This window comes from Mustela erminea, chromosome 1, assembly GCF_009829155.1.
Source record: "Mustela erminea isolate mMusErm1 chromosome 1, mMusErm1.Pri, whole genome shotgun sequence".
Classification (NCBI taxonomy): domain Eukaryota; kingdom Metazoa; phylum Chordata; class Mammalia; order Carnivora; family Mustelidae; genus Mustela; species Mustela erminea.
Genome location: NC_045614.1, coordinates 122,318 through 185,119, shown reverse-complemented (window position 1 = coordinate 185,119; position 62,802 = coordinate 122,318). Strand labels below are relative to the sequence as shown.

Genomic DNA, 62,802 nt, shown 5'->3' with positions numbered 1-62,802 from the left:
CCAGTCTCCTTGGAGATCTGGGAAGCCCCGCGAGCGTGCGCGGGGACTGTTCCGAGTCCGCGACGGAGCGCCGAGTCCGCGACGGAGCGCCGAGCCCGCTCCGCTTTCCGGTGTTCCTCTGGCCTTTGTGCACCGTCAGGCCTTCAGCCCGGTCCGACCTGCCTCTGAGTTTACGGCTCACCCCGGTGGGGGGAGGTCTCCTCTCCCCGCCCGCCGCCCGCCAGGCTGAGCTCGGGGGTCGGCTCGCCGAAGGGGTGCACGGCCCGAGGTCCCCCGGCCCCGGCCTCGTCCCCGGCCCCGGCCCCGGCCCCGGCCCCGTCCCGTGCTGTTACCTCCCCTCCGCACCCGAGGGGTCTTTCTCGCACCGCAGCCTCTGCCGCTCTGAACCCTGCCGGGCGCCCCAGTGCCCGCGGGCCGAACCCCAGCATCGGCAGCCTTTCGTCTGCTGACGGGACTCCCAGCCCTCCTCGCCTCTGCCCCACCCGACCGACTCGGCCCCCAAGCCACCCCAAGAGAGAGAACATAGCCTTCAGCAAGCCGCTTCGGTGGCTTTTGTCCACGCTGTCCACCTCCCCCCCCCGCCCCCCCCCTTTTAAAAAGATTTTATTTATTTAACAGACAGAGAGAGATCACAAGTGGACAGAGAGGCAGACAGAGAGCAGGCTCCCCGCGGAGCAGAGAGCCCAATGGGGGATCCCAGGACGCTGAGATCATGACCTGAGCCGAAGGCAGAGGCTTCACCCACTGAACCACCCAGGCGCCCCCTTCCCCCACTTCTTTCGAGGACTTCTAGTTATCCCTGAGGTGTTCTCCCATCCGGGGAAAGGCACAAGCCTTTGTGTTCTGCCCACCCAAGCAGAACCTGCACTGCGTTTTTCCCTTTCCTCCAACCCCGGGCCAAGCCAGGGTCTGCGTCCTGTCCGTCCTCATCTTAGGGGAGTCGCCCAGTGCAGACGGTGAAATCCTTGTAACACCACAGAAACCACTGAGGCAAACCAGATGCTCTTTATTCTCCAGCTCTGGACCACTGGGGGGGTGGGTCCTCAAGGGTCCCACTGAGGGGGATCTCAGAGGCTGGCCATCAGGGTTAGGGGGTTATGGTCAGCTCTCCACCACGTAGGTCCAGAACCCTGCAGTCGTCCTCTGGCTGCAACGATGTGGCAGGAAAGGCAGGCCACTTCAGGAGGGGCCCGGCCAGTCCCCCTCAGCCCAGTCTAGGTGGGGCAGGGGGCCCCAAGCAACTGGGGGGCTGGGTGGTCACTGAGCAGGCCTGCAGCGTTTCCGCAGCCGGTGGGCAAGGAATCCCAAGAAGAGCAGCCCCAGCACCAAGCTGCCTGTCCACAGGGCTGGGGGTGTTGTCTGGCAGCCTGGAGAAGGAAGCGGAGGCGTGAGCACCTGATTGCAGGTGTGGGGGAAAAGCTCAGCAGAATCTGCTAGGGGCTTCCCATTGGCCGAGTTCCCTGAGATTTTAGAGAGGAATTCATGGTTTAGGGCGTCTTTTGGAGTGTACAAAAACTGCTGAAATATCCAGACGACTCCAGAATGGATCTTTTGAAAGGTACATAGGACCTTTTAGTTGGAAGTGACATGGCGGCCCCCCATGCCCGGCTAGTCTGAATGTCCCCTGCTATCCGTGTAAATTACACACCACATGTTGACCAATTAGTTATTTTTTTTTTTTTAAAGAGAAAAGAAGGTAAAATATCTCGTTTATACTTCTAAATGTGGCTACTAGAAAATTTGAAATGACCTGAGTGGCTCTATTCTATTCGTATCCTACAAACTGTTGTGGGGTGTAAAGGTCAGGGTTTACAGATCACTGTGAAACGTAGTCTCTGAAATTTGCAGCCCTCACAGTGCCAAGTGACTGTCACCTTCCACCGTAAGGGAAGCCCACGGGACAGCTGGGGACACTGAATCTGAGCAGGCCCATTCCCTGTCTGAGGTCTTGATCCTGGGCTTCCCTCCCTCTGAGGCTCCCCCAGGCCCCTCCCGAGCCCCCAGAACTCACAGATCTCTGGGACCAGGTAGAGGCTGGCCATCTGTCCCCCTGGGTCCAGGCGACACTGAAACCAGCCCTCAGAGCAGCAGCCGGCCCAGGGCACGCTCAGCCAAGCCTGGGCCCCAGCCTCCCGCCTCTGGTAGGCTTCCAGACCCCCCGGGGCCTGGGTCCAGCCCACAGCCACACCGGGGTCACAGAGCGCCTGACAAAGTAGCTCCAGACCCCCTGCGGCTGGAGACTGGTGGATCTCTGGGCGGCAGGGCCGGTTGGAGCTGTTCCCTGGTGGGGGTCCAGGACTCCCGGAGCTGCTGTTCCTGGGTGGGGGTCCAGGACTCCTGGAGCTGCTAGTGGAGCTCAGCTCTGGGGTGGCCTCGGGAGAGGTCTCGACAGGGGGCTCCGGGGAGGTCAGGCTGTGCAGGACTGGAAAACAGGGTGTTGGGTTTTCTCCTGCCCCAGGCTCCTCTTCTGTTCGTCTCTCTATTTAGACCACAGAGTTGGACCAGAAGGGCTGAAGCCCCACCCGGGGCCTCTTGGACAAATGGAAGGGTATCCCAGTGGGGAGGAGCGGGGTCAGGGTCTGCCTTGGTCCCCTCCCCACTCTGAGTGAGTTTCCGAACGTCTGCGTTTCAGTTTCCTCAACGTGGAGGGGGTGTGAACCACCCATCCTGGGAGCGGCCACAGAGACTGATCCAAGTGCAGGGTGAGGCGGTACTGGGCTTTACAAACTACAGGACTGGGAGGTGGGGGAGGGGAAGTGCTCCCTGGCAAACAGAAGGCTGCTCCGTCCTTGGTGGTACAGCCCGGGAGACTGAGGATCCGAGGGATTTGTACACCCTACCATGAAACGTCTTTCAAATCCAGAGGCCTCTCTGCGTGCTCCCACCGCGCCCTCCCTGCCCCCACTTCCTGTCCACTGGGAGCTCTCTTGCTGCATCCCCACACCTGACGGCCCCAAGGACAGTAACGAGTTTCATGGAGAAGGAATTTGTGCTTTTTTAGTGAGAGGATGCCGGCGGCTTCATGATGTGAACAACACTTGTCTTACTTTAGATGTTTGTTAAATTAATAATGTCTGACTTGAACCAAGCACCTACTGGGTCCTCAGCCCCAAGTTAAATGTTTTCACTTGTTCACTCATTCAGCAAGTGGTGGTTGTGCACCTGCTGTGTGATGGGCACTGTGGTCTCATCCATCCAACCAGAACACGTGTTGAGCACCTACTGAGCGCTAGGCACTGTAGTCACTGGGGACATAGCCATGAACCAGACATATTTCTTTTTCAGTGAAGCCAACAGTAGGGGTTACAGACAATGGAGAAAATGAGCAGAAAATGCAGGATGCCAGATATTGTTAAAAGGTGTCAAAAAACATACAGTAGGAGAAAGGGCTCCTGTGTGTGCATATGTGTGTGTCCACATCCATGTGTAAGAGGCAGTAAGGACAGGTTGACCATTTAGACAGGTCGGAAGAAGCCTCACCGGGAAGGCGAGTGAGGGAGCAATGGACAGAGCTAGGGGAAGAGCATTCCCAGAGGAGGGTGGAACATATGCAAAGGTCCTGGGGCAGGACCAAGCCTAACCTCTTGGAGGAGCAGCTGGGAGGCTCATGTGGCTGGAGCAGAGTGAGGGCGGAGAGAGGGAGACGGTGAGGGCAGGTGGTTCAGGGCCCTGTGGACGTAGGAGGGTTCGCGTTTTTACCCAGAGGGAGGAGCCCTGGAGGACTGTGAGCAGAGCAGGACAGGACCTCAGGGGGTCTGACACAGGGAAGGTGCTCAGTGGACCTGTTGAACAGCTGAATAAACTCATGAGGAATATCATACTGGAGGCATTCGGGGCTCCCCCCTACTGTAGATATTGTGACCCGTCTAGATGGGGACACGGTGGGGGGGTGCGGAGCCAGGATTCCAGAAGAGCTCCTGGGCACCACTCATGAGGGCTCACAGGAGCTGGGTGGGGGGAATTCACCTACTTCCTGGGGCACTGTGTGCAGGCTGGCCAGAACCCCAGAGACTCACCTGGAATGGCCCGCTGGTGGCTCAGCCTCAGGCCAGGCAGGTTCATGGTTGCCCGGCAGTGGAGGGTGAGTGGGGTGGGGGTCTCCAGCGGGGGCAGCAGCCAGCGCTGTGTTACTCGGAGCAGCTGGTCCTCGCCCTGCTGGGGCTCCTCCTCCACATCCCAGTCCAGGGCCTGCACCCCCTCCAGTTCCTGGTCCCCCAGGAGCAGGGATAGGGAGAGGGCCTCGGGGTTGGCAGGTGTGACGTTATGGGCGGTGCAGGCCACCTCTTGGTCCCGCCTGGCCACCAGGGTTACTGGGGAGACAGTCAGCTGGTCTGGAAATGCTGTGGACAGAGGGTGTGTGGGGGGGTGAGCCCACAGGGTCAGTCCTGGGCCCTGAGGAGGGGGCTTGGGGTGTGGCCAAGAGGTGAGTGGGGACTGCTAGTGCCTGGGTTCCCAGAAGACCCAGTGGCCACAGCGTGTGTATCTAGAATGTCAAGTATGGAGGACAGGTCAAACGCAGAGAGAGTGGGGGTCAGGTAGGGGGAGGAGGGTTGACGGGAGAGGAGGGAGTGGGTTGCAGGAGGACTCAGCTGGAGCTGATGCAGTCTTTGGGGGGGGGGCAGGTGGGCAATCTGGGAAGACTCCCAGGAAAAGGTGGTATTGTTTTGGAGGTAAAACAGGGCTGCTGGGCGGCCCGAATGTGCCCAGGCGTCAGGAGGGGACGAAGCTCACCGAACACCAGGAGCTTCACGGTCCGCAGCAAGGTGTCGGTCCCGCAGGAGCCCACGCACACGCGGGTGCCGGCCTCGGACAGGGAGGCGTTGTGCACCGAGAGGACGCTGCTGTGCGTGTCCGACCGCACGGTGCCCAGACTGGTGTCCAGGCCCCGCCACTGCACCATGGGGTTCCTGGGGTCGGCGCAGGCCAGCCGGCAGGTGAGCTGCTGCGACCCGCCCAAGGACACGGCCACCACGGAATCCGGAGGCTCCATCTCCAAGGACCCACCTGCGGGCAGACGGCGCTCTCAGCCCCGCCCCCGCCCCCAGCCCCAGCACCCCCAGCCCCAGCCCCCCGCCCCCGGCCGGGCCTCCTCCGAGACCCCCGCACGGTAGGGTCCTCCGCCCCTTCCCCCAGACTGCGCCCCGCCCCGCTGCGAGCCTTCCCTCGGCCGGAGCCCCCTCCCCTGCTCACCCTGGGCTCGCTGGAGGAGCCCCAGGAAGACGGGAAACAGGAGGGCGAGACCCTGCTCCATGCTCGCCCCGATTCTGTCCTCCGCCCGCCGCGGCCGCGCCTTAAATAGTGGTGCCCCGGCTGCTTCCCGCCGCCCCGTCCTCCGGCTGCTCCCCGGGGCTTTCCCGGGGGCGTTTCCCGCCCTGACGCCCGACCCTGGAGGCGACAGAGAGGCAGGGGCTGGGGGCCAGGGTTGGCGGGGACCCCGCGGCCAGGGTCAGGACAGACGGGGCGGGAAGGTGTGAGCGGACTCCGCTCCGAGAGACCGGAGGGTTGGAAGATGGGGACTGGAGAGGGTGGCGGTCCGAGCCAAGCGGACGGAAATCGGAGACAGGCCGCCTCGCCTGCCGTCTCAGCCTCCACGGCCCGAGCGCGGAGCCGGGCGGGGGGCGACCAGAGCACCCTTCGTCCCGCGCGGAAGTGCGGAGGCGGTGGGGGCGGGGCAGGTTCTCCTGGGGTGGGGCCTCCTGCGGGTGAGGGTGTGTTTGTGGGGTCATGGGGGTGGGGGGCTTGTGGGGGAGAGGGTCCTCTGAGGGGTGGGGTTTCCTGGGAGTGGAACCTCCTGGAAGAGTGGTCCTTGGAGGGTGAGGATCTTGTGGGGGTGGTGGGGGTCTTCTGGGGGTGAAGGACCTGAGTCACCGCCTACCCCTGAGCTTGTCTCCCCTCAGTGAAACAGCTAGGGCTGCTGCGGTCCTGGGAGCCCAGGGTTGGGGAGCTGCCTCGCTCTGCTCCACACCGGGACTGAGGGCCCCCAGGGAAGCCTGGGAAAGGGCTCTGGCCGGCCTGCCCACTCCCAGTCGTCACCAGTGAGTCCCGGGAAATCTGTCCACCTTTTTCTCCTTGCCCCTCAGCCTGGCCCCATTTCTTGGACCTTCGTGGCCGCATACCCCCAAGCACCCACTCTGGGTGGGTCAGCGACACCCCTGAGCGAAATCTCACCGGGGCTGGAGCCTCGCGGGACCCGGAAGCCTCGGGGCCTCGGAGTGGCTGTCCTTCCCCCTGTTCCGTCTCTGCCCAAATGTTGCCTCCTCAGAGCCTTCGCCAACCAGCTTCACTCCCCCTACCCCAATTTTACTTTCTCCCACTGCATTTTCCTTGTAGCCCTTAACGAAGTCGTGTGGCTGAAACCACGTTTCCCATGTCCTGGAGCCGGGTCTCGTGTGCTGTGCAGCCCACCGCGCGACCCTGGAGCCCGCGCACAGCAGGCATGCAGAAAGAAGAGGGTGGAGGGTGTGCTTGAGGTTGGCCTCAGGGTGTGGCTTGTGCCTCAGTTTCCCTGGCTTGGGAATAAGGGAAGGGGCAGCCAGACAATGAAGAGTTGAACCCCATGAGCTCTGTGCCTGGCTCTTCTCAGTGTCTCGATTGTCGGAGGCAGAAGAGGAGGGACTGGAGCAGAGGGGGGAAACGGAGGTCTCGGGGAGGCGAGGGTCCACGTGCGTGAACTCAGAGCCCTGTTCTCCTTGGTCCCATCCCCCGCTCCAGGCTTGTGCCGGGAAGGGCAGCACAGGAAGGTGGACTGCTAGGTGAGGCCCTCCCCAGGCCGGAGGTGTGGGCCTTTCTCGGGAAGCTGGGCTCTTAACCCGGGCAGGGGGCAGTGGGCCTGGTGAATGGGCCTCTTCCCAGCCCCTGACCTTGCTTCCTGCCTCCGTTCCAGCCAAGGCCCCTTGCAGGGCGGGCCCTAGCTCTCTGCGCCTGCCTCGCCCACCCATCCCTGGCCTCCATGGTGCTTATTTCAGGCTCCAAGTGCCCTGTCCGTGTGGATAACGACCTTCACGCTCAAGGACACGCACAGCTCTAAGAGAGCACGAAGGATGACCTGGTGACACAGGTGCCCCGAGGAAGGGGCAGGTGAGCCCATCAGACCCAGAGGATTCTGGGCAGAGGCAAGGAAGAGCCAGACGCGGGGTGCGGAGGGGGAGCAGAGCCACAGAGGGAGGGAGGGTGGCAGAAGAGGGAGCGGACAGGGGCCTGAGGAGGGCAGGGGCCTGAGGAGAGGGGCCCGAGACCAGCACTAGCAGGTCCCACATGTCCCCCGTGCAGCTGGGCCATCTCGTCTCTTCCTCAGGAGGGTGAGTCCATGCAGTCAGCCACCTCCACAGGGACAGAGGTCACCCCTACCTCCCTCTAACGCCCCCCCCCCCCCAGCAACCTGGGCTTCCTGCAGAGCTTGCCTTTCCCGGCATTGTCCCCACCCAGGAGGAAGTCCTCAGTGGCCAGAGGCAGGAAGCCGCCTTCCCATGGAGGGTCCCAGCCCCCCCCAAGACCTGTCATCCTGGCCTCAATCCTCCCATGACAGAGCTGTGATGGGAACCTGGCCTCCTCAGAGGGTACCCAGGAGAGGCCAGTGGTCCCAGCCCCCCAGAGATGCCCATCCCCTCCGGGGACACCCTTCTCACCTGGGCTGGGTCAGCTGCCCTCATTGGTACCACTGGTCGGTCGGGGGCTCACAGCGCCTTCTTTGGGGCGGGCTGGAGCCATGAGGGCGGAGTGTTTTGTGCTGGACCATGCCCAGCCCACAGTGGCCTCCCTGCTTCTGCGGGCCTCAGGGATGGGGCAGAGAGGAAGGGAACGGACACTGTAAATGACCCTTATTTTGTTTACTTATTTTATTATTATTTTTCATGAATGATCCTTTAATAAATACCCGTAAGAAGGGCGCCTGGGTGGCTCAGTGGGTTAAAGCCTCTGCCTTCAGCTCAGGTCATGATCCCGGGGTCCTGGGATCAAGCCCCGCATCGGGCTCTCTGCTCAGCAGGGAGCCTGCTTCCTCCTCTCTCTCTACCTGCCTTCCTGCCTACTTGTGATCTGTCTGTCTGTCAAATAAATAAAATATTAAAAAAAATAAATGCCCATAACAAGCTCTAGGAGACTGGAGAAATTGCCCTGAGGTTTCCTGGCTGAGCTAGAGCAGGGGTCCGGCAGGAGGGCTGACGCAGGACGGGGTCAGAGCCTGAAGGAACACCGGATGCCCATGAAGACAGCGTCTCCCAGCGGCCCCTTTGGTGAGGCTTCAGTGAGTATCTGCCCCGCCCCCCGCTCCCCTGCTGTGTTCGGAGGTGCTCTCTCTCTCCCAAATAAATAAATAATGTCTTTAAAAAACTTATTTTTTTTTTGGAAGCTGAAGCCCATATGGGTGGTGGCCGGGGATCAGAGCCTGGGTCGCACATGGCCTGGCCTCTTGAGGACCATCTGGGGGCCTGAGATTTAGGTTGTTGTGAGCACCAAGGGAGTGGAGGCTTGGGGCTGTGACGTCTGGGTTCATACCGACTGGATGGAGGCCCTTGGGGGTGGGGTGATATCAGGATGGCCTTCCAAGGCCCCCTAGCTGGGCCCAGCTTCCCTGGGGACTGTGGCTGGTCCCCCACTGGGGCTGGAGGGCTCAGGCCAGGAAAGCACTGAATGAGCTAAAAGGCAAGGGTGGGGCCTCGAGGGTCCCTAGCATCCTGCAGCTGGGGCTCCCAGAAGGGAAACCCTTGGCTTCAGGTCCTCCGGCTAACTCACGCTGTGCTGTCCTCCAGCAGTGGCTCCTCGCTGATGGGGCCCCCACCCAAAGGGCTGTGGGGCACTTGGGGACCCACCACCAAGCTTCTTGGGGGCTCTGGGCTGCAGGGCAGGTGACCGTGCTGGGAGTCTGAAGGGTGATCAGGAGCTGGGGTGGGCGCCAAAGAGGAAGCGTGGCCCAGGAGGATGGTCCAGGGAGAAGAGAGTGAGCGTGAGAGGCCGATATGGCGGTCCCTGTCCCTGGAGGCAGGCAGGAGTCTGGTGGGACACAGGTAGGTCGAGGGTGGGGCCTTGTCTGACAAGTTTGTTGTGCTGGTCGGGGGCCCTGGGCCACCGTTTTGCTCAGCTCCGCGGGGAGCAGGTAGAAGACGAAACTGTAGAGGCTGGGGCCCTGGCACAGGCCGAGGGTGCTGGTGACGGTGTTCTGCCCACAGCTGGGGACGGCACTGCAGGGGTCACCCCCCCAGACTCCTCCAGGGCAGAGGGCAGAACATGCCCCAAAACAGCCCTAGGAGGTGCGGGCAGACCAGGGTGGAGTCTGGGAGTCAGATCATCTGTGGGTCCAACCAGAGACTAACATGTTCACCCATCATCCAGCCGTCTGTCTGTCCATTTCTCACTTACCCATCATGCGTCCATTGTCCATCGTCCGGGCGCCTACGTGTCCACATATCCCGCATCATCGCCCACCCACGCATCCAGCCTCTCTTCCATCCTCCTGCACCAAGCACCCTCCCGGTTCCGCCGCCGCCCACGCAGACCACGCAGACCACGCCCCCGCAGCCCCCCCCCCCCCCCAGCGAGTGGGCGGGAGGCACCTGAGGAAGTCGTCGCTGCTACGCCCCCACGAAATGCAGACTCTTTGGCTTTTCTATGAGGAGGCAGGCCACCTTGCCAGGCAGATGTGCGGTGAAAAATTCCAGTCGTTCAGAAGGGTTTGCTCACGCGGCACCAGGTCCAGGGCTGGCTCAGGTCCAGGGCTGGCTCGGGTCCAGCCTGGCTGCGCAGCCCCAGCTGCAGGGACAGCAGGCCTGGGTCCCAGCACTGACCGAGGCTGCAGCGGAGCTGCTGGCCACGTGTGCCTATGGCCACTGCCTACGGATCTGCCACGTGTCCCTACGGACCGCCTGAAATGCAGTTTTTTTTTTTTTAAGATTTTATTTATTTATTTATTTGACAGAGATCACAAGTAGGCAGAGAGGCAGGCAGAGAGAGAGGGAGAAGCAGGCTCCCTGCTGAGCAGAGAGCTGGATGCGGGGCTCGATCTCAGGACCCTGAGATCATGACCTGAGCTGAAGGCAGAGGCTTAACCCACTGAGCCACCCAGGCGCCCCTGAAATGCAGTTTTAATTAAGATTTTAACTTAGGGGCACCTGGGTAGCTTGGGTCATGATCCCAGGGTCCTGGGATGGAGCCCGGCATCGTGTTCTCTGCTAAGCAGGGAGCCTGCCTTCCCCCTCTCTCTCTGCCTGCCTCTCTGCCTACTTGTGATCTCTCTCATAAATAAATAAAATCTTTAAAAAGCCCCAGTATCACATATTGGAACAACTGTATTTTGGATACACTCTGTATTATATATGTTTTATTTTACATTTTACAAAATTCATTTTACTTATGCCACTTTTTAAAGATTAAATTTTTTTTCAATTTTAAAAAAGATTTTATTTATTCAGGGCACCTGGGTGGCTCAGTCGTTAAGCATCTGCCTTCAGGTCAGGTCATGATCCAGCCCTGCATCGGGCTCCCTGCTCAGGAGGAAGACTGCTTCTCTCTCTCCCACTCCCCCTGCTTGTGTCCCCTCTCTCGCTGTGTCCCTGTCAAATACATAAATAAATAAAATCTTAAACAAAGAGATTTTATTTATTCATTTGACAGAGGCAGAGAGAGGAGAAGCGGAGGTGGACTCCATCCCAGACCCTAGGATCACGGCCTGAGCCAAAGGCAGACGTGTAGCCCACTGAGCCACCAGGTGTTCTGATTTTCAATCTCCACCCAGCGAGGGGTCCTATGTCACCACCACAGGAACCATAGTCACACTCCGCACCCACTGAGTCAGCCAGGAACCCGCATTCATGCCACCCTTCTTCCTGTTTTTTTCAACATGATTGCGGGCGAATTTCAGTGACATGTGTGCTCTAGCAAGCAGGGCGCTTTGACCTCAGGCTGGGTTTGTGGTCTGTCCTGAGAACGGAATGGAAATGTCCTTTCCTGAGGTGGGGAGCTCCCCTCTCCTTCTCCACCTAACTCCAGGCAAAGATGTGGGGGCCCCTGGTGTTTTAATGGGTTAGGACGGTGGTTGTCCCCCAGGTGGTCCTGCCCTGAGGGGACACTGGGTGATGCCTGGGGGACACATGTGGTTGTCCGAGCTGGGGTGCTCCCGGCCTGGAGGGGATGGGTCCCCTCTGCTCAGCCCCCCAGGGAACAATCAAACCCCAATGCCAGCGGCGCTGGAACTTCCGAGGTCGGGTGGGTAAGGCCGGTGGATTCATAGGGGCTAGGCTGGGGGTCCCGTCGGCCGGACTGTGGAGGGAGTAGGCGTGAGGTTAGGGGGTCATAGTCAGCGCCCGGACCTGACCCCTCAGGGACGCTCTCTGCCCCAGGAGCTTCTTTGGGAAGCAGGGTCTGCACTCGCCTGTGAGTGAGGCCCGGGGGCTCCCGCACCGTGGGAGTCCAGGAGCCGCGTCTGGATGATGAGGTGGGGCCACGATCTGGGCGTGGTTAAGCTGGCGCTGGGGGTGCTTCTGCGGGGTGGGGGTGGGGAACCGAGGCGCAGGGCTGTGCCTGGGCGTCGGGGGCAGGGGCCTGTGTGGACCGCGCTGGGTTTCTGGTGCTGGGGAGGGAATGGCGTTAGGGTTCAGCGTCCAAGGCCGAGACTGGCAGTCCCAGCCGGTCGGGATGGGCTGTGGGTGCCCGGCACAGTCCTGGCTGGGGGTGCGGTCCGGGATCGTGCTGGTGCCGAGGCGCGGGGCGGGAGGGCTCGAGGCTCTCGGCGCCGCCGTCCTTGGGGACCATCTTCCTAGCCAGCAGGACGCGGCGGTGCAGCCGCTGCTTCTTCTCGCCGGTCGCGGGGCCTCGGCCCTGCAGCGCGTTCGCATCCCGCAGCCCCGCGCCAACTGGGTCCCTAAGCCCGGGTCAGCGCCTCCCGCGGGGCTCCGCAGACGCGCCCGCGGCGACCACAAGTCCCGGCGGCCCCCGCGCCCGCCCCGCGCCGCCGCACTACAACTCCCGGCATGCCGCGGGCCCCGGGACGGTGTTTCCCACAAGGCCACGCGCGGCGCCGCGCCGCCGCCCCACGACCCCGCCGCCCGGAGTCCCGCAGCCCCGCCGCCCCGCGTCCTTGCGGTTCCCGACCCTGCAGCTCGCGAGGGGCCGGGAGGGGCTGTGCGTCCCGGCGCTAGGGAGCTCGAGGGATGTCCCTAACGGCCGGAGGGTCTTCGGGGTCCGGCGAAGTGGCGCTGGGGACCAGGGTCTTGCCGAGGGGCGGCTCGTCGCGGGGTCCTGATGTCAGGGTCTGAGAGCGGGGGCTCGGGGTGCGGGTCCCTCGGTTTGCAGGTGTTTATGCCTGCCGGGTGCCAGCGGGGCAGCAGAGGGCACGGTGGGCAGAGCCCCGCGCCCAGGAGCTTCCGTCCCGACGCGGGCGGGAGGGCACCGGCTTCCGCGGCCCTCCCGGTCGCGGCTGACTCCAGGCTGACCCCAGCCGTCCGCTCTCGGGAGCTCCGGGTCCCCTGTTCGCTGGTGGGAAGCGCTGTGAGCGGAGGAAGGGTGGGGGGTGGAGGGTCTGGTCGCGTGGAGGGGCCCGTGGGGTGGAGCGCGACGCCCGGAATCCGCGAGCGCCTGTGCGGGAAAGGGCGTGTCGCCGAGAAGGTGCAGCCGGTGCAAAGGCCCCGAGCCCAGGGCTGGCCGCTGCGTTCTAGGAGAGCAGAGAGGCCAGAGGGGCTGCTCCAGACGGGTGGGTGAAGCCAGAGAGGAGAGGAGGGACCTGGCTGGGTGGGACTCTGGGCTCCAGGAAAGCCGCCAAGACATCTGTCCAGCCCTCCAGCCCTCTGAGCACAAGCCTCCCTTCCCCTGAACCTCAGTGTTTGCATCGGCAAGGCGGGGACCGGGCAGAACACGCGAGCTGATCCTACTCCCGCCCAGTCCCCCGTGGAAAGCTGCTGCTCTCCCGGATGGAGACAGGAGGGGAGACTGGCAGGTTCCGTGCTCTGGTCGTGGGGAGAACAAGTCTGCTTTGTTAGAGTCCCCTCGGAACAAAGGGGCAGGCAGCCACAGAGTCACGTGAGTGAGTTGGGGCTGGCCTCAGGACAAAGGACAATTGCAGATGCCCAGGAGGAGTGGATGGGAAGTGCCAGATTGTGGCAGATGGAGGTCAGAGTGGCAGCTGGCACTGGATGGAGGCCCTCTGCACACCTGTCTGCTGCTGCCGGGGTGCCAGCGACAGAGACAGCAGTCACTCAATACACCCAGCCTTATGCGGCGCCTGGAGGGCTCAGTTGGTGAAGCGTCTGCCTTCCGCTCAAGTCATGGCCTCGGGGTCCTGGGATCCAGCCCCACATCATAGGTCGATCTGCTGCTGCCTCTCCCTCTGCCCCTCCCTCCTGCTTGTGCTCGCTCGCTCTCAAATGAAGTCTAAAAAAACCCCCAATAACCCAAAACTCCCCCTCAGGCTTCTGGGGGCACAGCCTCATTTTCAGCTTCCAGATGATTTTAGAAAGGAGTGGCGGGAACTTGGGCCGATAGCCGAGTAATGTGGAAGATGGTCCCCCTTTCCCAAGCGTCTCTAGGAGTTCATCATGCACTGGCTCAGCTCCAGGACAAAACAGGCGCTGCTGTGGCCTCTCCCTCTGCGTGCTCCGGTCACACGTGTGTGTGTGTGTGTGTGTGTGTGTGTGTGTGTGTGTGTGTGTGTGTGTGGCGTGGTAGTGCAGGGGTGTGGCTAAAGGGATCCACAGGCCCCTCGCCTGGGTTCAGCCTCAGACCTGTTCTTGAGGGGATGGAGGTCAAAGCCTGACTCCTTGTCTCTTACACCTGACCTCAGCTGACCTCGCCCCTCCTCTGCCCAGAGCCCTGCAGGGTGCCCACCCCGCTCAGGGTAAAAGCCCAAGCCCCCCACCTGTCCCTCACCTGTCCTCATCCCTTCCCTACACTTTCTTCCTCTCTCTCTGCCCCCTCACTCTGTTCCAGCCGTAGGAACTCTGTTCCAGCCATAAGGGCCTCCTCACTGTTCAACACGTAAGCCCAGTGCTTTCCCAGGACTTTTGCACGCGTTGTGCCCTCTGGAATGCTGGCAACAGCATTATTTGCAGTAGCCTCAAAGGGAAACCCCCTAGAAGCTCATCAAATGAAGTGTGCAGCCTTCATGCGTAGATACTACACTCAGCAATGAAAATGAATGGTTTACAACCATACCCAGTGGGAGGATAGTTCGGACACGCTAGGTCTAGGGAAAGGTCTCACAAGAGTACAGTACACAGTTTATATATAAAAAAGGGGGGCAACAGCCCCACTTTTGAAGTCAGGGCAGTGGTTACAAGGTAGAGGGGAGGAGGTGACTGCAAGTGGGCATGATGGGGCTTAGCCTTAGGCTGAGAACCACTGGACTGAGGGAGCCCTGACCCTGAAGCAGTCTCGGTCTCTGCTGACAGCACGGTGGCCGTGGTCAAACTGCGGCTGCTGCAAAATACGCTCCGGGTGCAAGACGCACGCTAGATTTTGAAGCCTTGGCATCAAGGAAAGAATGTAAAATGTCAACCACAGTGTGTGTATACGGAAGTGGTACTGTTTTGCTTCTGTTGAGTTAAATGTATCATTAAAATTGGTTTATCTTGTTTCTCTTCTGTGACATGGCTACTAGAAAATTCAGGATTGCACGTGTGGTTTGCATTCTGGGTCTTGTGGGCAGTGTCGGTCACCCCTGCACAGGCTGCTACATAGTAGGTGCCCAGTCTGTACAGTTCCTGCGCTCATAGCCAGACAGGCCAGGTTAGAAGTCTGGATGTGCTCGTGGCACAGGGAGAGAGCCCAGGGAATGTTTTGGTTTCAAAAGGTCATTTGGTTCTTGTGCAGAAGATGGGTTACAGAGGAGGAAGGGAGATGAGGGAATCTGGGGGCTGTGATTCAGGAAGAGATGAAGTTAGCGGAGAGACGGCAGGACCAGGGCCCGTGGCCGGGACACCCATCGCTGTTGCTGTTACACAGAACACCAGCCCATCCTGCCTGTTGCTGAGACCTTTCCCCTGGCTGGCTTTGAAAATCCAAGCATCCATGTTAGGAGGCCACCTGGCCAGACGCCACTGGGAAGGGGGCTCCCAGTCCTCCAAGCCAAGGAAACAAGCCCTGCAACACTCCGAGGGAGCTGGGAAGTGGACTGCTCCCCGTTGGAGCCTCCCGGGTCAGCCCCCAGCTTGCCCAACACCAGCAGAGCGGCCGGAGCGGAGGACCTGGCTCTGTCATCTCCGAGACTGTGACACAAGACATGTGGGTGTTTTTGAGCCGCTGTGTTTGGGGTCCTTGTGTCTGTGGCAGAGAGAACCCACAACCTGGACTGGCAGAGCTAGCGGTCTCCCAGAGTCACGTCCCACCACTGCAAAACCGAGCTCTGGATCTTCTCCCAACACCTGCATTTCCCCTCCTGGTCACAGGCAGCCCCATCTCGTCCTGTTCTCAGGCCCAAATCCTGGAGGAACCACATCAGATGTGGCTCCCCAACCTGCTGGTTTTCGTTTTCCGGTAGCTCTGGGACCCACCTGCTGGCTTTCTCCTCCTCCACCACGAGCTGGCGGAGCCCACAGTTCCCCTTCGCCCCCCATTTCCCACCGCTTCGCCCTCCCCTCCCCCCACCTCCCCCGTCTCCCCATCTCTTCCCCGACTCCGTCACCGCACTCCATCCCGCATCTCCCCTCCCGACCTTTCTCCCGCAGCTCCTCCCCACGATCTCCTCCCCGCCCCCCCCAGCTCCTCCCCGTCTCCCCCACCCCTCCCTGACCAGGGCAGTCTCCTAGCTTCTTATCCCCCGGCGCCGCCCACGATCCGTTCTCCCCGCTGCCGCCAGAGGGCGCCGGTAGCACCGAGGCCGGCCGGCTTCTGACCTGCCCGCAGCCCTCCAGGACTCCCCGGTGCCTCGGTGCCCCTGGGTAAACGCCCCTGCCCTCTCAGGGACCCTGCACGACCTGCTCCTTCTCCTTCCCTATCACTCATCACGCTCCAACCGATATGGGCCTCCTCGCTGTTCCTTGGGAATGCTGGGTGCTCTTGGGGCTCAGGGCCTTTGCACCTGCTGTGCCTTCTCCCCTGGCTCCCTCCTCACCTCCTTCAGGACTCTCTTGAACATCACCTTCTCCATGAGGCTTCCCCTGACCCCAACACTTCAAACTGCAAACTCCCCACACCTCCAAGCCCTCCCTGGCCTCGATTTTTTCCCACGACAGGACTTTGACTTCTAAAGTAATGTAAAACGCACTCACCCCTTTGCCTATCTCAACAAAAGGATGAGGAAGGGACTTGATGTGTTTTGTTCACACCTGTTCTCCCAGCGCCTGAACCGTGCCTGGCGCACAGTGGGCACACATATAAACACAGTCAGATTGATAATTATGAGCATCGATGCTGTGAACTCCGTCCAGCAGCCTCCTCGGGGGGACTGAGGCCCGGAGCCCCGGAGCCCCCCAAGGCTGGATCATATGGCTGAGGGAGGACGCTCGCGCCCTATCCCAGTCCGGCCCTGCTTGTTCTACTTTGCTGAGTTGCTCTCTTCTGTCAGTGAATCAGACTGGATTAAAAACATGGCTCATTTGCATGGTCCTACAATTGGCTTCTCATTTACATGCCTTTAGTTGGCCGTGGTGAGGAGCCAGAAGTGAGCGGATGGACAGGGCGGACAGATAGAAGCTGGGGTGATCGGCTGGAGGCCGGGCTGGGGAGGTTTCTGTGGCTAAACTCAGTCTGGTGATACTGCTGGACCTTGAGGTCTCCAAACCTCCCCTTCAGGCTCAGGCAGTCATTCCTGTCTATTCTCACCCCGCATTAGCCCTTGGTTATTTTCCGTGTCACAGTGGGGAAACCGAGGCAGTCAGGGCCGCATCCCAGCTGGAACCTGGATGAAGGATCATCCTCCAGCCAGGTCCCCGGTCCTTCCACCTCCTGGTCCTGAGTCCTTGAGGCTGGTCTCAGTGGCGGTATCCCTGGGCTCCTGCACTGCTGGCCAGTTTTGGTCGGTGGGACAGACTGGTTGGCAGGGGGAGGAGGAGGTTGGGGTATTGACCTCCTGTCTCCCTCATCAGTGCCTAGTTCAGTTCACAGTGCTGGAGTCTGTGCTGCTTCTGGAAAGCAGCAAATGGCTTGTCCAATTTGGGGGGCCCAAAGGTGTCTGAGAATGGAGGTGTCAAGGTGTCCCAGGTGGAGGGAAATCAAGCAGGCACCCTGAGGTGGGACCCGGCAGGAGTGGCTTCAAGGAATAGGAGTGCTACTGTGACGAGAGTCGAGTGAGCGAGTCGAGTGCGTGAGGACTGAAGGATCGGAGTCGAGGGCAGAGGGGGAGAAGGGGGACTCTGTGCCTGGCAGGAACCTTAGGTGCCAGTGAGGGCCTGGGTTTTATTCTTGCGGCTGCAGGAGTCCCCAGCGGGCTTTCAGCCCTCCTGGAAAGCTGAGCTGGGATTAGAGTCTGGGAGAAGCCCTTGACCCTAACCTTGGAATGAAAATCTCAGTCAGAATGCCCTGGACTCAACTCTTGGCTCTGCTGCTAAGTTACTCAGGGACCTGCACATGTCTCCTCCCCTCCCGGAGCCTCCATTTCCCGGCGGTGACCACAGATGAGGGTTAGCAACAGCATTTCCCTCAGTGGGATCCTGAGATAATTAACCAGCGCAGTGCCCGTGAAGTGTCTGAGCCCGAAAAGGATGGGAGTTTTCCCGTTGGTGAATTCACAGAGACCCTACTGTCCCTTTAAGGCATGTGGGTCTGTACCGATGTCTCTTTTCCAGTCTTGATATTGGTCATTTGTGTTCTTTTTCATTGGTTTTTGGGCATTCGAGCTTGAGCTTTATTAAATTTGTTGATCTTTTTAAAGAACCAGGTTTTGGGTGGAGGGGCTTTGTTGACTCTTTTAAATATTTTTAATTTTTATTTATTTATTTTTTTGTTGATTCTTTCTACAGTTTTCCGTTTCAGGCATTTCTACTCTTATGTCTTTAATTTCCTTCCTTCCACTTATTCCTCTTTTTCTAGCTACTTAAGGTGGAACCTGAAGTCACAGGTGTTAAGATCTTCCCCCCCTTCTTTTCTTTCTTTTTTTAAAAAAATATTTTATTTATTTATTTGACAGGGAGAGAGAGAGAGAGAGAGAGATCACAGGTAGGCAGAGAAAGAGGGGGAAGCAGGCTCCCCGCCAAACAGCCCGATGCAGGGTTCGATCCCAGGACCCCAAGATCATGACCCGAGCCGAAGGCAGAGGCTTAACCCACTGAACCACCCAGGTGCCCCCCTTCTTTTCTAATATAAACATTTCAGACTCATTATGAACTCCTTAACAGTTTGATTAAAAAGTTAAATTATAAGTTGTACTAAAATTACATTGAGGAGTGAACTGCATCGTATGTAAGTTATAGCTCAATAAAGCTGTTGAAAGTCAGAGTGCAAAATGGCCTGACAGCACACATGGAAGACACAGGAGTTTGAATTCTGCTCTGTCAGGTTCCTGAGCCCCTTCTTAGAGCCTGACACAGCAGTTGCCTTTAGTGGAGGCAGGGAAATAAACTCTATTTGGGGAGTAAATCTCTGTTGGCTTCTGGGAGGCAGTGCGTCGTCCTCAGAGGCCTGCCATTGCCTCCTTGCCATTGTTGCTTCTGCCCTGGGGCCTTTGCACGGCCATTTCCTTATGACATGCTCTTCTTTTACCTTCTCAATTCAAAGACCTGTCCTCCTGCCCCAGCACTTGGCCGGCACGTATGCTGCCATTGTGGGCTCCTACCTGGTTGGTGTTTTCTAGCACATTTAACACCTTCTTATATACTGTGTGCTCATTTCTTAATTCTTTCTTAATTGTTTATTTCCTTTGTTCCCTCCTGAGAACACCAGCTCCTTTCTGTCTACTCCTTTGTGTCCCCCCAGCCCAGACAGAACCTCGTACTCAGTAGGAGCTCAGTGGATGCAAACTGGATGAGGGAGGCAGGCGGGCAGGTAGGCAGGTGGGCAGGGAGGCAGGCGGGCAGGGAGGCAGGCGGGCAGGTAGGCAGGCGGGCAGGGAGGCCGGCGGGCAGGGAGGCAGGCGGGCAGGGAGGCCAGCTCCTTGGCTTGAAGTTGCAGCTCCCATACAGTGGCAATCTCACCGTCTGACCTTGCGCTCCGCCTCGGTTTCCCCAGCTGCGGAAATGGGGCCACACTTCCCAAGACCTCATCAGTCCCTGCTGCTACAAGGCTGCAGGTGTTCCGTTTACGGCTTTGGCTCCCTGGAGCCTTCTCTGGCCCCAGCTGCCCAGGTTGATGGCTCCCTGGGGACCCGCTCTGCTGACATCGGATTCTTTCCTGGACCATCCAGCCACCAGGCCGACACTCGATCCTGGCCGCACTTCCAGGCCAGCGTCCGCTGACCAGCCCACTAGGGCCAGGGCCCCAAGACTCTCTGCTGACAGACAAGGGACTGTCTGTGCAGTCCCTGGGGGGCGGGGGCTGAGGCCAGGGCTCTGCCAACGCCAGCACAAGCCACCAGGCCCGAGGACAGTGCCGGGAGCTGCGGCCGGGAGCTGTGGCTGCGGCCAAGACGGCAGCCTGCGTGGCCCCTGCCTGGCCCCTGTGCCCCTTGCAGCCCCCCACGTGCTCGCCATGGGGACCCTTGGCTGTGACCCCGATCCACGGCTCACCACAGCACCCCAGGGCTGGCGGGCCGCTGAGTGCCGGATTCTGGACGTCGGCTTGAGGAAGTCCTGCGGGACGGCCACCATGGAGAACGGTACGCTCCAGCCGCGGAGGAGGGAGGCCGTGGCGGGAGGTGCTCCTCCTGCTCTATTCTCCCCAGCTCCACTGTGGTTTCCGGGATTTCGGGGAGCCCAGCTGGAGGTGGGAGGCTCTGGCAAGTCCCTGCCCTTCCCCAAACCTGTCTCCCTCCCAGAAGGGAGGGTGTGAGCGTGGCTCTTGGGTGCGCTTCCGTCCAGCAAGAACAGGGCGCGCGGCAGGCGGGGCTGCTGCGGCCACAGCGACAGGCGGCAGAGGTCCGCGGGGCAGACAGACAAGAAGTCTGTGGTGGGTTAGCCGACCACGAAGCAGCGAGGACAGAGTGGGTGAGAGCGGGGCTGTGAGGCCAGACATTCTGATGCGGCCTGAGCCTTCCCACCCTGATGCTCCCTGTGCACTCGGTGGGGCCCGGCTCCGGCGCACGCTTCTCTGTGCCACAGAACAACACAGGGGAGGCTCTGGGGCCCTGACCGTCCTGCTGAGGCCACCAAACACTGCAGTTGTGACGGTACGTCTCTGTCTGGGCCTCGGTTTCCCCACCTGCGACGGCGTGTCTCTGTTGGGCCTCGGTTGTCCCAATGTGCCGTCGAGCAGGAGGACGCTGCTGGCCTTGTGGCCCCTCCTACCTTTGACTCAGGTTTGACTCACAATGCCCCTCACTCACTTCCCCCCCGTAGTGGGGGGCGGGCAGCTCCTACCCTCTACCCCTGCCATGGAGGGTGGCGGGCAGCCTGGGCGGGGGCTCAGTGGCTGCGCCCTGGGTTCCTGCCCATGTGCCAGTGTCTGGAGCTGCAGGAAGTGACCGCAGGACTTTGGTCGCAGGCTCGGGGCCAGGCTTGTACATCCTGCCGCCCACTGTGGGCTACATCAACCACGACTGCACCAGGGCGCTGAGCCCGGCCTACTCCCTCTTCTGGAGGCCCAGCCCCGGTAAGCTTGGGGTAGGTGGGGGAGGGCCCCTCTGAGCCCCCGTCTCCTGCTGAGCCAGCAGCCCCGCCTGGCTTGGGCGGTGACCCTGGGGAAGGTTCCTCTGTGTCCTTGGGCGAGAAGGGAAGGCCGGACGCAGTGTGCTGCAGAGTGCCCGAGCCTGCCTTCTGGCCTCGCGGCTTCCCTGCTGCCCGACTGTGGACGTGACGCCCAGTAGCTCGGTGCCCCAGTGTCCTCCCCTGCAAACAGTGACAGTGTACCCCTTCCAGAGCTATCCTCAGCATGAAGCCAACAGGTGCCTGCCCACGTCAGTGAGCCAGGATTAGCGCCTGGTGTCCAGGCAGGGCATCTCGGGGGGTCCTAGCCTCAGTTTCCCCATCAGCAAGATGGGGCTCCTTGCAGACAGCTGCGGAGAGGGCACGGTGACCATCTCTGCTGAGTGGACAGGCAGTGGGGGGCGGGGCTGGCCCAGTCAGCGGGGTCCTCTCTTCTGCGTCACCTGCCTTTCCCCTGGCGGGGCTGCTGTGTCAGGGTAGGGACGGGGTCAGCGCCATCAGTGCCACTCACGTGGGTGGCTGTGGCCCCAGCTCGCTGCCCGTCGAGCTGCCCGTGCACGCTACTTGTGGTGCGGCCGTCACGTTCCTAATAGGAGTGCTCGCAGACTCCATCGCCCCATTTCCCAAAGCTGAGGTCCCCAGTGCTCCTGGGTGGGGGAAGGTCCCGCACAAGGACTCTGATTCCAGGGATGAGAGTTTGGGGTGGGGGTGGGCTGACTGAATTTGCCGGGCAGCAGCAGCTTCTCAGCCTTCACAATCAGCCCAAATCCCGACCTGAACCGAAACAAAACTCCAGAAGCTCCAAGCGGTCCCAGAAGGCAAACGACGGAAGTGACCTGTCGTCTTCCACCGGGGAGGGCTCAGAACCTCGCCTCTGCCCACAGCAACCTGGCTTCTCCCGGGACACAGCCTGGGACAGAGGGACAGACTGGCTGGGAAGACGGGGGAGGGTGGGAGCCAGTGTAGACTTAGCTGATTGCCTGGGAAGACTTCTTGGAGGTGGAGGCATGTGGTCTGGGCTGTGGAGGGTGAGAAGTTCAGTCAAGCCCGCAGGAGACCAGGGACGTGGTAGAGCTGGCAGCAGACGCACAGGCCTGGAGCTGGGCATGTGGTGGGTCAGCTCGTGTGTGGGCTGTGAGTCCGTGTCACACTGACGACGCGCGGAGGCACACGCATTCACGGCTCAGCTGCGGCAGTGACTTCAGTTTCAGCGAGGGTCTGGGCCATGAGACGCCCCGTGGGGCCGCCCTCCACCGACCCTCCTCCGTTCCATCTTCTCACCCTGCCCCCGAGGACACTGAGGCAGAGACACGGCTCCCGGGGGCCGCGCTGAGACCCACACGGTCCCACCCGGGGGCAAGCCCAAGCACGGTGGGGGCCTTCCTCAGGGTCTAGTTAGTCTTACTGTATGTATGTGCAATTCCAACCAACCACGGCGGGTTCCCTGGTCCGCGGCCGAGGACAGATTGAGGGAGGGACAGCTGTGATCACGAGGACACAGCAAGGACAAAGTCGGGGCAAGCAGACCTCAGGGGTCCAAGCTGGGGCTGCGGGCTGTCTGGAGGGAGGGTGCCCTGAGCAGGGTCGAGGGGGCCTTCAGAGGTGCTCTCAGGACCCTGGGCTCCCCCCTCCCCCAGCATCTCCACAGGACACCAGCCCTGGGCCTGTCTACTTCCTGGACCCAAAAGTCACCCGGTTTGGCCGAAGCTGCACCCCTGCCTACTCCATGCAGGGCCGAGGCAAGTCGCGGGGTAAGTACGTGGTCAGGGCTGCCCTTCAGGGGCCCTGCCCTTTCCGATCCTGTCTGTCCTCCCCTCACCCACGTCCTGGAACTGCAGTGTCTTTGGATGTCAAAATAAACGAGCTCCGAGGAGGGACCTGAGAGAACATGGATGTGACACTGAGCACAGGTGGCGCTGTGAGGGCAGCTGGGGCTCAGCCCTGGCATCGCCCCTCCGCCCGACTAACCCCGCGCCCCACCGCTCTGTCCGTCCATCTGTCCACCCATGATCCGTCCATCCACAACCTGTAAGCCCCTTTATCCGTCCACCCCGTCATCCACGCATGCGCCCCGCCATCTCTCCCTCCCTCCTGGGAGGGCTCTGCCTAGGGGGAAGGGGTGGGGGAGGCAGCAGGAATGAGGGGGCTTTGGGACCGTTTGGGAGGATGAGAAGCAGCTCCTGGAGGTGGGAACGGGAAAGTGGGAGGTGTGCCTGGCAGAGCTGAGCGTGGGCAAAGGCCCAGAGGCTTAACGAGAACAGCCTGGGGGCGCCTGGGTGCTTCCGTCAGCTAAGTGTCCAACACTTGATTTTGGCTCAGGTCATGATCTCAGGGTCCTGAGAAGGAGCCCTATGCTGGGCTCACACCCTGGGCATGGAGCCAGCTTAAGATTCTCTCGCTCCCTCTTCCCCACTCTCTTTGAAACCACAAAGAAAGAGGGAACAGCCTGCTCTACGGGGAGGTCTGGGAAGTAGGAGAGCCCTGCCCGAGAGTGCTGTGAGGCACAGGGAGCACAGAGGCAGCCACGCTAGGTCTTCAAGCAGGCGAGGACGCTGCCAACCCTCTCACCTCCTTCTCACAGGTCTGGAGGTGACACCAGGCCCCGGGGCCTACAGCCCAGAGAAGGCAGCCCCTGTGCGTCAGCGGACCCCCCCGGCTTTCACTCTGGGCTCCCGCCTGCGCCCACAGCTCCAGGACACCTCAGCCCCTGCCCCCAACACCTACACCCTGCCCTCCCTCTGGGGCTCCCAGATATTCACCAAGCCCCGCAGCCCCAGCTACACGGTGGCAGGCCGCACGCCCCCCATCCGCCCCCCTCAGGACCCTGCTGAGATCCCAGGCCCTGGCCAGTATGACAGCCCAGACCCCAACACCTACCGTCAGCGCCGGCCCGCCTTCACCATGCTGGGCCGGCCTCGTGCCCCCCGCCCCCCGGAAGAGACCCCTGGGCCTGGAACCCACAGACCTGAGCAGGTCACCATGACCAAAGCCAGAGCCCCAGCATTCACCATGGGCATCCGCCACTCCAAACAGGCGGCCACCATGGCTACGGACACCACGCCCTGACACCTTTGGGGTCAGGACTCCTAGCTGCCCCTGAACCAAGCCTCAGTTTACCTGCCTTGTCAAGTGGGGGTGTGGGAAGGCCCCTCCTGGGTCTCGCCTTGGCCAGTGGGGGGCTTGGAGAAGTGGCAAGCAGGCGCCTCTTTCCTCCCTTTTTTCTGAACTTTGAGGTCCTTCTAGGCCACCTGCTTCCTTTGGTCTCTGGAGGCTGTGACCCTGTGGCCCTGTGCGGGGTGAGCTTCCTTCCAGTGCCCCAGTTTCTTCCTCCTGGTCATGCCAGGCCGAGTCAGGCCAGGCAGAGAAAGGGACAACCCCAGCCCTCCCGAGAGGCTGGCTGGAGATGAGCTTCCTGTGTCCTAGAACTCAGCGTCCGCCCTGCTAGGGCCTGGGTCCCCAAGACAGCTCAGGTTTCGGCTAAACTCGGGCTCTCCCCTGCTTCTTACAGAAGCACAGCTGCCTGCGCTGGTTCCAGCCCCCAAATCGGGCAGGAAGCAGCCTGATTCCCCTCTCTAGCTGCCTGCCAATAAATCTGTCTGTGGCACGAGAGCTGCCAGCATCACACACGTGAGCTCATTTAACCCACTGTCCACATCAAAGAAAGGAGACTTAAAATGCTGCTCTTCGGATCCAGACCCCCCCAATTCTGCAGCCCCTCGGGGGACCAGAGGGACCCAGAGCTCGTTAAGGAGAGAGGCAGAGCCAGGGCTGAGAATGGGGGAAGCCAGACAAGCTTCTTGGAAGAGGGGACATTGAAACTGGGCTTTGAAGGATGTATAGGAGTTTAATGTATTCTATTTTCCATCTATCAGTAGGTCCCTACCGTGTTTCAGATATAGTTAAAGATTATCTAAGCGTCACAGCAACTCAGGAGGCAACTAATCTATACTGAGAGAAAATGGGGCTTTGGAGAGATTGGACCCTTTGAGGGCACACAGTGAGCCCGCGTGTCCCTCTGATGCCAGGACCGGAATCTTGGTCTTTGGGCTCTGTTCCTGCCTTTCTTTCCTAGGAATAGGAAGGAAACGGATGGTGTCATGTGACCAAGCCTCCTGTGTGATAAGCCCTTGTCTTATAAACCCCTAACCCAGAAACACCCAGACCCCGGCGCTTGGGAGGGACAGACTGCCACCAGGAGGACATGGCCCAGGGGTGGCACCTCAGGCATGAGCCAGAGGGGTCCTGAGATGCATGGCCCCGACTCTGTCCCTTTCCCCCAGCCTGGAAATGCCAAACTTGAACACACGCCCCTTTATCTAAGGAGGTGGACACACACCAGGACCCCTACACACACGCCCACCCCCAGGGGAACCCGGATGCCCCCCTCACATGCATACACATGTTCAAATCTGCACACAATAGACCAACAGGTCAACTCTCACACGGTCTGCGTATGTGTACAGACACACAACACACAAACCCTGATGGGGGGTCCAGGCCCTGAAAACATCACCCCGCCCCCCGCCCTCCCGGCAGACCCCAGGGACTCGCCCGCGGTACACCCTCTTCTCGCGACCACGCAGAGGCACTGGAGCCATCCCGAGGCGTGACACACGCCGGCTCCCGCGGCAGCGCCGACCCCAGCCCCACCCCAACGCTGGCCAATCCGCTGCGAGTCCCTCCCCGCTCGGCCGCCTCCCCTACAGGCTTCGCGGGCTACAGCCAGGCTGTGATCTCATTTCTCTGATTTATCGATCCGGCTCCCCGCAGCCTCGCCCCGCCTTTCCCACCTGCCCGCGCGCCCCGGCCCCCCTCCCTTTGTTTCCCGGCAGTCAGCCCCACCCCCGGGCGGGGCAGGGGAAGGAGGCTGGGTCCTGGGGTGACCGTGGCTGTCGAACCCTTGGTGCAGAAGGAATCAGACTTTGAGGTCTGGGTGGGGGACAAAGAGGCTGGGGACGGAGGGGCGGGCCGGCCTGAAGGCCGGGGCCCATGAGTTCAGCTGGGTCAATGCCGTACAGAACTCCCCAGAAATGGAGGAGGAGCCTGTGACCCTCCAGCTCGCGCCCGGAGCTTCCAGCCTGGGAAACCGAAGCCCAGAGAAAAAGCAGAATAGAGACCGGGCTTTGCTCCTCCCTCCCAGACCTCGCCAGCCCAACCCACACGCCTGGGCACCCGTCTTCGTCGCGTGCCCCTCTCTGGGTCTCAGTTTCCTCATTAGGAAACGGAGCGAGGCGGTCATTTTCAAGCGTCTCCCAACGGGAACAGTGGGGAGGGAGGGGCCCGACCTTGGGGTTTGGAGCTCTCGCCTTCGCCGACCGCGTCCCCACCCCTTTCCAGGCGCCAGTTTTCCCGTCAGTCAGAAGCGGGAGGAGGCAGGTGATTTCTGTGTCTCCCACCTCCGTCCTTCTAGGAATTTGGGCACCGGTGGGTGGGGCGAAGCTGGGGTCGCCGACCCGGTCTAGGGTTGGAAACGTCGTCTCCCTTCCCGGCTGCTGGACCCGAGGCAGCGTCCGGGCCTCCGGCGGGCCTCAGTTTCCCCAGCCTCCCCGCAGGCGCCGGGACGCCCAGGGCCTGGGTCCCAGGGGCGCAGCCCCCCGCGGCTGCGCGCTGGGCCGGGCGGATGACATCACCGGGCCGGGGGCGGGGAGGGAGCGGGACGGCGGGGAGGGAGCGGGACGGAGGAGAGGGCCTCCTCCGCGCCAGGCGCAGCGCCCGGTCGGGCTCGGTCGGGCGACCGCGGCCATGACGCAGGGTCCGGGCGGGCGCACGCCCCCCGCACCCCCTGCGCCCCCCGAGCCCGAGGCGCCCACCACCTTCTGCGCGCTGCTGCCGCGCATGCCGCAGTGGAAGTTCGCCGCTCCCGCGGGCTTCCTGGGCCGGAGCCCGGCTGCAGCGCGCACGGCCGGGGGCGCGGGGGCCGCCGATTCCCAGCCCGAGCCGGCCGGCCCGGCTGGCGTCCCAGCGCTGGCGGCGGCGGTCCTGGGCGCCTGCGAACCGCGCTGCGCCGCGCCTTGCCCGCTGCCCGCGCTCAGCCGCTGCCGGGCCGCGGGGGCACGGGGGCCGCGGGGCGCGCGGGGGGTGGCCGGGCCCCCGGACGCCGCCGCCGACGAGTGGATCCGCAAAGGCAGCTTCATCCACAAGCCGGCGCACGGCTGGCTACACCCAGACGCCAGGGTCCTGGGGCCCGGGGTCTCCTACATCGTGCGGGTAAGTGCGCCGCCCGGGGTCCTTGGGACCGTCTCTTCCCCCGACTCCCAGGCTGGGGCTGCCCTCCGCCCTTCTCTCCGCCGCCCACACCCAGCGAGCTCCGGTCTCTCTCCTCCACCCTTCCTCCTCTCCCCACCGGCCTGGACCCCCATCTCCAGCCGGCGCGGCGCTGGGGTCAGCGTTCCCACCGCGTCACGTGGGGAGAGGCGGGGAGAGGGCGGCAGGTGGGTGGGGGGCACGCATGCGCGGGTGAAACATTCTCCGGCTCCGTGGGTGTTGCAGGGGGTGCGCGGGGGGGGGGCGCGGGTGGGCCCGTCCTACCCCCACGGACCCGCCTTAAAAGCGTCTTCGCGGAGTCGGAACCTGCGGAGGCCCTGGCGGAGGTGGGGGGCGTGTGGAAAGGGGCCACGCCCAGCCGGACCGCAGGATTGGGGGGAGACTGGGGGACTCAGGGTGGGGTGAAAAGCGAGGGGCCCTCCTTTATCCTGGCGAGCCTTTCAAGCAGACGGAAGAGCATCTGTGCGTCTCTGCATACGACTGTAAACATTTTACCGTCTCCACTCAGATGTCTGTCCCTGAACCCGTAGAGCGAGCTAACTCGGAGGACGCTGGCCGTTCAGGGCTTCGCACGGTCTCCCTCCCTCCGGAGAAAGCGGTCCTCTTACCACAGCCCATTGTTCCGTCTGAGAAACCATCAGATTCCAGAATGTCCTCAAACGTCGGGCAGGAGTCACACCCCCTCAGGTGGCTTTTTGGGACAAGGACCCTGCAAGTTAATGCATTTACATTTGGTTCTCTGTTCCCTTTGCAGCTGTCCCCAACACCTCCTGTCCCACCTCTCCGAGGACTGGGTGGAGTGGTGTCCCCTGCTAAGTTCATGTCCACGGGCACCTGTGAATGCAGTTTTCTTAGAAACATGGTCTTTGTAGATAGAATCAAGTTAAAATGAGGTCGTCCTGGAGTAGGCTGGTGTTGTCTTAAAAGGGAAATGACACAGACCCACAGGGAGAAGCCGCATGAGGAGGAAGGCAGATGTGGCAGAGATGCTCCCACAGGCTTGGGGACCCCAAGGGTTGCTCCTCCCCACCCCCAGGAGCTGGAGGAGGCAGGAAGGACCCTCTCCTGGAGGGAGCCTCCAGACGCCGCGTGGCCCTGCCTACACCCTGATTTCAGACTTCTGGGTGTGCAGAGCTGGGAGAGGAGACGTTTCTGTGGCTTAAGTGGCCCGGCTTGTGGTGCTTGGTTTTGACAGCCCCAGGAAAGTACTGCGTCCCTGAGAGTGTGGACTTCCTGAATGTCACAGACCCTCCCTCCTCCACGCCTGGCTCAGGTCTGAGCATTGTATCATCCGGGGACCCTGTAGGATGTGTGGAGCCTCAGGCCCCAGCGTGGACTGGCTGGGCCCACAGTCTGGGTCTGTCTCTGTTCTCGGGGGTCTTTGACTTGGCTCTTTGCCCTTTCTTTTCCTGAATTCTGGCAACGGGTCTGCAGGCGTGACTGGGTTCAGGATTTGCTTTGTAGCAAGGGTGTCACGCGCATGGTGGACTTCCCAGCTCCGGAGAAGCTGCATCCGCCCTGTGGGCGTGGGGCGTAGAGTGTTCCGGATTCGGATGCTTGGGCTGTGGGGCGCACGCTGTTAGGTTACTGCCATGATAATGACGTTTTCGTCAACGCAGCGAATACCAGTGCACTCCGGGTGCACTGGTGTGGCAGGAGGATCCGGTCCCCGCGCTTACAGGCTTGATTCCACGGGAGACGCTAATAGTAAATAGTAAATAAAGAGAACATGGAAGTGGCGGATACTGGCAGGTGCTAATTAAAATAGAATGATGTCAGGGTAAGACTGGGTGTTTACTTCAGAGGGGGTCATGGGGAAAGGGATCTTGCAGGAGATGACATTTCTTTTCTTTTTTTTTTTTAAGATTTTATTTATTTATTTGACAGAGAGAGATCACAAGTAGGCAGAGTCAGGCAGAGAGAGAGGAGGAAGCAGGCTCCCTGCTGAGCTGAGAGCCCGATGCGGGGCTTGATCCCAGGACCCTGAGATCATGACCCGAGCCGAAGGTAGAGGCTCAACCCACTGAGCCACCCAGGCGTCCCAGGAGATGACATTTCAATGAGACCTGAAGCCATGAGGCCCCAGACATGAAACAGCTGGGGAGGGGGAGTCCCAGGCAGGGGCATAGCAAGTGCCAAGGCCCAGTGGCAGGGAATGCACTTGGCATGTTTGGGTAACAGCCCCGGACCCGTGTGTGTGGAGCTTCCAGAGAGAAGCAGCAGAGGAATGGGTTGTAGGCAAGCTTGGTGTGGATGGTTTTAAGCAGGGCTCAAAGGGTGGAGTTTGGGGTTTGGAGGGGTCTTTCTGGGAGCTCTGTAGAAATGGGGTGGGGGTGAGGGCCAGAAGGGGACGAGAGACGAGTCCCTGGATCAGGGACACATGGGGGCGGAGAGAAGTGGGGACCCTTCTGTGGAGATGGAGCCCACAGGCGTCTCTGACGGATGAAGGATCTGAACCAGCCTCTGTCTCTGCTGGGTTTGCCTGGAAGCCTCATGGGCCTCTGGAAAGATCCCTGTTTGAGATGAGAAGGTGGAGCCCCGGCAGGCAGAGAGGGGAACGTGGCACCTGAGTTCTGGGCGCCCAGTACGGTGCCAGGCATGGACCGGCCTGTGTCATCGTCACGGCCCTGAGGGTGCCCGCCCGTCATCTAGATGAGGACACCAAGGCACGGCAATGTGGAGGAACCCGTGGGACCCTCTCCTGCTAAGGGACATGGTGGCCGCTGCACCCCAAACCACACTCAGAGCTTTGAGGTGAAGGACGTCGCCGTCTCGTGGGAGAGGGCCCCTCTGTGGCCGCTCAGCTCAGCGGCCCGCTGACCTTCCTGTGGATCCGGGCTCTGTCACTCTGTGTTGGCGTGAAAGTGCCCTCGAAATCCGCGTCTACCTGGAACCCCAGAACGTGATCTTGTTTGGAAACAGGGTTTTTGCCGATGTAATTAAGGGTTCCTGGTAAACTATGTGAGGACACCTGGAGAAGGTCTGTGTGAAGAGGGGGCGGAGAACAGAGCGACGGGGCTGCGTGTCCGGGGCCACCAGGGGCTACCAGCGGGCTCCACCGATGCAGGAAGACCCTCCTTCAGGGCAGGGGGTGGGGGGTGGGGTCCAGCCCTGAACACCTGGATCTCAGGCCTCCGGTCTCCAGACTGAGAGAGTTCACGTCTGTTGTTCTAAACTGCCCTGTCTGTGGGGTGACAGCCACCCCAGGAGGTGAGGATGCCACCCTTGATGTGACTTCCCTCTCAGACCAGGTCTCCCTCTGGCTGTCCCGTCACCCTACAGAAAAGAGCCTTCTTCCCATCTGGTCCTTTCATGAGTGAGGGAACCTTTCTCAGAAATGCCCAGCCAGATCCCCCTCATATCTCTTTGGCCATGGGACTTGTGTCCCATGAACTTTGCCTCAACTAGCTGAGGGGTGGACCTAGAGCATTGCCGCCCAAAGACCTCCCTGAGGCAATGGAACGTTCCAGAGCTCTGCTGTCCAGTATGGTAGCCCCACCTGGCCACTTAGCCTTTGAAATGTGGCTAGTGTGACGAATGAAATTTTAGTTTTATTTAATTTTAAGTAAAATTCAGGTGGTTGCATGAGGCACATGTTTGCCTTACTGGACAGTTCAGTTCTAGTTGTCCCTGATCTTCTGATGTTTCTGAAGGGCGGATGTCTGAGCAAACTTCCGCTGTTAAGAATGTGAACCCGCACTGTGGACGAGCCAGAATCGGCATCAAGCTCTGTGGCCCACCAATCCTGTCTCCCTCCCACTCATACCATTTTGATGCATTGGGCTTCTGATGTCATAAAAACTCCACTGATAAGAACTTTCTGCTTTTTAAATTAAAAAAATATTTTTTTAATCTATTTGAGAGATAGAGTGAGAGAGAGAGAGAGTGCGTGCACTAGCAGGGGCAGAGGGAGAGGGAGAAGCAGGCTGCCCACTGAGCAGGGAGCCTGATGCAGGGCTCCATCCCAAGACCTTGAGATCGTGACCTGAGGCAAAGGCAGACGCATCACGACGGAGCCGCCCAGGTGCCTTGAGACCTTTCTCTTTCGTGAGGAGCCCTCATTCGTGCCCTGTCATAAGCTCTCCATGAACAAAGGTTTTAAAACGGTGTGCCCAGCTCTGCTCGTGGTGCTGTGGGACACAGAAAGACATTGACCCTGGCCAGGTGGACTGACTGGCTGGGAGGGATCAGAGCTCAAGCCTGGACACATGTCAGTGAAACAACGAGGACTCCATATCACTCAGTTTTTCCTGAAGTGTGGTTTTCATACGCTCATGATAATGCAAGGGAACTGTGGGAGATTAACTGAATAGAGATGTTTTTGGCTGAAACACAGCTTATTCCTTGAAGACAAGGGGTGGGGTGTCTCCAGGATGACTTAATTCAGTGGCTTGACAACATCCCTGATGACCTAAGGTCTTTCCATCCTTTTGTGCTGCTGTCTTCAGTATGCTGGCTTAGCTGCCCTCATGGTCCCAGAATGGCAGCCACTGCACCAGGCGTCACACATGGATCCAACCATGTGCATTGGAAGAAAAGAAGACCATTCCTTCCTTAGTTCTCTTTCCCCCCAGACCTCAATGGCCCCAAATGGCAAAAATCTATTCATAGCAAGAGAGATGGGATTATCAAGTTGACTGAAGCCAGTGATGAACAGTGTGGTGCCCAGATGTCTGGGGACTTGTTATAAATGCACATTCTTGGGCTCCACGCCAGAGCTGCTGTGTCAGAGACTCTGGGGTGGGCCCCCTGCAGTCACAGTTTCCAGGTGATTCCGACTTCAGTTTAAGACAACGGCTTGCAGTTCTGTTGGGTTAAGTGCTCCTCATTTAGACCCAGTATTTTGTAACCCTCCACCATGACATGAACCTCAGGTCTATCTGTAACACCTCCCTGCAGGTTGGTTTCCCTGAGAATCCATAGGATGTAACAAAGCAGCAATAAAAAGGAGAAACACAGTGACAACAATCTGTAATAGCTCAGGATATGTTTCGGTGTGTACATGTATAGACTTCGCTCCACATGTATAGACCCACTGGGACCTGGGTGGAAGCTGGTGCCTTCATGACGCCCAGGGTGCACACGGCTGCGGTGGATGTGGGGTCCAGCAGCTCAGACACCACTGGCGTTGCTGTAAGCGACGTGATATTCTGAACTAGTGGACAAGTCCTGGTAACGTCTGAGCTACGCAAAATAGTCTTCTGTCAATATGCGTGATAGTGTCACTAAATCCAGTGTGTATTAAGACCGTCCTGAAAAGTTAAACAGAATCCCCACGTGACCCAGTCCTGCCCTGTCTGGGTGTACCCTCCGAAGACGTGAAAGCAGGTTCCCACGCCCTGTGCTCATGGTAGCACCAGTCACAGCAGGTGCTCTAGGAAGCGCCCAGCGTCTGCCCACAGGTGGACACACACAGCGTGGTCCGTCCCCACGCGGGTACACGGTCCAGCCTCAGGAAGGGAGGGACCCTGACCCCTGCCACACACGGAGGGACCCCGAGGGTATGGGGCTCAGCGAGAGTGGCCAGAACCAGAAGGACCCATCCTGCAGGTCCCACTCCCAGGAGGGCCCCAGAGGAGTCCGTCCGCATGAAGAGGAGGTGGGTGCATGTGGGTGCAGGGGCTGGGACAGGGCTGGGGGGTCCGTGCTTCGTGGAGACAGAGTCTCCGTGTGGGGGGATGGAAAGTTCTGGAGCCGGAGGGTGGGGGTGTGAGCGTGCTTCATGTAATAGTGACCATGGGGACTTGCAGGTGCATCCTGCCATAGTTAGAAAGTAAACAAACAAAAGTGGCCCCACACACCTCATGTTACGGGTGAGGTGAGGTCGGTTGGGGGCATGGTGATTGCACAGGGTTTCCCACATGCACGAATGCCCGGCGGGATGTTCTGAAGTCCCAGGGGACGTAGAATCATTGATTGGGAGACTCCAATGTGGGAGTCTCCCCGTGCTCGGAGTGGGGCGCCCCACTTTCTGGTGATGGTGCAGCTGTCTCTCCGCTGGTGTCGGGCGGGCGTTTGCGCACGACTGGGTTTAGGTTGTGCGTTCAGGGCTGGAAGCACAGGGCTGGGCTGCCTCTTCCCCATCCAGCAAAGCAAGAGGCTGGGTGGATGTCCGTCCTGATACGGTTCTGGAAACTTGGGTCACTTGGTGTATTGGAAAGCATGGTGTCCCCCCCAACTCCATGTCCACTGGGACCTCCGAGTGTGACTTTATTTGCAGATGGAATCTGGTAGCGACGAGGCCATCCTAGGTTAGGATGGGCTGTAAATTTTTTTTTTTTGAGACAGCACACAAGCATGAGTGAGCAGGCGGAGGGGCAGAGGGACAGGGAGCGTGTCTCCAGCCGAGTGCCCGCTGAGCACAGAGCCTGGGGCAGGGCTCCATCTCCCGACCCTGAGGTCGTGACCTGAGCTGAAATCAGGAGTCAGACGCTTTACTGATGGAGCCCCCAGGGCCCCAGATCCCGTGAAGTCTAGAAGTACTGGTGTCCCGAGAGGAGAGAAGCGCGGATGCGGGGAGAAGCCGTGTGACTGCAGAGGCGGAGATGACTGGCCGGATGGGGCTGAGGCCGTCCTGTGAGGACCTGGAGGACCGGCATCCTTGCCCTGGAGCCTTCGGCAGGAACACACCCAGCTGACGTCTGATTTGGACACATGGTCTCTAGAACCAGGAGAGAGCAGGGCCCCATTGTTATCCACTGTCCCGATCCTGGTGGTTACGCGGCCCCTGGAGACCCACACACGGGCCAGGGGGACGTCTGTCTCCTTTGTGAGTGGTAAGTCTCTGTGGGGTCAGAGCCTCAGAACTGAGGCGTGGACGTAAGGCGTGGATGGGATTCTCAGGTTCGTGGAGGATGCACTTTTGCTCACCAGGAGCTCGGCTATTGGCCGCACAGACCAAGCCCCCTCCCCCACGCCAGGTGCCTGCAGAGCCCCCCCCCACTATCCCCTGCAACCCCTTAGGCTGCTCTGCAGCTTCGCCGGGAGGGGGGTTTAGAGGCTGTGCGAGCTTCCTGAGTGCCCACAGACTTCCGTAGGCTTGTCTTAGCAGAGTCGCCTGGACAGACACTTCGCCTTAGGATCGTGCTGCGGCCGTTCTGGTGCTGCTCAGAAAAGCTTGAGTAGGCTTCAAACCAGAGGCTGACGGGCACGATAGGCAGTTTCCTCTTTTCCTCAAACAAATAAAAAAACCTAAGATAGAATTCAGTACCATAAAATTTGCCCACTTAAATTGTACAGTTCAGGGGCTTTAGTACAAATTTACAGAAACCCTCACTATTGCTCTAATCCGAGAACGTTCCGTCTCCCCAGGAAGAAGCCCCGTCCCCATCAGCTGTCCCCGCCCCCCCAGCCCCGGGCCCTCATGGGCCCGCTTGCCCTCCGTGGACGTGTCGCATGCGTGGACTCACACCCCACGTGCCCTTCTGTGTCTGGTTCCCTCCCTGAGTGTCGTGGGCTCGGGGTCTGTCCCCGGGGCAGCGCGTGGGGGGGCCTCGCTCCTGCTGGGGCCGGGGACGCTCCCACGTGGGGGACCCGCTACATGGATCTTCTCATCTACTGATGAGGACTTGAGTGGTTTCCTGCCATTTCCTTAAAAAATAAACCCAGTTATGTTTATAGATGGAGTCTGCTTAGAATGTTGGGGCCACAGTAGTGTGGGCTATACGGCAGAGGATGATGTGAGGAGGAGGACCAGGTGGCGGAGGTTCTCCCCGCCGGGAGCGCAGAGAGCTGGGTGCTCACGCACCTCCGCAGGCCTGGCTTGCTGTGGGAGCTGGCTCTGTCCCTCCCCCTCCAGGCCTCAGCTCCCCCACCGGGAAATAGCTCCTTGCCTGTAGTGTTCTGGGGTGGGCTGTGACCTGCCTGTGCTTCCACGTGTGCCCAGGGGGAGGTGGGATACAGAGCCATGTGGGGTCTCTTCCTGACCTGTGTTAGTGTCCCCGGAGGCTCTCACCAGTCACCACACACGGGACAGCCTAAGTCAATGGCAGAGTCGGCTTTCCCGGCTCCAGGCCCTGGAGGCTGCTGGTTGGAGGTGCAGGTTCGCGGGAGGGGGGGGGCGCTCCTGCCAAGGCTCCCAGGGTCAGGCAGGCGCTGCATCTCTTGGATCCGCCCCTCTGAGCTCCCCTGGTGTCTTCCTGGGACACCCGTCTGGGATTTAGGGGCTGTCTATAGGCTCTGGGTGGGGGAGCAGGTGCACAGACCTTTAGCGAGGCCAGCGTCCAGCCCAGCACAGCTGGCGTCCGGTGGGTGGTGCTTCCTTGGTGGAGGTCATGCTCCCTGGTGACCAACCCTAGGCTGAATCTGACTTCTGAGCTTTGACCCCTGCTATCTATTTAAAAGTAAAAATTCTGTTTCTGGTCACTATTTACAAATTACGAGGTTTCACACCAAAGCCCCCGGATTTCTGGTCTCCTTTTTAAAAAAATCAGGTGTCTGGTAGCCCTGGGCCCCCATGGCTGTGGAATATGCTGTGTAGGCCCACACCTGTGGTCGTGCCAGAGACACCAGGGCCTCGGTGCATGGGTTGAAATCCTGCCTCTGCCACCTATAAGCTTGTGCTTTCTTTGAGCCTCCTTGGACTTGTGTTTCCTGAGGGCTAACAGTTGTCCCTGTGGCGCAGGGACACGGGGACGGTGCCTTGAAAGAGGTCATGTGTGATCAGTAGGGACGGTCTGCGTGTGCAGGAGCCTGCCCTGGCCGTCTGCTGGCCTCCCCTCTCTGGCCCCTTTGGCATCTGAGTTTGCAGTCCTTGTTCCCAGCCCTCCGGGGTGCCCCCGTTGCATCCCTTCTTCTGTGAGCTCCCATCTTTCCAGCACAAGTAAATCATGCTCCCCACCCTTCGCCAAGCAGGGACTGGGGGCACACTGGAGGATTTCAGCCTCCCAGAGAGGACCGGACATTAATTGGGGTGAACTTGGGGGTGGTATGGGAATCAGAACCCTTCATCCTGGGCTTAGAACACTGACACCCACGGCACAGACTCCGTACCTAGAGGGAACATACCTGTTGGGCAGCCAGCGTCCCACCAAAGCTGTCCCCTCAGTGAGAAAATCCACTCGGGGTCAGGGACTGCAACAAATTCCCTGTGAGGTCCCAGTTGTCTAACATATGCCTGGCATATAGGCCATGCCCATCCGTCTGTCCATCTGTCTATCCATCATCCGTTCATCCACCCATCCGTCCATCTGTCCACCCATCCTGTCTGTCTTTCCATCCATCATCCGTCCATCCGTCCATCCATGGTCCCTCCTCCTATCCATCTGTCCATCTCTCCGTTCACCCATCATACGTCCACCTGTCCTTTATCCATCATCCAACTCTCCATCCATCCACCTTTCCTTCCATCATCCGTCCATCCGTCCGTCCATCCATCCATCCAACCATCCGTCCACCCAAGAGAAGGTGAGAAGATCTATTCACTCCCTACTTAAAAGTCTCTCATGGCTCCCCAGTGTACGTAGCATGAAACCCAGCCCATTATCCCTGCCCTGGCGCCCTGCAGCCTCCTTGCTTGTGTCCTGTCATGTCTCTTTGCTCCCTGATTCTCTGCTCTAGCTACACTGGAGTGAGTCTGTGGCCTCTCCATGCTTGTTCTCACGTCTGTGCCTTCTACTTGCCATTCCCTTTGCCTGGGTCTTTGCTCGGCTTGCTCCTATGCTTCCTCTGGTCGCTATCTCAGTTAGCACTCACCATGTAACAAATCATCCCACAGTCTAGTGCAGGACGACAATCATTTATTATTTCTTGTGTTTCTTCATTCACATGGCGATGGGCCAGTGACCGCTGGGATGATGGTGATGGGCCACGTATCTGTCCTCATGGAGCAGGCTGGCCTGGCCGTGTCTCAGGTACCTGAGACCCGTGAGGGACAAGATCCAGGGCACAAGTGACCTTTAGACCTTGACTGAGTCACCTTTGGTGACATCTCTTTGGCCCAAACAATGTTCCATGGCCACCCCTAGGGCTTGGATGACGGAGGAATGGCTTACGACTGTGTTTTACGGTCTGTCAATAGCACGAGGTTTCTCTCCCAGAAGCAGCCACTATAACCTGCTAGAGTCACTCATCTGTGCTCGAGCAAACATACACACACACACACAGTATATACATGCGTGTGTGCACGTGTTTGTCCTTGACCCCTTGTGCATGTGAATGATGACTCACCATGGCCTCTGTTCTACACCTTGTTCCTGCTACTTAATGAGAGACCTTGGAGATAATCTCATATAAATACATAAAAAATTCTTGTCTTTCTTACAAATGCATACCCTTGCATTCCAAGAACGATGATTTGCTTATATTTAGCAAGAATATAGGGCACCCAGTTAAATGAAAAGTTCCAGTGAACACCAATAATTCTTGGTATAAGTATGTCCCATGAACTATTTAGGACATACTTATACTAAGAAAATATTCATTGTTTAGTGGCATTTCCAGTTGAACTGGATCATGTATTGAATCTGACACACTGGATGTGTTGAGATTTAGGATGTCTCTGATTTCTAGCTGATTTGTTCAGTGCTACGGGTGCCAGCAGGACAGGAGGGTGTGTGCGAAAGGTGTACCTGAGGGGAGACTGAGGGGGGCAGGGCGCCCAGAGGAGGGCCAGGCATGGGGAGCCAGCCCCTGGGGCCAGCATGAAGGGCAGCTTGGGGGCAAAGGGAGTGGGCGGGTGCTGATCCACCAGGGCATCTTGCGGGCAGCACACACCTGCCCGCCTGTTCCCCTTCCAGTCCTGCGGGCTCAGAGCCCCGTGGAGGGCAGGACATGGGCTGCCCCACACCCCAACTGGTACACACCCCCGCAGCCCCTGGGCTGTTGTATCTGTGGGGTGAAGTCCTACAATGAAGTTTCAAGGTCAAAGTGTGTGTGAATTTGTGATTTTTTAAAAATTGAGGTAACATTTTGGGGCGCCTGGGTGGCTCAGTGGGTTAAAGCCTCTGCCTTCGGCTCAGGTCATGATCCCAGGGTCCTGGGATCGAGCCCCATGTTGGATTCTCTGCTCAGCAGGGAGCCTGCTTCCTCCTCTCTCTGCCTGCCTCTCTGCCTACTTGTGATCTCTGTCTGTCCAATAAATAAATAAAATATTAAAAAAAAATTGAGGTAACATTTACAACAGTTACCCATTAACTATTTTCTATCCTGTTCTGTTCTATTCTGTGCTTTTATTTTAAGTAAGGTCTGGGCCCAGCAGGGGGCTTGAGCTCATGACCCCGAGATCAAGAGTGGTGTGTTCCACAGACTGAGCCACCCAGGTGCCCCCCATTACCCTTTTCCAAGTGTACGTATGCTTTAATGGTATTTAGTACATTCACAAGGTCACGGAACCATCAGCACTCTCTGGTTCCAGAACATTCCCTCATTCCAGAAAAACCTGTTCCCATTAGCGCCGACCCCCGCCTCCCCCAGCTGCTGGCACCTGCCGGCCACCTTTCTGTCTCCGGGGTTTGCCTGTTCTGGAGGTTGCACACGCATGTTCGAGGGCGCATGGTGAGGGGTGCTGCCATGAGGCCATCGGTACAGCATGGCAGACGCCCTAGCACCCAGACGCTGGCCGGAATGAGGCTTCCGGCCTGGGCTGGTCCCCGACGGCCTCCTCTCGCAGCGGTTGAAGCAGTCGGGGAGCTCTGCCGCTGTTTCTTCCCCTGTTGTCCCTCAGCGTCATCTCTCGGAGACTCGGAAGCCCCCTTCTGTGGGGATGGCGGCCTCGGCAGGGGTTGGCACACTTCCCCTGGAAAGGTCCAGACAGTCCAAGGGTTGGGTTTCATGGGCCAGATGGTTTCCTCCCTATCTGCCTGCGGGCCCTGTGCTGGGTGTGGGGGCTTGAGTGTGAGCCAGAGCCTTGCCATCCTGCTCACCCTCCTGGCCCTCCTGGGCTCATGCTCCCATGGAACGGAAAGCGAGAACTAACAGCAGACAGTTGGACCAACAGCAGCCCAGCCTGGGCCTGGAGGGATCAGTCAGCTTCCGGAAAGCACTTGCTTAGCGTCCGGGAAGGTGGCTCTGAGGATGTGGCTGCTGAGCCTCGAGATGGGGAAGGAATCTGTCTGCGAGTTGAGGAAGAAGGAGGGCAGCAGGTGCAAAGGCCCTGGGGCAGCAAGGCAGGATGTTGCTGAGCACGGGGCAGGGCTGCAGCCCAGTGGGGGCGAGAGGAGAGAGAGCAGCGCGTGCTGGAGGAAAGGCTTGGGTTCACCTGTCCCCCGCCCCGGGCCCGTCTGGGCTGGTGCTTGGGGCCCACCTGCTAACGGCTCGTTCTCTCTCCCCGCAGTACATGGGCTGCATCGAAATCCTCCGCTCCATGCGCTCTCTGGATTTTAACACCCGCACCCAGGTGACCAGGTGAGCCTCGGAGACCGGCCGCTGTGGGGCCAGGGGCTCTGGGCAGCTGGGGAGGGCTGATGTGAGGCTTCGGAGGTGGCTCAGACAGTTTGCCCTGGGAGCCCAGGAGGAGAGGCGCGGTGAGGTTCCCTCCTGCCGCCCGGCTTGGGCAACAGTGTGGCCAGGAGTTGGAATGGCCTTGGGGTGGGGCGCGTGGTGTCTGAGTCCCCATTCTGTCCTGCCCTCCAGAGGCCCCTGCTCCCCAGACCCTGCATTTTCTCTCTCAGGTAGAGAGGATGCCTAGTCCCTTGCAGTGTGTGGGACCTGCGGGTGCTGGATCGTTCCTGGTTAAGACTCGGGTCAGGGCCGACGGGCTGGGAGCCTGTCCAGGGCGGAGACAGCATCTCTGTGGTCCCTGCTGTCTTTGGGGCAGAGACGGTGATCTCATGGTGCTCTGAGCTTCTGGGAACAGTAACGAAGAGTTCTGGGTCCAGCCAGGGCCGAGCCCGAGGGGAGAGACATCTTTTTGCCTGTGAGCACTAAGCTAGTCTGTTGGCTGTAGACAGGAAAACACTGCTGAGACGTCATTCAACGTGTCAGCAGCTCACCCGCTAAAGTGCACAAGCCGATGTGTTTTAGTTTCTTCCCAGGGTTGTGCAACCACTCCCTCCCCAATTCCAGAACATTCCATCAGCCCAAAAAGAGGCTCTGTGCCCATCGGCAGTCACCCCCTCTCCCAACCCTCCCCCATCCCCCGCCCCCACAAGGCCCCTTCCCATGCGTGGAGGAGCCTGGTCGGGGCGTGTCACATACGTGGACTGACACCCCGTGGGGCCTCCTGTGTCTGGTTCTCTCCCTGAGCGCTGTGGGCTCAGGGTCGTCCCTGGGGCCGTGCGTGGGGACCTCGCTCCTGCTGGGGCCGGGACGCTCCTGCACATGGGGGAGGCCTGTGTATCTGTTCACGAGTCGGTGGACCCTTGGGTGTCAGTGGTTATCACAACTTGAGCTGCTGTGAACAGGTCTTGTGTGGATTGTGTTTCCTTTTTTCCTGGGTGTGTCACCTGGCTGTGGGGGGCTGTATGCTGACCCCACATCTCTCTGTTTGGAGAGCTGCTGGACCATTTCCAGGTGGCAGCTCTGTTCAACTTCCTGCCGGCTGGATGCAAGGGTCGGGTTTGTTCTCGTGGCACCAGTTTTCCCGGGCCCGGTGTAGTCTGACCTTCAGGGTCCCGTGATGTCCTGGCCCCCTGGGGGACTGGCCGTTTCCCAGCGGTCTGTTGCTTATTGTCTGGGGGAGCCCAGAGCAGAGTCACCGTCTCAAGCCACAGATGGGGATCTGACGGGCCTGTGGCCACGCGGAACTTGGGGTCCAGGCTCTGGGCCTGTGCTCATCCCCTGTCTGCGTGCTGTGGTCTAACGTTGGGCTGTGGTCCAGGGATGCATTGGTCACTGAGAAGGGAGGCGCCAGAGGGTGAGAACCGAGGGTGGTGTGTGTGTGTGTGTGGGGTCTGCAGGCATGCACCGGGTGGGGGCCAGTAGCCCTGATCCAAGGCTCTGTCCCTTCCTCCCCTTTCCAGGAGCCCTAGCTTCCCTCCCTCCTGAGAGCCCGTGGCATCTGACCCCCACACTCTGCGAGCTCTTGCCTCCTCCCCAAGCGCCCCACCCCCTCTCAAGCTCACTGAGCCCCCTCCTCCCTCCCCCCATGCAGGGAAGCCATCAACCGGCTCCATGAGGCTGTGCCTGGCATCCGGGGCTCCTGGAAGAAGAAGGTGGGTGAGGGGCTCCCGGTCCCCGAGTGGTACTGGTGTGCGTGGCTGGAGCAGTGGGGGCTGGCGTGGCCGACCTTGGGCCCCGCCCCAGCGCCCCCCTTCCCCTGCAGCCCCGCCTTCTGCAGCGGTGCGGAGCTAGCCAGCCTGCAGGCCCCGCACTGCCCCCTGCCCCATCCCCACCCCAGGCCCCCAACAAAGCGCTGGCCTCCATCCTGGGCAAGAGCAACCTGCGCTTCGCGGGGATGAGCATCGCTGTGAGCATCTCAACCGACGGCCTCAACCTCTCGGTGCCCGCCACGCGCCAGGTGGGTGTCACCAGCTGCAGGGCTGCCCTGGCTTCTGGGGGAGGCTGGAAGGGTGCTGGGTGCAGGGCCGCGGGTGGATGTGGTCACCTGGGGTGTGCAGAGAACCCACCCGGAGCCAGGAGCTGAGCTGCCCTCATGGCAGGCACAGTGCGGGGCTGCCACCAACCACCATGCCCCCGCAGAGAGTGACCCGGACGCAGGGTCAGCAGTGCCCGGGGGAGGGCCCTGGCTTGGAGTCTTGGTGGAAACCAAGAGAATAATTACAAATCCTAAAAAGGACCATGGGGCCCGGCAAGGGACGTTGTAGGTGTGCAGTAGGCTCTGTGACGGAGCAGGGGCATCATGGAGGGCTTCCCAGAGGTGGTGACGTGAGCTGGGAGGGAGGAGGTGAGCAGAGGACATCCCAGGCAGAGGCCCTCTGTGGGGAGACAGAGGTGGAGAAGTCACAGCCTCGGGACTTGTCGAGACAGCACCGTGACCCTGGAGAGTGCTGGGATGTGCGGCTGTGGGGGCACTCGGAGGGAGGGAACCCAAGCCAGGTTGTGTGTGGCGGACCTGGGGAGCCACTGACTGCTCCCTGGGTCACGGAGGCACCTGAGCACTCAGGACAGCCATGGATGGTGGCAAGAGAGCACACAAGCGAACATGGAAACGAGTGTGCAGATGTGCACACAGGACACATGCAAACGAGGACGCATGCATAAGTGAACCGCAGATGAGCCAGCCCATGCAAATGAGCATGCAAATGAGCATGCAGATGAGCACAGGGTGGGTATTGTGGAGCCTGGAGCCTGGGGCGGTCCTGCCTGCGTCTCTGCCTGTGAGGTGGCCCTGGGTGTGCCCAATGATCCGGCGGCCCCAGGTGTCATGTGCGTGGCTGTGCAGGCCCACGCGGGGCGTGTCAGCGTGTGGAGAGGGCTTGAGTGTGTCCCGGTGTATGTGGTAGTGGCTGTGTCTCTGGACCTGTCCCCGTGGGGGCATCTGTGCAGGGAGGAGTGTGTCTGTGTCTCTGTGTGTGACTATGCGTGTCTGTGCTTCTGTGGGTGTTGGGTGTGTTTGCGCATGCTTGGGGGTGGGCGTGACCTCTGCACCCTGCCCCGGGGGCCGTCCCCATCCAGGTGTATTTCTGGTCCACTCCCTGTGGCCCTGGCCTGTGACCATGTATGTCTCTCTCCGGCCAGATCATCGCCAACCACCACATGCAGTCCATCTCCTTCGCGTCAGGCGGCGACACGGTAAGGCCGGAGGCTGGAGGCGGACTCATGCCCCTTCTGTTCCCTGAAGAGGGCCCCGCACCGCTGGATCCGGGGGCAGCCTCCTGGCCGGGCTGACCCCTGCCCCGTGCTCGCTCTCTTTCCAGGACATGACAGATTATGTAGCCTATGTAGCCAAGGATCCCATCAACCAGAGAGGTGAGGTCCCGGCGGGGGCGGCTGGGGGCCCCAGGGGCCAGGCCGACGGATGCCCCGTAACGTGCCGCCGTCTGCAGCCTGCCACATCCTGGAGTGCTGCGGGGGCGTCGCCCAGAGCGTCATCAGCACCGTGGGCCAAGCCTTCGAGCTGCGCTTCAAACAGTACCTGCATAGCCCCCCCCGGGTGGTCATGGCCCCGGAAAGGTACAGACCTGCCTTGTCCTGTCTTCCCGGGGACAGCGTGTGCCCTGACCGAGGCCAGGCGCCCGGGCCTCGTGCTTGCCTCCTCCGCGTTGGGGGCCGTCTCTGCTCTGTCCCGACTTTCCTCCGTGCGCCCCGTGGGCTCGTGGCCCACCGCCGGGCCCGTCCCCTCGTCTGGGAACCCGGCACGAATGCACCTGCTCTGCCCCGGCTGGCCGAGGCAAAGATCTGAGGAGCCACTCCGGGCGGGGGCCCCCACTTCTGCAGAGGGCCAGAGGGTCCATGCTCTCGGCTGTGTGGCCAGACCGCCTGTCCTGGCCGCTGTGGCGTGGGGGTGTCTCGAGGGGTCCCGGGCTGAGGGCCAGCAAGTCTATTTACACACACGAAGTTTGGACTTCATGTCGCTTTCACGTGTCACCAAACATTGTTCTTTTGCTGTTCTCTGAATCATTGAGAAGTTCTGTGGCTTAAAAGAGAAGAATCCATTCTTAGCTGCTGGGCCGCCGCCTGTGGGCAGCCAGCCGGATCGCAGAGCCTTGTGCTCAGCTGCCTGGCTCACGAGGTAGCCAACTGTCCGACTAAGTAGTGGGTAAACCGTGTGAGCCGTTTCCAAGAGCGGAGTTCGCAGGGACAGACTGGGCTGTGGGAGTCCTCACCCGCGTGCCTGGAACCCTGTCCCTGTGGGCTCACGCCCCACACATGTGCACGCCTCCCGGGCCTTGAGGGGCGGGGGGTTTGGGGGCCGGTTCCCGTGGCTGCCCCTGTTTTACTCTCAGGACCCGCAGGGCCAGAGGGCAGGGCCGTGGCAGTGCTGACAGCACTGCCACCCTAACCTCGGGACTGGCTCTGGGTACAAGCGTGGGGCGAGCGTGTCCCCCCCACCCGCCAGAGCGAGGACCACTGTGGTTTAGCAGAAGCGCTGGGGAGCTCACAGCACCCCGGTGGGAAAGAGCTTGTAGCTCCCCCCACAGCCAGCCCGGGAGCGCCAGAGCCAGAAACTCAAGCTGCAAGGCCTTAGCACCCTCTTGGGGGTCGCCATTCTCTCTGCCCCTGAGCCCTGGGGCTCCTGCCTGTGCTCCCGCTTGCTGTCTGTCCCCAGGCTGACCAGGCCAGAGGACTCGGCCTGGGGGGATGAGGAGGAATCGGAACACAATTACTACAACAGCATCCCAGGGAAGGAGCCGCCCCTGGGCGGACTGGTGGACTCCAGGCTAACTCAGCCCTGTGCCCTCGGGGCCCTCAGCCAGGTCAGCCTCTTTGGCCCTCATGGGCTGGGCCAGCGGGGGTGGGGGGTTGCGGCGCTGACTTCTCGGGCCTAACGCCAGCGTTGCCTTCTCTTTCTCTTCTCTGTGATCACGGTGGCGGGTCCTGTGCCTTCCTCCCTTCCCTGCCCAAACTGCACAGGGTGTCTGGCCCTACTCCAGCCTCAGAACCCTGAGCGGATTCTTGTATCCACAGTCTCATCAGGGCCATGAAAGGGGTGTCTGCGGCGGTACCAGGAATCTATGACAGGGAGTCCAACTCGGGGGTCAGGAGGACTTTCGGGAGGAAGCAGCGTTTGGGCCGGTCCTGACGGGTGAATAGGAGTTGCCTGGGAGAGCAGTGCAGGGAACGGCACCCAGGTGGAAGGAACAGAATGTGGCAGGTGGCAGGAAGGTGCAGAGGGCAGCTGAGGCTGCGGCAGAAGTGCGTAGAGGGTTGAGGAGGGCAGTGTGGGGCCCAGGGACGGGGGCGTCCCTTGCCTTTGACCTACGTCTCCAGCCGTGCAGGAGGGTGGGTCCCCGGGAAGGGGACTTGCATGTGGCTGGAGGACCCTCACTGTCTTTTGCAGGGGGCATCTCCTGCTCGAAGGGACACGTGCAGCCTGCCGTGGGACCTGGGCGCCCCAAGTGCTGGTAGGTGCCCCAGCCCCGCCCCTGCCCTCTCTTCACTTGGCCCTGTGAGACTGCGCTCACTCCCTGCTCTTGGGGTCATTGGCGTCAGTTTCTTTTTATTCCGCACAGACCACTTTCGTTGCATTTTGGGCAGAGGTGCTGTATTCCCATGGTTCAAAATGCTGGGGTGAAAGTGCACTTGGTGAGACGTTGCTGGGCACCCCTGCCCCGTCTGCCTCTCCGCCTGCCCGCGCAGGCCACCACTGTCCTTCGCTACTGGTCTCGTTTCCCCGGCATTTTCCACATCTGTTGCAGCCCGTTCACAAGCGCATGTCACTCTCCACGATCTCACGGACGGTGGGGGCTCTGCATGCTCGCTGTCCAGCTCGCTTCCCCACGCAGCCGTCCGCCCTGGGGTTCGCTCCGCGCCTGTCCGCGCACATGTCCTCACCCTTGTTCTGTTTGGCCCCTGCTCGGCCCGGAGGTGTGGGTGGACCTCCAGGTGTTTGCGGGGATGACAGCACGAGGTGGGTTAGGGTTCCCAGTAGGGCCCGTCCCCCGAGTGGCTGCTCCTTCCGTTTGGGTGGACGTCCCGTCGTCGGGCACCCATCAAGGTACCGTGGACTTTTGTTTTGACGAAACGATGCGTTTTCAGCCTGTGAGCCTCTCACCTCATTACACGTTGCTGGAAGTGACCTGCCTTTCCCTTGCAGCCAGGAGTGTGTCCTTGCACACTTGGTGTGACGTGCAGAGGTGCTGGCCCTCGAGGTGTGCCGGTCCTTGCTCACCATGGCGTCCGTCCATAGGGCTGCGGGCTCGTGCCCAGGCCCTACAGCTCAGCTTGCTCTGCCGGGAACGGAGGGCCTTGCGGCTGTGTCTGCCCTGTGGAGGCGAGGTTGGGGGACGGCGGGGAACAGTGTCACACTCCCAGAGGCTGCGGGGCTGTCCGCCCACCAGCCCCGCTGCAGCTGCCTGTTTCCCCCACAGCCTCACGAACATCTGTGCTGGGTTTGGGGTTTGGGGTTGTTTGCAGATCTTCCCCGGTAATCTGGGCGTCTTTGGCGCTCCTAGCATGGTGTTTAAAGGCCACTTTTGTTGTTGGGCGCCCTGCAGGTGCTCGTACCTGGTCTGACTGCCCTGCGTCTCCCCAGCGTCTCCCAGCCCCAAGCCTCCGCATGCTCGTGCTTCTGGTTACGCCCTTCCCTATTGTCTAGCCGAGAACTCCTACCGCTGTGTTCGTGCCCCAGCTGCGATGCCCAGGAGTTGGCTTTCGTTCTGGATTCCTGCCACCCAGGCTTATTCCGCCGGCTCTGGCTGTGGTGGGCTGGAAGAGTTTGTGCCTCTCCAGGCAGACCAGGAGACCTGCCCTCTGCCTATATCAGCCACCCAGGACCCGCACGTCGTCAGTCCTCAAACTGAATCATAATTTTTTTTTAGAGTATTTACTTATTTATTTATGTGAGTGAGTGCACAAGCGGGGGAGGGGCAGACAGAGGGGAAGCAGGCCCCCCACTGAGCAGGGAGACCTATGCAGGCTGGATCCCAGGACCCCGGGATCATGACCTGATCTGCAGGCAGACGCTTAACTGACTGAGCCCCCCAGGTGTCCTGAATTCTAACTTTGATGATACTGTTCTAAGGTTGTAGCCCTCAGCCCTGCTTATAAAGGATCTAACCCTAGCACCCCATTTCACAGAGGAAGGGGGGCGCAGAGAGGTTAGCAGACCTGCCCATGTCCACAGAGGACAGATGGGGCTGGCGTGTGAGTTCACATGTCCCGGAGGGCAAAGATGTCACTGGCATGACGGGTATTACCAACCGTAGGGCTCTCGGGCTGGCTGTGGCCGCACAGTGCATTGAAATCATGATTTCTCTGCCAAGGATTAAAAACAGTGACGTTTAGAAACGAATAGACAGTTCTGAGAAAAATACACGCGGATGCCCTTTGACCCTGGGAAGAGAAGCTCAGCCTTGCTCAGATGCGAGAAAAGGAAACTGCGGCCCCCAGATGCCACTTCCCACCTCTCAGCCCAGCAGACCGCCCCTGGCACCCGGTCGGACACGGTGGCGGGTGGCCGAGGCCAGGGGCCTGGTCAGGGTCTGGCAGAATCTGAGTGGCCCCAGGGAAGGAGAACTTTGCTGTCTGTGGGTGTTAACTGACAGGTAGGAAAAGAAAGGAAACCCTAAAATAGTACAGGCACACTATCGAGCGACCTGTGTGCTGTGTGGGGAGCGTAATCACAGGGGACCAGTTTCATCGGGATTAGATTTTGGATGTGCGCATCAGCCTACGCCTGGGGCTTTCTGCTACCGTCCTGCCTGGTGGCAGTGTCCCTGCCTGGGGGTGCCCTCCGGAGCCCGAAGCCCCTGGGGGCACATTCCTGTGGTCTGTCACTCCAGGCAGTGCCTGGAGGGCGGCAGGTGGCGATGGGGCTCCCTGTGTGATCCCTCCTGCTCCTTGGGTCCTGGGCTCCTGCAGCTGACTCTCCACTCCTCCTGCGCTCCCCAGGCACGCCGGGGGATGGCTACGTGCAGGCCGACACCAGGGGCCCCAGAGACTACGAGGACCACCTATACGTCAACACGCAGGGTCTGGACACCCCGGACGTTCTGCAGCCGGAGGACAGCCCCAAGAAGGATCTGTTTGACATGCGTACGTGGGGGCAGGCCAGCCGGAGGGGGGAGGTGTGCCCCTAGCAACCAGTGGTCTGATGGGGGCGGCCCAGCCTTCTTCCCCTTGGGACTTTGCCAGTTGGTGAGGGTGGGGTGGGGGCACTCCGTAGGGGGAGGCTCTGAGCCCCCCTCCCTGGGACTCTGAAGTCTCTTGGGGGTGACCCAGTTTCCTCTGTAGGGGTCTCCAATCTGTGGGGAAGGGCATTGAGTGGCTGGTATGAGGGGGAGGCTCAGGCCCCTCTTCCCTATGAGATGCCTCCGTCTCCGGGGGGAGGCTTAGCTCCTTCCCTCGGGGTCTCCTCAGCCTGATGAGGGTTTTTTAGCTCCTCCATCGTTTGAGGAAGTGGGCCCAGACCCCTTCCACTGGGAATCCTGGCCTGATGGGGGAGGCACCCTTGGGGGGACCGCTCCTTTGGGTGGGAGGCCCCAGTCCGCTGGGGCAGGCCTAAGCACGTGTGGAAAGAGTGGACAGTGGGTGGGGGGCGTTTGCTTACTTCCCTCTGGGATACTCTGGCCTGACAGAGGACTCCGTCTGATGGAGGAGGCTGTGTCCAAACAGCCCCCTTACCTGCCACAACACCAGGGCCATCCTCTTCCACAAGCACCGTGGGGCTCTTGGCTCCGTGCTGGCCCACGCAGGGTCACTTCCCTTCCTCAGGACATCTCCCTAGTGGGAGATCCCCAGGAACCAACCAAGCCAGCTGGAGATTTCTTCCTTCCCAGAGTCCGCCAAGCCCCCTCTCCCACCACTGATGTGGCACGAGCGGAGGTCCCTTGAGCACCCACCGTGCACCAGTCAGGGGACTAAAAGCGTGGCCCCTGCTGGCTCACAGCGGCCCTCAGATGGGAAAGGAGGTGCTCCCGTGGGAGCTTCTGAGGCCGGCTGTCCCCTTAGGGGGCGCGATGTTGCAGCAACCCCGGCCAGCCTTCCACTGAAAATTCTGGTCTGCGTCTGATTTGTCCAGCCTGGGTCAGTGGGAGGGTGGGATGAAGGTGTTGACGGGCCAGGCCTGGTCGAGCGTCTTGCTGGCTGGAGGCTGGGTCAGCTGCACCTGGACCAGCAAAGGAGTCAGGCAGGAGGGGTTCCCGAGGAGCAGAAGGGGAAGGAGTGTGGGGGCACAGGACACAGCTGTGCCAGGGTCGGGGTCAGGGCTGGGGTTCTGATCTGTGCAGTCCCACGTGCAGTTCTACAAGGGGAAGACAGGCTCTGAGAGGGCGAATGGCCTGTCTGGTGTTGCACTGTGCTGGCCAGGAGCCTCAGAAAGCCTCTGCAGAGGCCAGGAGCTTGTCTAGGGGGTGCCGGAGAGGGGAACGCCAGCCTCCCTCGTGCCACCAAGTGCACTGTTGCACGGAGCGCGGTGTTGTCGCGGGGGCTGGCCGGGGCCATCCGGCAGTCAGTGAAACAGGAGGTGGACGTGCTGGGAAGTGAGCCGAGGGGACGAGACAGGAAGACGAAGCAGGCGTCCACACTGGAGAGAGAGCAGCTCTTTATCTGCATATACCTAAAACTCCGAGAATATCCCACGTAACTAGACCCCAGGGGACAGTGAAGAAGGCATCACCCAGCACACACCCGGCACATGCACACACCCGGCACACGCACACACCCACCCAGCACACACCCAGCACACACACGCAGCACGCTCAGCACGCAGGCGGGCAAGGTCTGATGCCCTGGACGCTGGGTTCCCAGGAGCCCTGCCCAGACTTGCCCTCCCCTCCCCTGCCCTCCCCTGCCCTCCCCTGCCCTCTCCTCCCCTCCCCCTCCCGCAGGAGGCAGCCGCCCGCCGTTGCCTCCTGCACGTCGTCCTCGCCTGCAGGGCCCTTCGAGGATGCTCTCAAGCTGCACGAGTGCTCTGTGGGGGCGGGCACGGCGGCGGCGCCCCTTCCCTTGGAGGACCAGTGGCTCAGCCCCCCCACCCGCCGGGCCCCCATCGCCCCCACGGAGGAGCAGCTGCGGCAGGAGCCCTGGTACCACGGCCAGATGAGCCGAAGGGCGGCGGAGAGGCTGCTTCGAGCCGACGGGGACTTCCTGGTGCGCGACAGCGTCACCAACCCCGGGCAGTACGTCCTCACCGGCATGCACGCGGGGCAGCCCAAGCACCTGCTGCTCGTGGACCCTGAGGGCGTGGTAAGGTGGGGCACAGGGCTGGGGGCGGGGCCGGGGATGAGGGCGGGGCCGTCGGCTGGGGGCGGGGCGGGGTGTGTGTGTGGAGGGGGGCTGAGGGGCGGGGCCGGAGTGGGGTGGTCCGCGGGGGGCCGGGGGCGGGCGGGGCCCTGGCCGCCCACCTCAGCCCCCTTTGGGTTTCATGACGGATTTTCCGAGTCGCGGAGCCTTTCCGCGTGCAGGTTCTGTTCGCGCGACCAGGTGACTCCGAGTCACAAAGCGGTTCCGCGGTAACACGGGTCGTCGTGTCTGTAGAGGGTCCCCGAGTCCGCCCAGCATTTCGGGGGTTGCGAGGCCTTTTGCAGGTTCAAGGCCTTTCAGGGCTTCCAAAGCTCCGCGTTTCTCGCCCGGTCCGCCCGCACTGTGCGGCGTTCACACAGTGATGTCTTTGAGTGGTAAATACGATGTTTTTCTCTTCCAGCGTGTTTTAAGGCTCACAAGGCACGTTTCCATTTACAAGGGGTTCTGGGGTCTCCAAGTGACTGGAGGTGCACTTTTCGCTCACTTTGACGCCTTTGAAGCCTGCGTGTTTTTTGGTTTTTTTTTTAAAGATTTTATTTATTCGCTTGACCGAGATCACAAGCAGGCAGAGAGGCAGACACAGAGAGAGGGGAAGCAGAGCAGCGGCCCCACTGGGCGGCTCCATCCCAGGACCCTGAGATCATGACCTGAGCCCAAGGCAGAAGCTTAACCCACTGAGCCACCCAGGCGCCCCGAAGCCTGTGTCTTTTAAGTCTGCCTTTGAGCGGCATGAGAGTTTTGCTGGGATTTTCCCCCTCTCCTTGAGGAATATGAAACAGGATGCCTCGTACCGTTGCTTGGTATTCCACAGTTCCTAAAGCATTTTGGGGTTTGTAGAGCACTTTTCAGTTTACAAGGAGTTCTGGGGTTTATGAAGCATTTTCCAGCGTCCAAGGGCCTTGGGGTTACAGGGTATTGCCCAGGGGAAGGAGCCTGGGGTGTTAGGGTCTCCCCAGGTGCTTTGATGGCATCCAGCTGGGGCCTCAGAACTGCCCTGGGAGCTCCATCTGCTCTCTGTCTCTCTGAGGGGGTCACACTCTGCGGTGGGGGCGAGGCTGTGAGGCCTGTTCTCAGTTCCCCTTGTGTGGCTCTACTGTTACCTTAGAACCTCCTGGGCCCCGTTCCCTCTTGCTAAGTGGGTCTACCAGATAGGGTCTGCAACTCCTAAAGCTCCAGAAACTTGGGAGCTTCTTCAAATACTTGGTTAAAGGGCTGACTCCAGGTCCCAACCCCAGTTCTAGAGAAATAGATGGTTTTGCCACAGGGCCCAGGAGTGTGCCTTCTGAGCCTGCTTTGCCCACCAAGCAGGGGGCCGGAGGGTTCCCGTCCGGGCTGGGTCCAGTCCTCACCCATGTTGATGTTCAGGTTTTCTCATTCCAAGAGGCAACAGGTGGTTCTCTGCTAGGTGTTCCCAAGATGTTCTGGGAGTGCCTGGCCAGACAGCGGCCACCGGAGTCGTTCCAACAAGGGTGGGGTCTTCTTCCCTGGCTCTGGCGGCTGCGGGTCTGAGATGCAGGTGTCATGGGGTGGGCTCCTGCTGAGGCCTGGTGGGGAGGACCCTGCTCCCCACAGCCCTTTGGTCTCTGCCTTGCCTGCATTCTGTGTCCAACTTTGCTACTCCTGCAAGGACCCCAGTCATTGGCTTTGGGGCCACCAGAACACACTCATCTGGAGACTCCTCACTTAAGCACATCTCCAAATAAGGTCCCAGCTGCAGGTTCCAGGGCTTGGGACATCAACACGTCCCTTTTGGGGCCTCCATTCCATCTGCTGTAGGAGGGGTGGCCCCAGGATCCTGTGGTTTTGGAGCCCGACACCGGAATTCTGAGTCTGATTCCACGGAAGCTTCTGAGCTGTGGTTCTCAGAATTGAGCGTGTATCAGACCCCCGGGGAGGGCCCGTGGGAGCGCAGGTTCCCGGTGAGTGGGCCTCTCCACAGGCTCCTGGCGGTGCTGACGCTGAGGCTTCTGGCTGGGCAGGTGCGGACCAAGGACGTGCTCTTTGAGAGCATCAGCCATCTGATCGACTACCACCTGCAGAGCGGGCAGCCCATTGTGGCTGCGGAGAGTGAGCTGCATCTGCGTGGTGTGGTTAGACGGGAGCCCTGAGCCAGGTGAGCCCTGAGCCAGGTGTGTACCTGCCCGTAGGCCCCTAGCACTAACCCATTCACCCAGTTGTCTTCTCATTTTGAAAATTACAAAAGAATTCGCAGACTACAGAAGAATTCACCCATTTAAAGTGTGCAACTCAGTGGTTTTTCGTGGGTTTAAAGAAGTGCAATCATTCTCTACTTAATTCCAGAATATTCCATCATCCTGAAAGGCACCCCGTCCCCATGAGCAGTCACTCCCCCCACCTCCCCCACCCCCGGACCTCACAAGCCCCGCTTCCTGTCCGTGGAGGAACCTGTTCTGGGCGTGTGACACGTGGGGACTCACATCCCGTGGGGCCGCCTGTGTCTGGTTCCCTCCCTAAGTGCCATGGGCTCGGGTTCTGTCCCCGGGCATGTGGGGCCTCGCTGCTGCTGTGGCCGGGGACGCTCCCTCGCAGGGACGCACACATGTTCATGTATTCAGTGTCCATGGACATTTGGGTGTTCCCACGTTTTGGTTGTTACGTGATGATGCCGCTCAGAACGGCATGGCTGCGTCTCTGTGTGGATGTGTGTTTTCATGGCTCCCGGGTCTACGCCCAGGACTGGGGTTGCTGAGTTGTCTTGGCAACTCTGGGTCTCACTGGTGATAAACCGTCTCTGGAGGAGGTGGCTGTACCCCGGAGAAAGGACTCAGGGCGGCCTGGGTCTGGGAGGCGTTCACAGAGCTGTGGGTGAACTGGAGAGGCACACGCTTGGCCGTTGGCTTTGGTGCTGGGGAGCCATGGGAGGGTTTGAGCTGGGGGGGACAGGCAGGTCGGGGTGATTCCAGGACCTTTTAGTGAGAGACTGGGTGCGGTGGGGGGTGGTCTAGGCAGGAGAAGATGTGGCTGAGCTGGGCCGCATGGACGTCCACAGGGAGGAGGGCGTGATAGGACCTGGGATCTGAGAAGCTGGGAGCTGGGGGCTCAGCTGGGGAGGGAGGGGCTGCAAGAGAAGAGAGTCATGGGGGTCCCCCCAGAGCTCAGCAGAGAGGAGTTTCCACCCGGTTGGGCTGCTCTCCAGTCCCCGAGAACACGGGCCCCTTCCCGCCTCCTCCCTGTCCCCAGCTGGGCCTGAGGCTGTGGACACGGAAGGGATTTCCAGTCTGGGCCCGGGCATTAGGGGCTGGGAGTGGGCGCGCGTCGGGCTAAGACACGCTTCCCTTCTGTCCCCAAAGGGGTGTGTGACCTGAAAAGCAGTGCTGATGGCCATCACAGTGGCTGCTGAACCCGCAGTGGCTGTGTCCAGGCATGGTGCTCAGCGCCCCCAGGACTCCCGAGTCCCAGCTGGTTCTGAGCAGTTTCATTCTGCAGAGAAAGGACCAGCACAGAGAGGTGAAGGCCCTGCCCTAGGTCACACAGCAAGAACACGGCGCAGCTGAGCCCCCACCCTGGCCCCTCAGCCTGAGGACCCTATCTGGGTCCTGCACCTGAGGTTGGGGGGGCCACTTGGACCTGGGTCTCTGGTGGTTCGCAGCTGACCCTTGACCTCTCCTCTTCTGTCGTGCCCAGGTGACGGTGCTCTGCCTCTGCTCCTGTCCCGCTCTGCAGACGCTCCCTGTCGAGGCCTTACGGGTTCCTCACCTTGGCTCTGGATCCTGGTCAGGCAGAGCCGCCGCTGTCTCTCCTTCCTCGGGTTGGGCCTCTGGATTTTCCTCCTCTAGCCGGCCCTGGGCTGGGCCAGTGAGGCCAAGAGATGGGGGGCTGAAGACCCCCTTCCCTACTGACCCCTGCCTGCCTCCACCCTCTGCCTGGGGTGAGGGTGTCCATACCAAAGACAGAACCTTTTCTCATCTCTGAAGAAAAGACATCACAGAAACAGTGCTTTCTCTCCCAGCCCTGGCCAGGGTCCCCGCTGGGTCCAGGAGGCAGCATCTCTTTTCCCAGAGGGACCTCAGCTCACCTCCCTGGGAAGATGGGTTCCGTCCTTGACCGGCTCAGTCTCTCCACCTGAAAAATCAGTGCACAGTTGTCTTTTATGGGGAAGCATTGAGGGGCTTTGGGTCCTCAGGCCAGGACACCTGTGGACGTTGGCATTGGGGTTGGGGAGCCTCAGGGCTCACTGGGACGGTGGGGGACATCCGGGCAGCACCAGGACAATCCGCCCTGGTGGGGGGCGGTCATGAGGGCCCTGTCCGCCCAGCTGTCCATCTGGACTGGACATTTGGGTCTGTTTGTAATTACATGTGGGGATGATGGACACTGAGGGGCCCTCGGGTTGGGAGGCCCAGGCCATTGTCCCAGGTGGAAAGCAAGGCACAGGTGTGTCCTCCTGTCGCAGGAGGGTGTGGCCCTGGGGGTGTGTCTCTGTGGGGGAGGAGGCGCTCCCAGAGCCGTAGCACTGCCCTCAGGACTGTTTCCAACCCCACTCCTCTCTCAGACCCAGCCCGGTCCTCTCCAGGGAAGCCCCGTGGTTTATCTCCTGCGGGCTGCAGATCACTGTCTTTGAAGAACATTGGGCAAGGAGCTCTTCCTCTTCTGACTGCTCTTAACTCAGCCCCAAATGTGGCCTGGCTTCTCAGGTGTCCCCACTGCTGTCCGCTAGGAGCCTTCGCTTATCCCCAGCACCTCTCCAGACCTTCCCTCACGTGATTTCTGGGCTCTCCCCCCGAGAAACCTCATCTCTCCCTGGGACCCCTCCTCTGACTATAACAGAGAGCCCTTCCCGACCCTCAGCACACCCTGCCAGGGCCACACATGTGCCTGGGGTCTGGTTTCTGAGGTCAGCAGGCCCCATCCCCACACCCTGGGGAAGCAGCAGCCCCCATAGTCTGTCTGTAACTGGGGGGTGGGGGAAGCTGTCAAAGGGCGGAGCCGAAGGGGACTCTGATACCTTGTTTCTTAGAGACATGGAGATGGAGGGGCCAGTCTCCGTCCGTCCGTCCGTCCGTCCACCCATCATCCATTATTCATCTCATCCTGGTACCCTTTAGTATGCCAGCATTGGGCTCCCCATATCTGCCCGGACCTCTGGTGGGTAGCGAGGATTCAGGAGGGACCAAGACCGATCTGTCCTCACGGAGCTGACAGTCGAGTGACACGAAGCAGCAAATCCCCTCTAAGTGTGTAATGACAACAGGAAAGGATGGAGGCCTGGAATTTAGCCCAGGAAATCCAGGAGGGTGGGAATGACACGGAGTCTATGGTCTGGAGGATGAGAGGCCCCAGGGAGGAGGACAGCATTCTAGGCAGGAGCAATAGCAGGTGCAAAGGCCCTGTGGTGTGTGGCTTGCAGCACAATCAGGGACCAGAAGGGTGGCCTGTGTGGCTGATGGTGAGGTCAGAGGAGTCGTGGAGTGGAGGACACGGCTGGGGGAAGCTTGGGAGTCAGGGACAGCTGCTGGAGAGCTTTTAAGCACAGAAAAGATAGGATTCCTAAGTGGGAAGTATACACTGGGGACAGGAGAGGAATAGGGGGCAGTTGGGAGAACTCACTGGGCTCTGGACTAGGGGAGTCTCGGAGACTTGTAGGCTCGCAAGGGGTCCTAATGCACTTTGTTCATTCATTCGTTCCCTTGTGTCGTCCCTCAAAGCCTGCCTGTATGGAGCACCCCTGCTGAAGCCTGTGAGTGCGCCCATTCTCCCCACTTGACAAATGGGGAAGCAGAGGCTCAGAGGCTGAGGGGCAGAGCGGGATTCCCACCCCCTCACCTCCCCTGTCCAGCTCTCTGAGCTGGGAGAGCCCGGTCTGGGGGGCCCCCGCAGCGATAGGGCCTGTGAGCCTGGCTGCTGCCTGGTCCCCCAGGTACCTTCAGTTACTCGGCTGACAGATGCTCCTTGGGCCGGCCTCATCCTCAGGAAGCCTTGGGGTGGGAGGCAGCCACCATGCAGCCTTGGACTGCTTGCTGCCCTTCCCGGAATTGGGCTACTGCCCCGTGCCTCAGTTTCACCATCTGGAAACCGGGGACAGTGGCCCTCCTCCACAGTGCGTTAACCTGTGCCTCGCTGGGCGGAGGTCTTCCTGTCCCTCTTCAAGGGCAGCAGGCAGTTGCGTGGGTTAGGGCGACTTCTCAGGATTGGAGCTTTATTTTTCGCACTTCCTCAAGGAGCTGTTTGCTGATGGCTGCCAGGGGCAGCCTGGCTCCTGGGAAGCACCCTGTCCTTCCGGTCTCCCACAAGGTTAGGTCCCTGGGGGCTGGGAGTGGAGGACCAAGGTCCTGAAGCATGAGGAGGCCTGATTAGGGTGGGAGGGGCCCCTCCCCAGCCTCCCCACATCTGATCCCAGGAAAGCTGCCGCTTGGGGTGTGGGGACAGTCCTGGGGCCATGCCACACCCGCCAGCCTCCAGGCTCTGCAGAGGAGGTCGGTTTTGCTGACTGGGAGAGGCTCCTGTTTATGGAGCACAAGGCTACCTAACTGGCGGGCAGAGCCAGGGCCCTGGACCCTGCCTCTCCTAAGGCAGATGTCTGGGACATCCCCCCAGGTTCCTTGTCTCTCTGTGCCTCGGTTTCTCCAGCCCCTGAAGGTGATGGGCTTGGGGCCCAGGCGAGGGGATTCTGCTGAGCCAGCTGTGCTGGGGTCCCTTCGAGGCCGGGCCAGCCTCCTTTCTCAGCAGTAGCAGCGTCCAAGAAACGACCCCCGGTGCCTCTACACGGTATTCAAGGCCCTGCTATAAACTTTCTCCCTGTCGCCACCCATTCACCCTTACCCTGAGGCGGTGTGCAGGGGCCAAGTGCCCAGGGCACAGAGGCACAAGTCTGGACACCTGCCAGCCATCACACAGCAGCAAGTGCTGGCATCAGGGTTCCAACCCCAGGGGAGCCCCTCCAGATTAGGGTCCCTGGTTGTGCAGCACAGGAACCAGCTCAGAAGAAGCTCAAGGCCTCCGCCCTCAACCCAACAGGGAGGAGACCCTGCCCCAACCGGGTAAGAGGGTAGTGAAGCCCCCAGGACCCAGGCTGGCTTGGCACCAGAAAACCCGGCCATGTCCCCCCCCCGCCCCCGCCCCCGCCCCGAGACCTGACTCCATCACTTTCCCTTTGTGCACGCCTCTGTCCCTGTCCATGCAACAGAGGAAAGTGGTTTGTGGCCTCGGAGGCCCGCCTTCCTGCCCACTGCAGGACCGAGCGCTGGAGCGCTACTCCAGGACGCAGCTTCGCACTGTGGTGCTAGTTCATCCCCTTGGCTGGCAGGCATTTGTTACAGACCTCCGTGTCTTGGGGTCACAGCAGGGGTAAGGCTGCCTTCCTGCATTCCTCCCTGCAGCCCACGGCCCAACAGGGCAGTGGGCATCAGCCAAATATGTGCTCTAGGGCGCTCTTCATCATGGCTAGAGATGGGGTTCAGTGGACGTGCGGTCCGGCTGTGACGCTTCCTGGAAGCCCAGGTGAACTGAGGCGTTCACTGGCATCTGCCTCCCCTGTCGGACTTGGTGGCCGTGGCAGTGTCCTCCCAACACAAACGGGGGCTCAGTGTTTGTTAAGAGAACAAAGCTGAGACAGACCGTGCGAGTCACGGACCTCTCTGAGCCTTGCTTTTCCCATCTGCACCATGGAACTCCAGACCCCACCTCACTCCGAGGGGCTCTCTCCCACTTCCTCCTGCCCCTCTGCACCGCCTTCTGCTGGTGAACCAGCGGTCACTCCAGACCAGGCCCCGTCCTAGCTGGGGCTGTGAGGAGGAACACAGGAGGCTCCTGGACAATCATAATTTAATAAAGTCCAGGCTTTGGGTTAGTCCTGGCAACCCATTAACTTGCTGGCTTCTCGCAGATCAAGACCGGACCGGGACCTGGTTGGCTTTAGGGTCCAGAAGGGGACGTCGAAGCTGGGAGGGAGGGCCAGGGGTGAGGAAGCAGAGGCTCAAGTGGGCAGAGCTCAAGGCAAGAGTGGTGGGATCGGGGACCCTGTGGTTTCAGGAATGGCCAGGCCTGGGGGTGGGTCCCAGCTGGTCCCCGCCACACCTCTCAGTCTCTGAGCTGTGAACAGCGTGGTGGGGTGCTCTCCCGTCTCCCCTCAGATCACATTTTCCTGCTACCCGTTTGTCACCAAACCGACACTCACAATGTGCCTGTGTACCTGTCCACCCGCGTCGCTGGCACTGGGAACCACTGGTCGTCTGGACCCCGCGACCGCTGCCACCAGCTGCTCAATAAACACGCAGGCTGCTCCTCGGGGGGCCGCCGCCGAGTGGACACCTGTTTCCCGTGTCTTAGCTGCTGGGTCCTTAGGGCTGGAAGGAGACCCTCACTTCGACCCAACCTGGCCGGGGGGAGCAGTGGGGCCTGCCCACTGTGTGAGCGCTTAGGGGCCTGGCCCTGACCAGGCGCTCCGGACAAACTCAGCTGCGCCCCTCGTTGCCGGGGTCTCGGCCCTCCCGAGAACCGCCCAAAGCGAGCGTGGGCTCGGGCCCCGCCCAGGCGGACCGAGGCAGGGGCCGGGGGCTACCGGGGGTCCCCGACTTCGCGGGTCCGCACGCACAAGCGCTAGGATCCACTCGGCGCCACCACCTGCTGCCCTCCAGCCTGCGCGCACCCGCCCCCGGGGTCTCGCGGAGGGGCGGCCGCCCGCGGCCTGAGGGCGGGGCGGGGCGGGGCGGGGCGGGGCGGGGGCCGCTCGCGCGGCCGTACTAGGAGGAATACGGCGGCGCGGCGGCCGGGCTGGGCGGTTTCCCGCCGCCGCCGGTGAATGAGTCCCTGCTGCGCCGCCGCCGCCGCCGCCGCCGCCGCCGCCCGTGCTGGAGCTGCGGCCGCGTCCCCCGCGCGGGCCCCGGACCTTCGCGCCAAGACCCCGGCGTGTCCCGCGGGACCGCCTGCAGCCTCGGGCCACCGCCGCAGGGCAGGTGAGTGCGGGAACCCCGCCACGGTGGGCAGGCTCCGCGAGGGCCTCCGCCCCCACCCCAAGCCGAGTCTGGGGGGGGGGGTGGAGGGCAGAGAACTGGTGGGAGGGGTCAGCTCGCTGTGCCGTCAGCCCCCCGACTCATCTCCTGTCCCAGCCCCCATCCGGGTGCCTGCGCCCTCAGAGCTGGGCGAAGCCACAGGTGGGTGGGAGCTGCGGGGGGTGGGGGCGCGGGGCTGGGACATCCCGGGGGTCCGCGCACACACCGTGTGTGTCTTCCCTTTGGACTGAGCGCAGACCGTTTAGAAAGCGCTTTGAGATCCTTAAAACGGGGTGGGGGCGGGAGAGGGGCCGCTCTCCCTGGGAGCCACCGGGGAGTTGGAGCGCCGCCCCCACCTCGCTCCCTGCGCACACGGTCTGGGAAGTTAAGCCTGATCTCTCTTGGGAGGGGAGGGAAGGCGCGACACGCCCTGAGTGACCCTGCGGGCTCCCTGAAGGCCAGGGCCTTGTCCTTGTGGCCCCCTGCACAGGTGCCAGGAGCCCCCCCCCCCACGCCTCTTCCAGGCCCTGCGAGCCTACAGCTCCTGACCCCTGCTTCTCCCAGACTCTGCAGAGCTCCTCCTGACCTCCCCCCTGCCTGCCCCCATGAAGAAAACCAACCTGTGGTTCTTGGAGCGTCTTCGGGGATCTGGGGAGAACGTCCCTCCTGGGAGTGAGGCTGGAGACAAGACTTCCAAGGGGCCCCTGTACAGCAATGTGCTCACTCCCGACAAGATCCCTGACTTCTTCATACCCCCCAAGCTGCCCGCTGGCCCCACGGAGCCCGAGGGGCCGGCTGAGCTGGGCCCCACCTCCTCAGAGCAGAGCCTGGCCTCAGGGACACCCCGACGAGCCCCCCGGAGCCCCCGGCTGCCCGCCAAGTTGGCAGCTGAGAGCAAGAGCCTGCTGAAGGCAGCCACGAGGCATGTGATCCAGATCGAGAGCGCAGAGGACTGGCCGCCTGAGGAGGCTGCCACCAACGCTGACCCCCAGGCCCAGGGCGCCATGTCCCTGCCCTCCGTGCCCAAGGCTCAGACGTCCTACGGCTTTGCCACGCTGGCAGAGAGCCCCCACACGCGGCGTAAGGAGTCCCTGTTCCACAGCGAGCACGGAGCCCTGGCCCAGGTGGGCTCCCCAGGTGCCGGGCGCCGTCGGGGGGGCGCCAAAGCCAATGGGGGCGATGGGGTGCCAAGGGAGGCTGGTGGGGCCCTCATGAGCCCCAGCCGCTACTTCAGCGGTGGGGAGAGTGACACGGGGTCCTCTGCCGAGTCCTCCCCTTTCGGGTCCCCTCTGCTGTCGCGCTCCGTGTCTCTGCTGAGAGGGTTCGCCCAGGACAGCCAGGCCAAAGTGAGCCAGCTCAAGCACTCCGCGGGCCTGCCCGGCTCCCTGTCTGCTGAGGACAGTGCTCCAGACACCAGCCCCAGGGCTCGGCGCCGCCTGGCCCGCAGGCCCACCCCCGAGCCAGGGCCGGAGCCCGGCCAGGCGCCCCGTGCTGAGCACGCCGTCCCGATGGGCCCCCGGGGCAGCGTGCGGCTGCTCGCGGAGTATGAGGCCGCCCAGGCCCGCCTGCGGGTGCGCCTGCTGGCCGCCGAGGGCCTCTACGACCACCTCTGTGACGCCCGCTCCATCAACTGCTGCGTGGGGCTGTGCCTGGTCCCTGGCAAGCTGCAGAAGCAGCGCAGCACCATCATCAAGAACAGCCACCACCCCGTCTTCAACGAGGACTTCTTCTTCGATGGCCTGGGGCCGGCCAGCGTCCGCAAACTGGCCCTCAGGATCAAGGTGGTGAACAAGGGCGGCAGCCTCAAGCGGGACGCGCTGCTTGGGGAGAAGGAGCTGCCCCTGACCTCGCTGCTCCCCTTCTTGTAAAGGCCCCGCCCTCCCTGCCCTCCTGCTCAGAGCCCCTGTGGGCAGGAGGCTGGGCTGGGCCAGCAGCCCGGGAGGGGCAGGGTGGGGGCTGGGGGGCTGTTTAGGCTCTGGCCGGGCTGCAGGCAATGCTGGGGTTACTGGCGACCGTGACCAGAACGCTCTTGCGTGGGCCCATTTTTTCAGATGAGGAAGAGGGGGCAGCCAGGGAAACGAAGGGGACACTTTGCAGGGCGGAGTGTCCTCCCCGACCCTGTGCCCTAAGTGGTTCGTGCTACTTCACCCTTTCAGACTTCTGGAGAGGGGTTTTCTGGGGAGGGTGGTTGCCAGGAACCCATGCCTGGAGGCCGTGCAAGTGGATCACAGGCCTGGAGGGGCTGGTTCCGAGGCTGAGCCCAGTGTTTCCCACGGCTGTGTGGGACTCCCCCTGGCCCAGCCCAGCAGACCCCTGCGCTCCCCTGACAGCAGTCCCAGGCCCGGGATCTGCCGACAGCACCCATGACGCTGCGGGGGACACCCCACCTGGGTTAGGCTCTGGAGTAAAGTGGGTTGCAGAGGCAGGCGCCCCCAGCTGGCAACACGCAGGCGGAGGAGGGAGGCCGTGTGGCTGTGGGGCTGTGAGTGGAGACGGGACCTCGGAGGCTGAGGCTCCCCTCTTGCCCCCGGAGCCTGTCTGCTGTTCTCCAGCCCCTTCCCTCCCCCGCCTGCCCACCTCACCTTCAGGAGCCCCCCCACCATGGGGGGGTATGCTCAGAGCAGGCCCAGAGCGCGGACCCCAGCCCCAACCCTCCCCACCATCCCTCCAAGGCTGGGGGCCGCCTCCAAGGCTGCGCAGCCCTTGGCCGCTGGATGCCAGGAAGTGATAGCCAGGGACTGAGGCTTGGGCTTCCCTCCCGCAGGAAATAGGGTTTGGTTAGCATGGGTGGGCTGGAGGGGCAGAGCCGGCGGGTGGGGAGGACCCCGGTGTGCCCCTTCATGTCGCCTGGGTTCCATGTCGTGTCCGTCTGTGGGTGCCTGGATGGTAGGTAGTCTGTGAACACTTCCCAGCTTCACCCAGCAGAAATGGTGCATTGGAGGGACGGGCCAGGCCAGGCGTGCCTCTTGGTCCTGGGCTGTCTGGTAGGCATGGCTGGACGGGGGCAGCTCCTGGGGTCCTGGGCGCCCCTCCCCACCCAGACGTTGTCCCTCCTGACTAGGTTTCCACATGGCGTGGGGGAGGGGCGAAGGAGTCTCCCCCACAGCCAGGGAAAGCACTTGTTCCCTTTGCACTTTGGGACTGAGAATTTGGGGCCCTGGGAGCTGAGGCCCCTTGCTGTGCGCTCCCTGCCCCCCACCTCTGTCCTAGGCCTGCTCCTTCATGCTCCCCGCTCTTGCTGTTGGGGGCTCCCCTTTCCTCTAGAACGTGGGGACCCCCCAGGGCCAGGCTCGTGGGCTGGAGCAGGAGGACCAGGGTCCTGCCCTGAGTCAGACGCTTGGAGCTTGTCACCCCCCTGCCCGCACCCTGAACTCCTAGCCCTGCTGTCCCTCTGGGGGGGCCACTCTATGTGGCCCCACACTATTTGTTATCTTTGTGCTCCAGGGTGACTGTGGGTAAATCTTTAAGACACCTTCTGCCAAGTGTGTTTGTTTATAAATGCTGTTTTTAGTGCAATAAAGGTGTTTCTGGGAGTGTGGGGGTGGAGATCCGTTGGCTTTGGGGTTTAATAACAGGCCGAGTTTTGCCTTGAGCTCCAGGGAGGGCGGTGGGACCTTCTGATCACAGAATCCTCTCAGCTCTCAGGTGCTCTGCGTCTGCCTCCTGCTTGGGGTGGGGGTGGGAAGGTGGACTGCACCGGGTTGGGGGGGGCTGCCACTGGGGTCCCAGGGCCCTGACACGGTGCCGGCGAGCACGCATTAACCCGGGGGTCTGTGTGCAGGTCCTGTCCGTGCCCAGCGTCTGCACACGTGGCATCCCGCCTCCCAGACAAGGGCAGGAGTCCCTCCGTGGCGTGCTCAAGGGCCTCTAGCTGGTGAGAGCTGGCCTGGAAGCCGCACCCTCACTGTGGCCCCTGGGAGGAGGCCAGGACCTGCCCCTTCCAGGCTCTGCCCACCTGTAGACACACTGGACTTGCGGTGTCATCACCAGCAGGGACCCCGTCAGATGCCGTTGGCCACCAGAGCAGGAGCACTGCCCCCCCGCCCCAACCTGCCCCTCGCTGTCACCTGCTCTGCCTCAGCCCCTGTGATCAGAGAGAGCAGGAAGCAAGTGCATCGGCCAGGAGGCGTCCCCACCACCCCGGACTGTGGGGCAGGCCATTCACATTGATGCTGGTCGCTGGGCCTGGAAGG

General features: G+C 61.1%; 4 protein-coding genes and 1 long non-coding RNA gene across 15 annotated transcripts; 4 read left to right on the top strand and 1 right to left on the bottom strand.

Moving 5' to 3' along the window:
* Positions 1–1,247: 1,247 nt before the first annotated feature.
* MADCAM1 (mucosal vascular addressin cell adhesion molecule 1) lies at positions 1,248–5,634 on the bottom strand. Of its 2 annotated transcripts, none has more exons than XM_032304094.1 (5): positions 5,191–5,634; positions 4,732–5,004; positions 4,017–4,340; positions 2,012–2,422; positions 1,248–1,367 (listed from the first exon to the last, which is right to left on the bottom strand). In XM_032304094.1, the coding sequence occupies exons 1-5, from the start codon at positions 5,249–5,251 to the stop codon at positions 1,258–1,260; spliced, it is 1,179 nt and encodes a 392-aa protein (XP_032159985.1). In that variant the 5' UTR covers positions 5,252–5,634; the 3' UTR covers positions 1,248–1,257. The 2 variants fall into 2 exon arrangements, with proteins under 2 accessions (XP_032159985.1, XP_032159994.1); XM_032304103.1 differs by having other exon boundaries at positions 4,017–4,310.
* A 709-nt stretch (positions 5,635–6,343) lies between these two features.
* Positions 6,344–7,789, top strand: LOC116568612. 2 transcript variants are annotated; one of them, XR_004276704.1, is made up of 3 exons: positions 6,344–6,752; positions 6,884–7,077; positions 7,426–7,789. It is a non-coding gene; the product is annotated as an uncharacterized LOC116568612 (long non-coding RNA). The 2 variants fall into 2 exon arrangements; XR_004276705.1 differs by having other exon boundaries at positions 7,270–7,789.
* An 11,217-nt stretch (positions 7,790–19,006) lies between these two features.
* ODF3L2 (outer dense fiber of sperm tails 3 like 2) lies at positions 19,007–24,270 on the top strand. Its single transcript, XM_032304111.1, has 5 exons — positions 19,007–19,144; positions 19,526–19,669; positions 20,494–20,601; positions 22,292–22,405; positions 23,236–24,270. Exons 2-5 carry the CDS (start codon positions 19,543–19,545, stop codon positions 23,718–23,720), a joined length of 834 nt encoding a protein of 277 aa, XP_032160002.1. The 5' UTR covers positions 19,007–19,144; positions 19,526–19,542; the 3' UTR covers positions 23,721–24,270.
* Positions 24,271–25,669: 1,399 nt separating this feature from the next.
* SHC2 (SHC adaptor protein 2) lies at positions 25,670–57,997 on the top strand. Of its 9 annotated transcripts, XR_004276690.1 has the most exons (15): positions 26,133–26,861; positions 39,190–39,260; positions 40,948–41,008; positions 41,194–41,313; positions 42,495–42,548; positions 42,674–42,725; positions 42,803–42,929; positions 44,026–44,173; positions 44,758–44,821; positions 47,310–47,453; positions 49,294–49,604; positions 51,641–51,774; positions 53,307–54,726; positions 55,328–55,359; positions 57,752–57,996. XR_004276690.1 is itself a non-coding variant. In XM_032304084.1 (14 exons), the coding sequence occupies exons 2-13, from the start codon at positions 38,801–38,803 to the stop codon at positions 51,767–51,769; spliced, it is 1,479 nt and encodes a 492-aa protein (XP_032159975.1). In that variant the 5' UTR covers positions 37,707–37,818; positions 38,025–38,800; the 3' UTR covers positions 51,770–51,774; positions 53,307–57,996. The 9 variants fall into 9 exon arrangements, 4 of the variants coding, with proteins under 4 accessions (XP_032159967.1, XP_032159933.1, XP_032159957.1 ...); XR_004276678.1 differs by having other exon boundaries at positions 53,307–54,316; positions 54,640–57,997; XR_004276683.1 differs by having other exon boundaries at positions 55,328–57,997.
* Positions 57,998–58,393: 396 nt separating this feature from the next.
* Positions 58,394–62,142, top strand: C2CD4C (C2 calcium dependent domain containing 4C). The gene is made up of 2 exons (XM_032304031.1): positions 58,394–58,573; positions 59,174–62,142. The coding sequence occupies exons 1-2, from the start codon at positions 58,420–58,422 to the stop codon at positions 60,475–60,477; spliced, it is 1,458 nt and encodes a 485-aa protein (XP_032159922.1). The 5' UTR covers positions 58,394–58,419; the 3' UTR covers positions 60,478–62,142.
* The last annotated feature ends 660 nt before the right edge of the window (positions 62,143–62,802 follow it).

Coding starts and splice junctions, on each gene's coding strand:
- ODF3L2 (XM_032304111.1), top strand. CDS start 19,543: ATGGGGACCCTTGGCTGTGACCCCGATCCACGGCTCACCACAGCACCC. Junction 20,602..22,291: donor CTTCTGGAGGCCCAGCCCCG/GTAAGCTTGGGG, acceptor CCCCTCCCCCAG/CATCTCCACAGGACACCAGC. Junction 22,406..23,235: donor GGGCCGAGGCAAGTCGCGGG/GTAAGTACGTGG, acceptor TCCTTCTCACAG/GTCTGGAGGTGACACCAGGC.
- SHC2 (XM_032304042.1), top strand. CDS start 26,397: ATGACGCAGGGTCCGGGCGGGCGCACGCCCCCCGCACCCCCTGCGCCC. Junction 39,261..40,947: donor ACCCGCACCCAGGTGACCAG/GTGAGCCTCGGA, acceptor CCCCCCATGCAG/GGAAGCCATCAACCGGCTCC. Junction 42,549..42,673: donor TCGCGTCAGGCGGCGACACG/GTAAGGCCGGAG, acceptor CTCTCTTTCCAG/GACATGACAGATTATGTAGC.
- C2CD4C (XM_032304031.1), top strand. CDS start 58,420: ATGAGTCCCTGCTGCGCCGCCGCCGCCGCCGCCGCCGCCGCCGCCCGT. Junction 58,574..59,173: donor GGGCCACCGCCGCAGGGCAG/GTGAGTGCGGGA, acceptor TGCTTCTCCCAG/ACTCTGCAGAGCTCCTCCTG.
- MADCAM1 (XM_032304094.1), bottom strand. CDS start 5,251: ATGGAGCAGGGTCTCGCCCTCCTGTTTCCCGTCTTCCTGGGGCTCCTC. Junction 4,341..4,731: donor CGTGAAGCTCCTGGTGTTCG/GTGAGCTTCGTC, acceptor CTCTGTCCACAG/CATTTCCAGACCAGCTGACT. Junction 2,423..4,016: donor CCACCAGCGGGCCATTCCAG/GTGAGTCTCTGG, acceptor CCTGTTTTCCAG/TCCTGCACAGCCTGACCTCC.